We start from the raw sequence: 63,312 nt of genomic DNA, 5'->3' as shown, positions 1-63,312 counted from the left end.
AGTTTCTTGAAAATGTTTCACCTCTCATGTGAGATGCTTCTTCAGTTCTAACACTAAATGGTGAAGAGTCCAGTATTACTGGTTGTAACCCGGATACTGCTCTTAATTAATAAAGAGTAAAAAAATAAAGAATACTTCAAGTGACTGATACATTAATGAAGCGCTAGGATTTTATAGAGATTTGAATGAAAGCAGATTATAAAATGATGAAATAAACTAAGGATTACATAAATAAAAATAAAATAAATAGATTAATAAATAAATAAATAAATAAAAGTCCTTAACAAATAGTACTTTGTTAAGGAGCTTTGTTATGAAGTTGTGCGCATCACACAGCTTCATAACTCATAAGCGAGCAAGAGAAACTTAAAGGCAACACGTCGGTTTGTTCACAGCTTTGTTCGTAGCTGTCAAACATTCGGCATCGACCACAAAAGACTTTGGAAACATCTGGATCTTGTACAGTGTCACTGTATCGAGGTACCAAGATGTCTCAGAGACAACATCACTCAAGCCAAAGGGATCACCCCAGCACTGCTCACTTAAGTGAATTTAAAGCCCTCAGAAGAGCATTTAAAAATTGTTGCAAGGAAAAACAAGACCTGGAGAACAGGATGAAACAAATGCAAGAGGAGAAAAGTGCAGAAATGATAAAAATGCAAGAAATTACAGTGATGAGAAAAAAATGAAGGCTTGCAAGTGATGTTTAATGAAGCTCTGGGAAGAAATACACAACTTTTAAACAAGAAGCAAGCTGGAGGTTTTACCCCAAGAGCTGCTATGCAAGATCCAAGACAAATCCTCCCAGACTTTGAAAAGAAAAATACAGAATTATGACTATTTTACAATGAAACACTGAACTGGAGGAAGAGGAACAGCAACTGGAGAAAAATTGCAGAGATATGCAGTGGAAAGTCCAAGAAATGGTGACCAAAAACACCCATTTACAAGAACTGTACAACAAAGTCCAGTGCGCAAATACTGAAATGCAGGAGAAGCAACGACAGGAGCGATCTCAGAAAAACGAGCAGTCTTTACTTGAAGAATTGCTGATGATGACAAGCCATCCATGAAAATGAACAACAAAGGAACAAGGACATGCATGAAGAAAGCAAAGAGCTGCAAGACAAGAATGATGAGAAACATTAGAAGAACTGGAGAAAAGGTTTAAGAAACTGGAGGTGCAGCATGAAGATCTGTTTAGTGACGTGACCAACCTCACAGCACAGAGCAAAGACCTGCAGGAGCTGTGCCTATAACAGAAGAAAATGCAGATTGGGTTTTTGTGGAAGAACTACTCAGCTGCTTCTTAAGTTAAGCCTGGACAAGAGTAGCCTCATCTTCTTCATTCAGGGGCAAATAAACAATAAAATATTCTAATAAATTAACTTTGCTTCAACGTCTTATTCAAATTCATGCTGTTAAGAATCATTACTGATGGAAATCACCATTTAGCAGTACTTAAGAAAGCTGAATAACTTTAACTGAGCTTGCTTTAACATGACTCCCTGAATTTAGAGTCAGGTTTGAGTTGGATAACAGACAGCAGTTTGAGAAAAACTTGTATTCATTGGAAAATAAAATGTATGAATCGTTTCACTTCAATCATTTGCCTTCATTTCATGAATAGTTTTATGTGTTAGTGTTGACTGATCGTCGTAAGTCTTGTTGTTGCTTTCCCAAAGAGAACAAACATTAAAAAAACCCACATGAATGAAACTGGAAGACAAGTTGAAAATAGAAGGAACAAAATGATTTTCACATTTCTTTCTCTGTAAAACAAAATCAAGGAATGAACAAACACAGATGTACTTTTAGGAGGCAAAGAGGACAAATAGGCAAGAGTTTATTTTTCATGTGCGTTTATAAAGAGTGCATTTAATGTATATCACAATCTAATAACTTCAACTAGAAAAATTTGCATTTCCTGCGAAAATGCTGTGTGGATGCCTTAACGCTGAAGATGTCAGCTGAAAAAAGCTGAAAAAGTTTGAAAAAAACAATTGCCTTGAGCAGGATTCAAACCTGGCCCTTCTGTTCTAAAGGCAGTTACTCATTTCACTGAGCCAAACTGATTCCCACAAAGATGAGGTGGAGAGACTGACAATTGTGATGAGATGAGCAGAAGCGGCTGAGAATTGTGCTGATAAGAGGTGAAAAGGCTGAAAACTTTGCAGAAAAGAGGTGAATGAGCAGAATTCTGCTGAAAAGAGGTGAATCAGCAGAATTTCTGATGAAAAGAGTTTTTTTCTGAAAACAGCTGAGATTTGTGCTAATAAGAGGTGAAAAGGCTGAAGATTTTGCAGAAGAGGTGAATAAGCAAAATTTGGGCAGAAAAGAGGTTAAAATCCTGAATATTTTGCTGAAAAGAGTTCAATCAGCAGAATTTCTGGAAAAGCTTAAAATTCTAATGAAAACAGCAGAAGAGGCTGAGATTTGTAGTGATAAGAGGTGTAAATGCTGAACCAATCAGAGGTAGGGCTTCTGTCTGCTTCATCAGGCTGTGTACTTGTATGTATTTCTGCCATGGACTGTTGACAAGAATCTGAGGTCCATATTAGAAAAGCTGCTAAAATCATAAAACTTTGCAGAATTGTAATAAATTAGCAATATAAATTACAGGTCTGTGATAGTGTATAAATTTGTAGTGAAAAAAAAATGTTGAACAAGGTGGGATTGAACCCACGACCTTTGGTCTGAAGATCCGTTTCATTACCAATCACGCCACCTGGAAAGGGACCAGGCGCCTGGAAAAAAGGGTGATGAGCAGTCAGAATTAGATCGCGGTGAGAGGCGAGTTACGCTGTAAAATTTCAGGCGGAAAAAGGAAAATAATAATAATAAGAAGAAGAATAAATCCGAGAAATAGTAATAAGTGTGCCTTTTGGCATAGGCACACTTAATAAAGAGAAACAGGAACTCAAAGGGCATCCACACAATTAGAAAACTGAGAAATATAGTGATGGACTGACTTCTTTATAGGTGTGGTGGTATGGTTTGTGACTCGGCTGGAGAGGAGGGGTGGAGTAGCGGGTTTACAGTGTGGTGTCAGGGGGAGGCTTCTTGTCACAGCTGGCGAACATCATCTAATCATGCCTTCCCTATTTTAGTAGCTGCCAGGGCCGGAGACGAGAAAGAGCAGAGACTCGGAGCTGACGGAGCAAAAGCATGAGCAGCGTTAACGAGCCGTTAAGCACTGAGTGCGAGGGTGTTTGAGGATTTGCTGTAAAGCAATTAGGACTGTAGAAGTGTCATGTGGGGAAGTGGGAGAAATTGTCAAACACGAGCATAAACAACATATAGGTCATTTCACAATATGCCATAATAGCTTATTGTGATACTCATCTCTTAACACTCTACTGTTAATACAACATGTTAACATTAGACAGCCTTCACCTTTGATATATTGGGGTATTTTTGGTATTTTGCAGTATGAATAATTGATTCTTGATATCCTCCTGTTGACATCTGAATCTCAATGAGATTAACTGAGCACAAAGATTCAGTTGATTTATATATTTTTTATTGAACTTTCATCTCCTTTTAGAAACACGTATTGCAGACATTTCTATTAATGTGAACATTAATCAGGATTAGTTTTCTTAAACATTCCTGATTATTAAGGAGTATATTTGCAGTGCTGCAGCTATTTGAAGTTCGTATACTCTGACAATGAACAGCTATGGGTAGAAGGTGGGGGAGGGCAGCTGAAATGAGCTAGGCCACCATCTGGCCTTATAATTATATGCTGGGAATAGAAAAGAGCAGATATTGTCGCACACAACACTGCTAATAATCTCCACTTGAACAGTAGACTGTTGAATCTAAGCTAATATGTCATGTCTGATATCATAATGTAAATATACAGTCAAGATTCTGCAAAATGACTGATGGATGTGTATTTGACTCAATGATATGTAAAGCAGTTTATAATGTTTGTGTAATGTGTTTAATCAATCAGTCAATCAATTACTGATATTACTGATCTCAGCCCATTATGTGTATAGAGCACGCTTCTCCACAGAATCAATTTCTTCTATTCCAGCGTCTCCACCACCACGAATGAGACCAAAGAGCTGTCAAAGGACGTCAGGGATGAGAGTGTAGAGTTGCACACGGCTGGAATGGACTATAAGAACATCAGCAGGAAGCGTGGTGACATGGTGACCATTGCTAGTGTGATTATTCGGAAACAGAAAATATAAAATGACCATCAATCACCTTCTGTCTTAAGGTGGGTCATTCCAAAAGTACAAGGGAGATGCTTGTTTATTATATGAAGGGAAGTTAGACCACAGTCACCAAGACGACCACATAATGGAGTGAAATCATGGTGCACCCATAGGGTCCAATCACTCAAGAAGGTGCATCTTTAGTTTGCCAGTGAACATCTAAATGATTTAGAAAAGGCGTGGGAGAAAGTGTTTGGAGGAAGAGGGATGATGTTCTTTGGATCGCACTCATCATTTCTCTTCCTCCAAACACAGTAAAGTACAGACATGTAGATTAAAGACATCCAAATAATAGTATAACTTTTATGTAACGTGTTTTTTTGTTTCTGCATTTTTGGTTGATATTCTGCCTCTCTCCGTTACAAAGAAACTACCATAAAAATCAGAGGCTGTTCATTTCTTTTTACTGGAGCAAACTTACAAATTCAGCAGGTGATTAAATCATTTTTCTGCCATTGTAATATACCACAGTACAACAAAGAACATCATGTTCTATTTGAGAAACCACACTGAGATTTCTCATATCCAAGCTGCTGTGATTGTAGGGGATAAAATGTATTTTGAAGGCGACCCAACTCCGCGGACTTGTGGGAAATATAGTTTCAGCTCCAAAAACATGACATATGCAAATCAGCTTTGTGTTGGACCAAGTTACTTCAATTACCATAGGCCTTTGCTTTACTGCGCCTGCGCTGTAGATGTTTTCCCCGTGCATGTGTGTAGGCGAATCACGTGTGGAGAAGCGGATGGTTGTCATGTCTCTGCCGTAGCAGAGTTCCGTGCTTGGTTTAATTATCTGCTTCCAGCTTTTGCTATACTTTCTATTTCTTTTCCCCCCCTCATACCTTTTTTTAAATCGAAGAATGAGCGAAAACGATGACATCGAAGTCGACAGCGATGTATGTCTTTTTGTTTCTTCTAGAAGTAGCTAGCCAGTTTGTTAGCTACACAGTAACTCACATTCCTCTCAAAATATGCTATTTGATTGTGCTAGCTAGTTAGCGGGGGTTTCTCTGGGCTAGCACTAGGTTTTGAAGCCTGTATGGAGATAGCTGTTAGGGGGGGCGTTTGAGCTCTTAATTGCTGACTTTCAAATGAAAGTCGCACACGGAACTGGTGAATAAGTTGGGTAGCCTCGCTACGACATTTGTCGTTTATTTGGGGCAGCTCAGCAAAATAAAGAGGGCTGTTTTATGCTCTTATAACTTAAATCACTCGTTCTGGTGGACCGTATTCCTGCTGTCACGTGATCAATAAAACTTGAAATAAAACGCTGTGTTAAAACTGCAAATATGGAAAAAAAAACATAAATAAAACCAATCATAAACAGCAGTTAAGCTCTTCCAGGACACAAGGTCAGCTCTTCTGAGAGGTGAACTGACGGCTTGCTTGGACATAATGTTCCTTTCAGAAATATAACACGGTTCTGTCGGCTACACCACGCATGCTTTTACTATTTATTTAGTTTAGATGCTAAATGCAGCCCTTGTTTATTCGTTGCATAAAAGGGTAATCCCTTCACGTCTACCTAGATATAGTTAGCATACTTGACAGCTAGCTGGTTGAAATGTCGTGGTTGGTTGTATCTTTAGCTCTGACGTGTGATTTAAGTCAGGCTATGATGCACACACATTTAATACAGCAAACCGAGGCTCAATGAGAATACAGTACTCGATGTTCTCCTATCGTACAACTGAATTCATGTCATGTTATTGTGTTTTCTTGATTATAAGCCCGGCGATTTATTCAGTATTTCTCTGCAAGCCCTTGTTACCTGTTAAATTGTGGTTTCTTGCTAAAAATCCAGCGCTGTAGTTGCATTACAACTAACCACTCTGCCAATGTATCAGTACGCCCACTGTGCGTGCAGGTTTGAATTCCTCGTGTTGCAATAAGCAGTTGCATTTTCCCACCCCAAAGTGCGATGTGGTGTTTTAATTGAGCATGAATCTGAGAACATGACCTAAATATGGCCACATATTTCTCAGAACTATGGATTCCAACTCTAGTGTAGATCCTATTAGAGCCACCTATACATTTACTGTAAGGCTTCATAAGCTCTCATTGTGCCGTGCATCTAACGCTACTGAGCCATTAAGTTTAGAAATGCTTCCTAAAAACAGTTTTCAGCAAAGGCTCAAATTTCACATCCATATTTCAAGTGATGAGCTTTAACTTTGTGAGGCAGATTGTTTGTATTTGTCTTTTGTTTATGTTTGTTTTGATGTATATGTTTGTCTTTTGCATTTTGTGTAGTTTTACATGATGTGTTCACGAGATATTAGCAGTTTTAGTCAAATCTGCCATGTTTGAATCTACATTTTTACGTTGATATCCATTGACATGTAGTGTTGCTCTTACATAAACAAAGAAAATGAAAGTAAAATGTTCCTTCTAATCTCTGCCAGTACCTAAATTAAAAATGATCCGTTTTATACTAACTTTAATATCTGGCCTAGCAACATGTTGTAATGAGTGAGATATAGATAGATAATAATAGATTGGATTTATATAGCGCTTTTCGAGACCCTCAAAGCGCTTTACAATGCCACTATTCATTCACTCTCACATCCACACACTGGTGGAGGCAGCTACAGTTGTAGCCACAGCTGCCCTGGGACAGACTGACAGAAGCGAGGCTGCCACATCGCGCCATCGGCCCCTCTGGCCAACACCAGTAGGTGGTAGGTGAAGTGTCTTGCCCAAGGACACAACGATCAGAACAGAGTGAGCTGGGGATCAAATCGGTAACTTTGCGGTTACAAGATGAGCTTCCCAACCCCTGAACCACGGCCGCCCAGATAGATAGATCGATACACACTCTATTGATCTCACAAGACAAAGTCCAGCGACAGGATACAGAATAGAAATAGTACAGTTAGTGAGTTAATAGTTAAAGTAAAACCCTCACTTAGTGAGAGACATCTTTTATCAAATATATACAACAGTGAGAAAAAACCCCCTAAAAAATAAGAATGAGGTTAATTTAAAGAAGAGCAAAAAGCTACAATAATACCATACCAATATTTGAATTTACCTGATCTACATCCCGTCTGTCCAGTTCTGGGTTGTGGATGGGGGAGCTGGAGCCTATTCTAGCTGCCATAGGGCAAGAGGTGGGGTACAGACTGGCAGTCTTTTGCAGCGCCAACACAGACAGCCAGACAACCATTCGCGCTCACATTCACAGAGAAATGGGGAGAACACGCACAGGTCCTGGGTGCAAATCTAGCCGCAGCCTTTCCATATAGAGTTTGCATGTTCTCCCCATCTCTTCATTTGGAAAATTTTCACACATATTTGTAATCACTACATTTAAAAGCTAGTTATTAACCACAAACGGATCTTACATGACTCTTAGTGACTCACGAAACAAGGAACACCTTGTTTTAAGACAAAAAATTGGATTTTTTATCTATCATCCAGTCCGTGTTAAGAAAAAAAGGCAAAGGAAGAGTTGAGACTGAGTTAATGTTGAATTTTAGTTATGACTAAGATTTGCTGGTGCAACCCTGAAAGCAAACATATCGTGTCCTTGTAAATACTTCCAGCACAGGTTCCTGCTTGTGTGCATATATTGATATTAACCCAGATACACACAATAACCGTCTAAAGATGAGGCCTTCTCTTACTGCAGTTTAAATCACTTCTGTATGGCCTGGTAAATGGCCTGTATTTATATAGCGCTTTACTAGTCCCTAAGGACCCCAAAGCGCTTTACATATCCAGTCATCCAGCCATTCACGCACACATTCACACACTGGTGATGGCAGCTACATTGTAGCCACAGCCACCCTGGGGCGCACTGACAGAGGCGAGGCTGCCCACCACCAGTAGGCAACGGGTGAAGTGTCTGTATGTTAAAGAAGCGGACGTATGTAGTTTTTTTGTAAATGACCTAAACTTTCTCTCTCCCCTTTGCAGGCAGACAAGCGAGCACATCACAATGCGCTGGAGCGTAAACGCAGGGACCACATTAAAGACAGCTTTCACAGTTTACGAGACTCTGTGCCTGCACTACAAGGGGAGAAGGTGAGGAAACTATCTATATATTGCCATAGACCATTCATATTGTGCCCCAGAATCCAGATCTATGCTCGTCATCTCTCCGTCATGCCTAGAGGAAGGAGGAAATTGTTATTTGTAGAAACAGATGCCTCGCCAAATATTAACGACGTGTCTGATAATGATTCACAAGATCATTCATCTCGTTGGTGGATTTTAACAAGCTTGTAGACACTGCTGTCAAAGCAAGCAGCTCTGTAAACTCTGGCAGCTTTGCCAAATAAATGCTGGATGAAGAGTGATGTTTCTGCTTATGCTGTCCATTTCATATTTAATACTATTCAAGTTCAAAAGGCAGTTAACGTACAGTTGTTGTGTCAACATGGAGATGAGATCATTTTCTCCTCTGTTAAGCCTGATTTGTAGTACTGTGTTGAATCCCAGCTGCTTTATCTTCGTTTGCTTTTAACTTGTACCTGCGCTGGTCTGCCATCACAAGTGAAACTGAAGCTGATAATGCTCAACCTGGAGTTAATAGATATGCAGTGCTATGCAAATCTAAAAGCCACCCCTCATTTCTTTATATTTTGCTAGGAAAATGGGAAATTCTGTCGAAACACGTGCAAACATACATGAAAGTACAGTATGTAAGTTAAAAACAGAGTCTGTACAGTTTTAATGAGCTTGAAAATCACTATGTGGTATGACGGCTTTTATTCTTCAGCACAGCCTGAACTCTCTTAGGCAGCTTTCTTATAGTAGTCTTCAGGAATAGTTCATTGAAAGCTCTTCTCTGGATGTTGGCTTTCTTTTGTTACATTTGCTGTCACGATGATCCAACACTGCTTCAATAATGTTGAGGTCCAGCCTGTGGGGAGGCCAATCCACGACCGAGAGTGTTGTAATTGCGTTGTTTTCTATCCTGACTGAAATGCAGGTCCAAATAATGACAGAGCCTTTACGGATTGCTGCAGCCACTCACTCTTTTACCTCAGATTAATACTGAAGATGATTTAGACCAGAAATTTCTAATTTGAATTGATCACTGCCCACTGCCACTGATTTTCAGTCTGGTTAGTAATCTGTATACTGTGTTAACACTGCATATTTCTAACAAACACAGTCGCTGTTGCTCAAGTTTGCATTGCTGCAAAGTTGTGGCATCAACATTTGTGGTCAGCCTGCGCTGTTGGTTTAATACGGTACTACAAAACAAGCGTTGACCCATCTGCCCGAGGTCGCTGACTCCTGGAATAGTTCTTGTTAACTTCTTATTTGAATCCAGATTAAATTGCAACACACTCTGAACTGTGTATAACAGATTCATGCACTTTATTGGCTGCTTTTTCACACGGGCCTCACAGAATTCTGTTAAACAGGCTTCCCGAGCACAGATTCTAGACAAAGCCACGGAGTACATCCAGTACATGAGACGAAAAAACCACACCCACCAGCAAGATATTGACGATCTAAAGAAGCAGAATGCACTGCTGGAGCAGCAGGGTAAGCGGTGCTCTTGTTAAATAAGTATCGCACATTTTTGTCACGTGGATTCAATCTCAGATGCCGTAAACAACGTTTGTTTCTATCTTTGTGTACGACTTGCAGTTCGTGCACTTGAGAAGGCCAAGGGGAACACTCAGCTCCAGACCAACTACTCTTCCGATAGCAGCTTGTACACAAACCGCAAAGGGAGCGCCGTGTCCGCTTTTGATGGTGGGTCCGACTCCAGCTCTGAATCAGAATCAGACGAGACACCAAACAGGAAGAAGCTGCGCCTGGAGCTAAGCTAGATTTGGGTGGACCCCGGCTCCTTAGACAGACTCTTTTTACCCACCAGCCCCAGCTCCTCTTGCCTGTCCGCACTGAGCCCTGCCTTCTTGCGCTAGCCCAGGAGACGAGGTGGAGATCGTGTGTGAGAGAGGTGCTATTATGTATAAAACGCTTCTACCTTCTTTTATCCTTCTGGCAAGCATCCTGTCACTCCTTTCGTGGCCCAGCAACAAAGTTAAAAATCCCCAAATTGAGGCAGCTCTGCAGATTTGAAGGACTTTATGCCTTTCAGACCTCATAATAACCATTCATATATGTGGAGATGACAAGACTTGAGTAAAGCTACAAAAATAACCTTTCCCTATTGGTTGTTTTGGTCAACCTCTCCAATCCGGTGGAGGTGTGAGACTTTTGACAAACGGTAAGGGTAGGAATACCTTACCTTTTAATAATAATAATATTAATATTTTTCCAGAAAAGAATGTGAAGTTGCTTTTGGAAAAACAAACCCTGTCTGTTATGCAAAATGCAGCCCTCCTTATTCTGTGTAGTTGGCTAAAAGTTTTGTCTTTTGAAATGTTGTGTAATCAAAGAAATCCCTCTATTTATAGTCATGCACCAAGAAGAATTTCTTACCCTTATATCTATATACCTATATAATCTGATGTCTGAACTCCCATTATGTTTGGCTTGATATTTCAAAGTTTCAGCTATTTATTTTCCTCTATTTTTAATATTTTTAAATAAATTGTGGTTAAAAAATCCCCTCATTGATATTGAATGTTGCACAATGCAGTTAAAGGCATTGTCCTTTATTTTTGTCGATGGAAGTTCCTTTTCAGTGTGTGGTATATAACACTGTATACTCTTAAATGGTGTCGTTTCTGCAAAGAAAAGCCTTCCCTTTGATTTGCCTGTGCTGGGAATGTTTCTCTTTTTTTTTGCAGAGATAAATTAGTGTGTACCTTATAAGATTTGTTTGTTCCATTCCATGGAAATTACAGGTATGTTGTACATACTGCCAACGGTTGTCTTGCAAGATAAGGCATACCTTTATTATGAAACTATAAATAAACTATTTTATCCATTTTGGATGAATTTGTGACTCCTGTGTTTTTAATGTAAAAAAAATAGCCTGATTTTTGCACATTAGGCATCCCCAACAGCATCCTTTTTTTGGTGTTAAATGCAGGTTTAGTTAAAGAGCCAGTTAATTCAATAATCTGGCAGGTTTAATAGGATTTGAGAATCAGAATTTGCTGATGGAATTAAGGTAAATGATAAGAAGGATTTGTTGAAACTTTGGTAGAAATAAACCTTTAAATGTTCCTAGATCACAAGGACTGGATTGGCTACACACGGAGATATATGTGTTTGTCTTTTCACTCATATTTAGAGATAAAGTAGAAAATATGAGCATCGAGGAACATATAAACTTTTATTTGCGACATAAAATGACACCAATCATTGTTTAAATATTGAATTTAGACTTGGGCCAGTGTGATGTGTCCTGACGCTCCCTCTACAGGAAACAACGTTCAAAGACGCAGGTTGTGTGCTGCTTTCCAGTGCCGTAGGAAATTGCAGGCGTAACCAAGAACGACATGTAGGATGGTGAAGTACTACTGAAATATTTGAAGGTGATAGTAAAGCACACGACGAACCACAAAAATGTTAGAAAAACGTTCCAAGACATCTGACTTTGTAAAGTGCATCAAGTGGCGCTCTTTGAGTTTAGCGTGAAAGTTTTCCGAGGGGCCTTGAACGCATCACCCAAGCAGAGGACAAGCAGCCAGTTTCAAGCGCCGCATCAGACAGGCATGTTTTTTCATCATCGCTTAGTTTTGGGTCATGGCTAAACAGTACGACTTCTTGTTCCGGCTGCTCATGCTCGGAGACTCGGGGGTTGGGAAGACTTGCATGTTGCGCCGGTTCACGGAAAGTGACTTTGACACTACACACATTTCCACCATCGGTAAGCCATCCAACAGGTTTTCAGTGAAGCTTTCTCCAAAACTCATATCAGTTTTTTTCCCCACAGGTTGAACCAGTTAAACATCGGGAAATTCTTTTCCCTGGATGAATGTAGATGCAGGGTTTTAACATTCAGAGCATTTTATTTTAGCTTTCCCATTTGTTCAGAATATAAAAGTGGGCCTACTTATAGGATTAAAGGGCCTCAAGTTCAAACAGCCTCACATGGGAAAGTTTGCCTAGAAGGCTTTCTGTTGCCCACGCTAAAGCACAATGAAAGTATAAGATGGAATGTTTTTGCTTAATTAAAGGTTAGACACGTAGAAGAGGTCTGATAAATTACGTCTCTGTCACGAGCGTACTGGAAATGGGAAGGGAGACGACTATTTCTTCTGCTCTCAAATTATTTGATATGCTATCTTATATCTTTTCCCCCTTGATTGGAACTTGCGGATTGATGAGGCCATTAGTGCTTCATATCAGTACTGCCACTTTTCCTGATTGTGTCACATACTAATGAGTTGGAACAAAATGTGGTAGGCCCTGTTTACCTGTTAGACTGTGGAGCATAATCAGGGTCAAGTCACACCAGAAAATGCAGAGTGGAAAGGCTTTACATGGGATTTGGATATTTGGAATAGTGTCTGATGATGAAATCATTGCTAAAAGAAAATCACCAGCCGTGCCTTTAGATCTGCATCAGGCAGTGAAAGAAGCGCTGGAACAAAAGGATACCGATATGCAGGATGAATGGACAGCTTTGCATATATTACATAAACGCAGATTCTTACATGATAAAAGTGAACAATTGCAAAAAGAGGAAAGCCATCCTTAGGGCGAGACAGAAACGGGCTACAGGAGGAGCTCATTCACAGACACTGAAAACAGTGAGATTGGGATTTGATTGTTATGTAAAGTAGGTGCATTTTCAGATTCAGTAGCACCTCGTCGTTTCACTCAAACTGGGCTAGGAAGCTGCATCGCCAACAAAAATGTATTTATGGTCAATGATCATATGAAATGCCTGACAGAAAACTTTTTTATGAGCACAATGTTGGGATTGGATTACACAGAGTTTATTGATTCCACAAAGTGTGGTGGCAGCGTAACGGAAAGAAAAAAACAAAAACTGTTCAGGGTTTAATGTTAAATGTAACAGAGCCAAATATGGAAGGAAACAGAGAACAGATTCCAAGTTGTCCAATTGATCAGAATCACACGTTTCCTTTTTTTCCTGCTCTACTTCTTTCCTATTCTAACTTCAATCATGCCACTAGTGTTAAAAAATCTTATAAATATCCATCACAGGAGCCAAATGAAAGGATCTCTTCAGTCTTTTCATTAATCTTTTCTTGCAAGATATATCGACAGTAGTATAGTCGTCATAGTTGTAGTGTCATGGCTTATTGGCACATTGGACTATAACAGAAACTATTGAATTTGCTAATTTCGGTCATGCTTTAGTTGTCGGGCCAATAACCTCATGCGACTCCAGAATACTTTGGTATACAGAGGAGTTCATGGCCGACTTAATGACTGCAAGGTGCCCAGGTAAAACAAGCCCAAATCATCACCCCTCCACCACCGTGCATGACAGATGGTAAGAGGGGTTCGTGCTGATATGCTGTGTTTGTTTTTTGCCAAATGTAGTGCTGTGCATCATGGCCAAACATCTCCACCTTGGTCTGGTTTGTCCAAAAGACATTGGAGGTGTGATGGTTAGTACGATCTGGGTTCTTGCTGCCTCTTACAGCAAGAATGTCCTGTGTTCAAAGCTACTGGCTGGTTGGTCTCTCTGTTCCTGCAGGGGTTCCTTCCAGGTTCTTTGCCTCCCCCCCACAGTCCAAAAGTTTGGTGATTCCAAACTGGCCCTAGGACGGATGCTAATTTAGGCATGTAGGCGATCGTGGCTCAAGAGTTGGGAGTTCGCCTTGTAATCAGAAGGTTGCCGGTTCGAGCCCCGGCTTGGACAGTCTCGGTCGTTGTGTCCTTGAGCAAGACACTTCACCCGTTGCCTACTGGTGGTGGTCAGAGGGCCCGGTGGCGCCAGTGTCCGGCAGCCTCGCCTCTGTCAGTGCCCCAGGGTGGCTGTGGCTACAATGTAGCTGCCATCACCAGTGTGTGGATGTGTGGATGACTGGATGTGTAAAGCGCTTTGGGGTCCTTAGGGACTAGTAAAGCGCTATATAAATACAGGCCATTTACCATTTAGGGTCTGAGATGTAGCTCTAGGGTTGTTTTTTTTTTTTTTTGTTTGTTTTTTTTGCCATTTTCTGCCACTGAACTTGGGTTAAACTTACTGTGATGTCTACTTCTGGGATATGCGACAGATCAGCAAACCTTTCATAACTTCTGGCTTTATAGATGTGATGACACTTGTTGATGATCAGTTAAGTACATCTGAGTACACTTCCTCACAGGACTGCAGAGAGTCTTTAACATGACTGTACATAGTGTAGGATCAGAAATGTTTGTCTTTGAGTGGATTTTGGCTTTGCTAGCATGATGAAAACTAAATAAGAAGTAGATTAAAAGAACTAGTTGAATAGAAACCAGCAAAGTTACGTTGCAAACCTTTATTCTGTCTCCTAGCACAGAAATCCCTCAGTGTCGTTTACACCTGTTTAGATAACAGTATCTCCGAGGAATCCTCAATGAACCTCAGGGACATTTGTTGGCAGTTTGTGATTGTATTTTTGGAGGTTGCATCCCAGCTTACATCTGTATTTGCATTTTCTTTGTTTTGGTCAGGAATTGATTTTAAGATGAAAACACTGGAGGTAGATGGAACCAAGGTGCGAGTACAGATATGGTAAGTGACATTTTTCTTTCATTGCATTCACACTTGCTGCCATGGGTGATTCCCTTTTGCTGATATGTGTTTGGTCCTCCATGCAGGGACACAGCTGGTCAGGAGCGCTATCAGACCATCACCAAACAGTACTACAGGAGGGCGCAAGTATGAGCAGCCAAGAGTAAACTTAGATTTCTGTAACGCAGCTTTGATTCCTTAGTCCTCTTTCCACTTTTTATGCAGGGTGTCATCTTTGTCTACGACGTCACAGACAAGCTGTCCTTTAAGCACATAGCCAAGTGGGTCAGTGATGTGGATGAAGTAAGGCAATAAGCACTCTGTTCGCTGCCCTTCGCAGCTGTCCAGTATTTGTGTTCTGGCTGACTGAACTTTAGCTGCTTGCTAAACAATCAGTGGCTTAGAGTGACTGACAGGATGATGAAGTCCACTATCCCTGTGCTTGACTTCAGTTTTTGTTGTTTTCTTCTAGTATACTACCCAAAAAATGGAGACCATATTGGTAGGAAACAAATGTGATGATTCACTCAGGAGGGAAGTGTCAAAGAACCAAGGAACCAAGGTTTGATTGAGCCTTATTTTCCGCTGTGCTTTAATTAGTATATTATTGATTTTAATTTGGAGATTGTGTTTTAAGTACTCAACATCATAATATACAGACTCCCATATTGTAAGTCAGTCTCCTGGTGGCCTCCAGTTTCTTCCATTAAACTTCCTTAAACTTGATGATGATTACTGTAATACCTGCGCTGGAAAGCTTTGTGTGTTTCATAAATGTCACTTAAGCTGCCAGATCAGCTCGAAACACAGTCTACACAAACAATCCACACACTGCATACAAATTCAACCTGTCTGTCGGGCAACTTGGCAGCTCGATTCGAGAAGTGTGCGCACAACTATCTCTGTGCTGGCAGGCTCTTAGTTGTTTCTATTGCTCAGACAGCCTCAGGCCTTTTTACCACAAAGACACGGTGAAGACTTGAAAACACTCCCAAATAAAATCCGGACGGTTGTACAGATCATGTGTGTGATGAGTAGTTGTTCATGTTGTAGAAACACCAATATGAACTCTTTCTGACCCTGTTAAATTAGACGATGAATTACAGCCAAATGTCATTCATCAGAATGAACGTTCCTCCGAGCTCTTCACACAGACCAGGACCATCTAGATACTAAATACTACAAAATATTCAGTTATACTAGACTCAGTCGCTGCTCTCATGTTGGGAATAATGTTGACTTTATTTTTGAGGTTTTAAAAAAACACTTTTGCATATTTGAGAAGAACTTTTATTGAGAAAATATGCAATATGGTTCTAGCATAACTTATTTCAGGGAGAAAAGGCTTTTAGAGGCACTACTATCAAAGTCCCAGCTTCCAAAAACTAATGGCTGATACCAGCATGTCTCTTAAAATAGAATACTGTTCAACTGGTTAGGCTGAGACAGACAAACGCTTCCTCCCACGTTTAAAACATTTAGTGAAATCTTTTTAAAAATCATATCGCTAAATAAGATAAACTTTTTATAAACCTCTTACTGCATGTTATAATATTAACACAGCACACAGCAAAGCCTGAAGGATACACCTACATCCATGCAAGTGCATAATATGTATAAATCTTCACACTGTTGACACCCTGTGCTGTTTAATCAGTATTATTGTGCCAGAGTATCGCCTTTGCATTTAATTGATTTTTTAAAATTATATTTATATAGTTTTGGAGAAAAAAGGTATAAAATAGTTTTATTATTTCTAAAAATATGCGCTTCAATTGTCTGTAGTTAGCAGGATCCTATGGGATGGAGTTCTTTGAAACCAGTGCCTCCAAGAATATCAACATCAGTGAGGTAGTGGATTTTCTTGGCAACATTTTTTTCTGGGTAATTCCCCGCCGCATTCTTTTGTTTTCTTTCTTCCTTCTTCCTCCAGTCATTCGAACGTCTGACAGAACTCGTGCTACAGGCTCACAAGAGGGACGTGGACAACCTGTTGGGATCTCTGGACAGCTATCTGGATAAGGCAGGTCTGGAGGAAGACAAAGAGAGCACAGTCCCTCACCTTCCTCAGAGGAGCTGCGCCTGTTAGAAACAAGATGGCCATCATGGTGCCACAGCTTATAGTTGAAGGCGCTCTGACTTGATTCGGTCCCCCTCTGCCCTCTTTGTGGATGCTGTGACTTGTTGGCCCAGGGGTTTAATGAATGGGTTTCACTTTTTGCAAGTTTTTTTTTTTTTTTATCACACTGTGTTAAATGCATTTAGAAGCAGCTACCAGCAGAGGGCCAATTTTGTTCCATGATCGCTGAATCTTAAAGCTGCTGAGGTTCCCGGAGAACACGGTTTTGTGTAATAAAACTATCCATACCCACAATTTCCTCCTTTAAAATACAGGTTTGCACCGAGCAGCTGCTTCGTCACTTGTTCTTCATATTTTGTTCATATATATTTTTTAAAAATTGAATAATTTGGTTGGTGCTGTAGATGAATTGTGGATTCAAATCAACAATCGTTTATTTGAGGAGGGCGGAGGAAGAGGATGGAGGCAATGACGAAGAAGCCGGAGGACAGAGCTGAATTTTTTACACCTCGAAATTCAAACCCAGCAGGGGTGGAGTTATTTACATAATTTACTATCCTCCTTTGACGGAGACTCTGTCGTGCCATGTTCGAAGACCTTGAATGCTTGCTCATGCATTATCATCACGAATGTGTGCATTTGCGTTACAAATGTGATTGGCATTGTGTGCTAAAGGAGTGTTACCGCTCTTTGAAGTAATGTACTCAGGCTCTGCCAAGTTGCCACTTGTATGTAATTTTTTTTAAATGATATGTGCAGGTTGTTACAAAAAAAATAAAACCACTGTACGGGTTAATAAATTAAAGTTTTCATATTAAAGCTAATGAGATGTGTCGGGACCTTGCTGAGTCATTACATTAGAATGCAAGGAGTGAAGTCCTGAAAGAGTTCAGACAGATTCATTCATTTTTAATCACCCTCCGTGAAAGACGGGGGATCATGTTAAATTTTTGATGACAGAGAAAACTGATACATGTTACAGAGATGCCGTAAAGTAGGAAGTACGTGCAAGTTTTATCCCTAAAACACTCTTTGAGAATATAATTACATTCACTTCAAGAAAGTCAGTTTACTTGATAAAACTTTAAAAATCCTGATAAGAAGACAATTAGTTACGTTAATCTATTTCGGACTTCTTCAGAGTATAGGATGGCAGATGGAGATCACTTTCCCGCAGGGCCATTTGATCCTTGTCAAAGGCAACTTTCTGCCCTAAATGAATCAGGTGACCAAGCGCTTGGATACAGGCAGCTCGAGATCCCCTCTGCCTCCACTGTGGCAGAACCAGAGGACGAGATGACGTTCATCGCGAAGACTTTCTACGACCTGAGGGCCACCACGCTGGAGGGAGACTCTGTGGACTTCAACGTCTTCAGAGGACGGGTGGTCCTCATAGAGAATGTGGCCTCGCTCTGAGGAACCACCACCCGGGACTTCAGCGAGCTCAACCAGCTGCAGAGCAAGTACCCCCATCGGCTGGTGGTCCTGGGTTTTCCTTGCAATCAGTTTGGCTATCAGGTGAGTTCAGCAGCAGAGTTTGAAGTCACTTAAAAACCTCTCAAATGTATTACTTAATGTACCAGTTCTGTGTTATTGTTGTTGTCACAGACATTTTCCTTTTCCCAATCCTACCTGGGTCTGGTTTGAGTTAAAGTCTGACTTGTATTATTGGCATTAGTGTATTTCCTCTTTCCTAAAGCAAGTTACAGGAATTGCATCATTTAATAGTGTGCAAACTGTATCTGGTACTGATGGTTTGATACTGAAGTAGGATTTTAATCATCTTCGCTATCATAGTGAAACCAATGAATGCTTGTGCTCTGCAGGAGAACTGCACCAATGGTGAAATCCTGAATTCACTGCAGCACGTGCGTCCAGGTGGAGGCTTCAAGCCCATCTTTACCATCTTCGAGAAGTGTGACGTCAATGGAACAAATACCCACCCAGTTTTTGCCTATCTGAAAGACAAACTCCCCTATCCCGATGACGACCCAAATTCTCTCATTCAGGACCCCAAATTTCTGGTTTGGAGCCCCATCAGCAGGACGGATATCTCCTGGAACTTTGAGAAATTCCTCATTGGGCCAGAGGGAGAACCCTTTAAGCGATACAGCAAAAAATTCCCCACCATTGACATAGAGCCTGACATTCAAAGACTGCTAAGATTAACTAAGACCTAAGAATAGCCTCCATCTCTTAATGACTTCTCATCCATAACTCTCAAAGCTGTCATGCTGTCCTCCACACCGTTGAGTCTTATTAAATGAGGGTGATGTTCTAAAACAGAATAAGGGAATATCATCGGAAGCCTTATAAGTGCTTAACAGTTGTGGATGAATGAACAGTGTAGTTAAAAGTTTACACATATGTACATTATGCATGAGGCAAATGATCACTTTGATGTTTTTTGTTTTGTTTTTTTTATCACATCCTTTTGTTTCTTGTTCTTTTCCTGTTCGTCCAGCAGATGGTGCTGCTGATTTAATCCTAAACTTCTCTCGTGAATTAACATTCATCACACACACATAATGTTTGCACTGGAATAAAACCTTCAAACCAAATTCGTCTCCCACTGAGGTGTGATTTTTAATTGGACCATATATAAACATAAAGATGCGCTCCACTGATGTAAGCACGACCAAAATAGAGCTGGAGTAGGCATAATAATGAAGTGGGGAGGATGTGGAATTATTTGAAACAGCCTTTCAAAAAATTCACAGCGCAATCTTCTAATTATGCTTCCTCTTGCCCGATGAATCCCTTTTTAAAATTATCTCAGAGCCTCCCACACTAATTTTCCAGACCTACATTTTTAAAGTAAAAACATGCTGAAACCATGCAGCTACATGAATGCTTTATCACTACAGTGACACCTTAAGACAAACCCAAAGTCATCCATGTAGGGTAAACAGTGACCTCGTTACCTGTGTTATGACCTGCCATGCAGCTTTAGCTTTTTATGCAAAGTCTGCACTGTTTGCAAGGCCTGCTTTGCAGGTTCGCGCAGGGCTTTGTGCACATATGCTGACATCTACGTCAGCACAACAGGCCACACGGCGACCTCATGGCAGGTGGGTACATTTAGAAACACTAAAGCAGGGCCGGCCCGTGGCATAGGCCGTATAGGCAAATGCTAAGGGCGCCGTCCATCAGGGGGCGCCACGCCAGTGCCACAAATGTTGAAAAAAAAAAAAAAAGTTGGTACTATTATTTCTAAATACAAAAAATAATCCCACGTTAATTAAAATGCAAAGTAAAGCTTATTTAATAGAAATATTATTTGTTACAACATTACACTACACTGCTGATGTAGGGGGGCGCCACCTAAAATCTTGCCTAGGGCGCCAGATTGGTTAGGGCCGTTTCTGCACTAAAGTGATACTTTTCACGGGTTTTACTTCCACTTATAGTGGCTGTGGTTATTGTAGTAATACTTAGTCTCGTTGCATATTATATTTACATATCCATGCTGTCGTGATGCGCCAGGGCATTTGATTTCCCTCAGTGTGACTGCAAGGAAAAGCTTCACGCCCGTTGGGGAGAAGCAAGAGGAGCAGCGCAAGGGGCCTCTCCTTAAACCCTCTACACTGCTCCCATCTACTCACAGCTTGCAGAAAAATATCACCAAAGATCAGTTATTTTCAACAGGTGACTCACTCTCCCTCCATCCATCCATCAATTCGCTTCCGACTCTAAAAGTTCGTTTAAAGACAGCTTTAGTAAAAGCTCTGAACACACTAAGAAAAATATGGACTCCTATAGCTTTCCAATTCAATGAAATGCTTTTAAAATTGCACACTGACCCTGCAACAGTGGGCTGTAGGTCGCAATACACCGTTTGCAACGTGGATACGTCATAAACTCAAAAGGGCTTTTTGTTTAACCAATCAGATTTGACTGATGATTTGAAACAATTGAAACTGAAGTCGATTTAGATAATGGTTCAAAGGTCAAACCTAATGGCCTTAACTGTCTGTTTCACATTAAACTCCGCAGCAGTAAACATGCACGAGCGGTGTGACTGGAGCGAGCTTAAAGAGCTTTGGGCTAAAACACGACAAGTTTCATCTGCTATTGAATAAACTGCGTACTTTTTAACCTGGGGTCACTTGAAGCAGAGTGAGACTTCTTCGTTTCCCCTCTGACCATCCACTCACTACAGGTGAGCACTGTTGCCACGGCAACGTTTGCTTTTCCCCCCGCTAAGCCTTCTCGCGAGACTCCGGGGCAGAAAAGAGAGGGAGAGGGGGAGAGAGGGAGAGGGGAGGCTGCCTGAATGATCTCATCCCTCCAGCAGCTGCATACCGCAGCGAGGCAAAGCCGTAACTTTCTATCAAACTTCCAAGTTGCCGTTCAGAGGAAGACGTCGGGCCGTCCTCGGTCTGAACCGGAGCCAGCACGTTTTTTTTGTGTGTCCCCCCCCCGCGAGGGCAGCCAACAGAGCTGCTGCGTAGTTTGTGTCTCGGACTTGGAGCACCTTGTTACGAGTTGAAACAAAAGGGGGAGAGGAAAGAAAAGCAAGACTGCTTCGTGTTGTGTGACAACCACTATGAGAAAAGGTGAGTGGCGTTACGAAGTCATGCGCGGGGGTGCCTGCACCCAACATCTGTGTGAGGAGGACAAAGCACATCCTCGTGCCGTGTGAAGGTGCAGGGGGAAAGCCAGTGCGCAGTGTTATTATTGTTATCAGAACTAATGGGGCTGGCGTGGTGAGGCTATCAGGGTGGCTGTCAAAACATATCCGCTGCGTCGCCGTGTATGTCAAGGGCATTGTTCTCTGCGATTCACAGGTGGCATCGTTCAAGCCACATACTGGAGGATATACGTCTGTCACCACCCGGAAAAAAAATTCCGAGGTGGCGTATCCCGCGTTGTTGCCACACGAGAAGGCTTGTCAGGCACCAGGTGATTGCCACATCTGTCTTGAGAGATTTGTTTACAGCCTGCCCTGGCTCAGCATCTGCTTGCATAGATTAGGCCACCAGGGCTCTCTGCAAGTCATGCCCCCCTCCCTCCACGCTGAGTATCCAGTGCCATTCTTGATGAGATTATCAGTTTATTTCTGCCTGATGTGGATGTGTGGAGTGCACTCCAGCCTCTGTGTCCAACTGTGCTCACATAGGCTGTTTTGGAATACAGAGGGCATGCACACCAGTGCAGTGGTGGCAGCAGCGCGTGTGAATAGGAAAGATCTGGTAATGAAGGGCTGGGAGTTTTGTTTTGACAGAAACAAACAGACCTTAACCTTTCAGAGTTTACTTTCACAGGGCAGCGTTGTGTCCAGAGGGGGCCATGTTTTACAAAATATCAACTACAGTGAAACTGTTACAAGTAAGCAGGTAGGGAATGAAATACAATAGAGGGGTGGCTGCTCATAACTGAATCATGGTGTGTGAGTGTGTGTTACAGAAGCACTGTTTATTGCAGTTGGACAACTTGAGTCAGGTGAAAAAGGGGAAACTTTGTAGTTTGGTTTTGGGCAAGGATCTGGGATTTTTAGCATTCTTGATAAGCTTAGCTGACCCACTGTGGCTGGCATGACTGATCATACAGCTTCACTTCCACTTTTACTGCTTAGTTACTCTCAGTTTTGTCCCTTTTTTGCCTTCTGCAAATACATTGGATTGCTTCTTGCTTTTTTTCTATTGTTATTTTTATTATAGATGATGAAAATGATCTTGTTGGATGGGAAAAAATACTTGCTCTGTTTTATTTCTTTCACTGTGTGGGCCTGTAACGGTTCATTTGGGGATGAGAGGCTAGTTCAGTTGATAAGATCTGCCCAAAGATTTGGATGAGACTACTTTCAGAATAGATAACTCTGCTTGTTTAGCAGAGTCTCTGCTTCTCACGTTCCTTATCAGCATACGTAGTCCTCCCCTTGTTTTATTACTGGAGGACAGTGTTGCTATTTTCACTTTGTGTTGCATCTCTCGCACAACAATTGTTGGTGTTCTTCATTCGTAGTAGGGTCTTTTATAGAAAGCACAAGGATGCTTCCTGTTGCTAAATTGAGCTTATGTTATCATTGTCTCCTGTGCATTGGCTCGGAGGGAATAGTTTGAGCAAAGATAAAAGGGAACAACAAGAGAAGCATTGTGCTGATTTATAATTTGTTACTCTGGAATGTATGCGCTGCAGATATGCTAAGTGGTCTTCATAACATGCTTAAATTAACTGTTTATATTATACAAAGAAAGATGAGGTTAGTATTATTATTATTTTTTCATTAATGCTCAGGTTCAAAGTGCATCAGCGCTCTTAAAGTCGATACTGACTGAACTCTATTCATTGTGGTGTGGTGACTCTTACCGTCACAAAGTCATTTCTGAGACTGTGACGCCTGCGCACACACCTCTCACTGGACAGCAAAATAAACAGACCTTGAGATGCATCCCTGGATAAAAAGTGGTGTACCAATGTGGTCAATGTCAGTTACAAGGCAGATTTTTCCCCCTCCTACATGAGTCACTTTTTCCTGGATTTGACAGAAGCTTTTGTAACAGATTTGACAAAAGAAAAAAGAAAAGAAAGGGGAAGCTTCCTCAGTTTTTACGAGTGAAGTGTCTGACTGGTATTAGTCAGCTCATAGTCAGAAGTCAAATGACCTGATGGTAACATGGCCTCTGATGATTCTTCAGAGTGAGTGTCTTTTTTTTCTTTTTTTTTGCTGGTGACTGAGAGGTTGATGAGTTTGACTTTAATGAGGTGTGACTGTGGGTCTGAATTTCCTGCTTGCTAAACTGTTGGAATGCTCTGTCTTTGTCTGGATGGGACGGTCCACTTTATACCACCCGGCGGAGGAAAGCAGAGGGCTCGGAAGCCACAATAGTGATGATGTAATCCCCTTTCAGAGCTCTGTCACAGAGTAAATGGGTCCAGACAAAGAGGAAATCACTCCCTTCTCCATCCCACCTGACGCAAAGTTTCTGACCTCGCAAAAATGTGCAGCGGTTTGGACGCACTGTAATTATTAGTGTGGGAGATTGCTGACCCTGGGAGGCTGAGCGGTGGGACAGGTGGAAGGTGTTGCAAGCTGGCTGGGCTCTGACCTTGACTGAAGGGTTTGGTCTCCGTTTGGTGGTCTGTCACAATATACACTGCATTCATAAACTAAAGAGACCTCTCTGGTTTCTGTCATCCTGCTTCCAACTCTCAAACCCAAACCAAAACCCACAGTCATGCCGAGATCAGACGCTGTGTAATTCCCCTTTTCTGCTCCCATCGAACCTCACACACAAGCTGAAAATAGTCTGATGTGGGACAGAGATGAGAACGTTTTTAAAAAATAAGAAGAAGGATTGGTAAACAACCACTTAAAAAAAGTGAAATGTTCCATAATGAAAACTAGGGATTCTGATGATGATGTGTTGCTGCAGGCTATCCCCGCTGCCACACAGCAGCGACGTGCTTGGTATTGTCTCGACATGTCTGCCAGTTGCTACACTGTCTCTTTTTGGCCTGCACACTCTCTCTGGAATGGATTACAGAACTCCGACTCAGTGAAGAATCCAAACATCAAGCAGAGCTGCAGGCCCGAGCCTCATACAGAGACCATGCGGGCAGCTTTGGAAAATAATTCCACGTACAAAAACCGCAGAGGTTCTGCCGTTGTCCCCCCTCCTGTGGCCCGAAATCTGAGAAGCAGGCAGGAATGCGCAAGGGCTCTGCCACGGCTGATCTCAGAACAGATCTCAATACGTAGACAGGTCTGATCAGCTTATCCTCATTCTTGTTCATGTTTACGATTGTATTATTATGTTCAGGAGCCTTTTACCATGTGACGTGTAGTAAAACTGGAATGCTGGCACAACAAAACGCTGCGTAAGGTTTGCCCCAGAACTCTATTTAACAACACCAGCTGTAGTCCGTGTTGTGCTTTGTTTCCTGTACCGAAATTCCCCTCTTCTCATATGGTTCCAAAATTCCACATCCTTTGCCTTTGGAACCAGGGATTCTCTTTCCACTCTGTGAGTCCCTGTTTTGCTCTTGTTTGAGAGGGAAGAATGAGACCACTGTGGACCAAAGGCTCAGTCTGTAAGGTTCAGATGACTTTTTAGATAAATAGCCTCAAGTGGACTGACTGAAGTGTGCAGGAGAATGTCCTACTCACTTGTCTTGTAATAGTTTTTTTTTTTTTTTTAGTACCTCACTCAATTTTATAAAGAGCAAATACTGTAAGTTTCTCTCTGTCTCTCTCTATAAATATAAATATATGTTGTAAATAGTCTAACCGGGGTGCAATAGTATGCTCTCTGATAAAATAGGCCATAGTTTTTTTCCATGTTGCTCCAGGTGCAAAGGCCAGATAGAGCTGGTTAATAACAAACATGGCTGCTTTCCCAGCCTTTCCTCTCTCACTGCCTGTTTCCTGTGTATTTCATTGATGTATTCCTGGATACCCGGCCAGGCTAGCTTTGCAACTCAAAGAATTCAGCTGAAACTGAAAGCTGGGCATGTGCTATGTTTGATAGACATTCTTGAAGTTGTCACCTTACGCTGGCCACTTCTTTCAGTCCCTCAATGGCTCTGGTGCTTAGTTCAGCAGTTGTCTTTATCGGCACTGGGAGGAGGTAAGGTGAAGTCGTTGCTTTGCTTGTGTTTACACGGTACGTACACTCGAGTAGAATACTGATAAGGAAGAAGTCAGAAGTGGCTTGTTTGCTATTGACAAAGCGAACACATACAACTGGACAAATTTTTAGTTTGGTGTGTCCTAAATGTCCAACTTCTGCCTCACTTTCAAAAGATCCTAGAAGGCTAAATGTGTTCAAATGCCCAGCAGGAGCTAGAAAAACATAGTGAAAGGTGCAAATGAGGGGCTCACACAAAGCTTCAGTCTTCATCAGTACACCAAAATCAAAACAGAACAATTACTGGGACAAGTGCCTGACACTGTGTGATTAGCAAAGCAGATGTTAATTTACTTGTATTTATTTTTTTTTTGGGGGGGGGGTTGTACATTTCGGCACCAGGGGGAACAAAAGCATTAGAAACCCTCCTCCCTGAGCTGTTGTTTGTAGTTAAATGCAGTTTGCATAAGACTGGCTCAATAATAGGTTAAAACTCCAGTTACAGGGCTGGCTGGAGTGTGCCATTAATGTGGTTCAGTACAGCAGGAGCAGCATGCTGTGCAGGTTTGCACTGTGATTTTTTTTTTTCTTTTGGCAGAGTGTGATTTAGCAGGGCACCACTGTTATGCAACACTAGCTGACTTATCGTAGTCCAAATGACTGTATGAATTGATTAACCTTGTGGCCTGACTGTAATTGGACTGGAAGTGCACTGGGCCGTGCACTGGACACGTGCCCAAATCAATGACTGGAAACGGTTTACATGTATAAGTTTGCCACGCTGCTGCTGTTGCTGTTGTTGAAATTTGAGTCCTCATCGAGCCTCACAGCTGCTCAACTGTGCATCAAGAAGCTACCTGCCATTTCTGACCTCCTGATTACTGAAGCATACCTGCCTTCAGTTCGGAAATTAGACTGCCCTGCAAGCTGTGAGGGCGTTGAGGGGACAGCACAGTCAGCAAGGCTTCTTGAGAGACATCCCAGAGAATCCCCTGAGCTTTCCCGTGAGAGTAACAACAAGAAGGTCTTCCTTTGTTGCCGTCTCTGTGTTGTACTGAAGTACCCATGTCCTTTGTACTGACTGCATCACATTGCCGTTACCTTAGTAAAATGCTTATCTGGCAAGAACTAATCCTTATTTTTCAACTTAAAAGGGCTAATTATAAAACTGTGGACATCTTGTGCACTAGCGGTGGCCTCAGAGGAGATACCAATGTAAGGGGCTATTAATCAAGCCTTCACCTTGACTTTGGCACTCCAGGATGACTGGCTGTATTTTCCTTTTTACCCACTGCTCTCTCAGCTAAAGGTCCCATTGTGTCCGTCATATGTTTGTCTGTGGTAAAATCCGTACTGCTGCAATACATCCCAGTCATCAATTTGTGTAATTGAATGAGTTTATGTGCATTTCCTTATTGCTGCAGAGGCATGCTTAGGGGCTAAACAGCTGTTGATCGATTGAAAGATCAGTTTGACTGAGGGAAATTAACTGAAGAGGATGCACAGAGCAACTTATGGTAGATTAGATTACATTCTCTGTGGGCTTTTTAAATAGGCCGTGGTCAGTTCTGCTGTTGCTGTGGAGGTCATGTTTCTCAAGTTGGCTCAGCAAGGTCCCAGCCTCCCCCAACGTGCTTAATCACACTGTAAGAACTGCGCCGCTTCTTTTAACAGCACTTTGCTACAACATGCCCAGACAAACCATTTAAAATGAATCTACATAATTCTATAAATGCGAGTTCAGCCCCTCGGAGTATCTGCTGTGACTGTGTCACACTGCTTTCATTCTTTTTTCCTAACTGATTCAGTGCATCTGAATGTTGAGTTAGTGTCTGTTCCAGCAATAGATACAAGGTTGCTGTTACATTATCCATGCTATGATTGTTTTCTGCCTTTGTGATAAATAAATGCGCTTTTCTTTACTTTGGTAAGGGCGATCTTATCAGGATTCCTTTTTCACATCTCTCTGTGATTCAGCTTGTTTGCTACCTGTGCAATCAGGCAGAGGACAGCGCAGTGGATGACTTCCAAACATTGCAGGCATCTGTCATATCAACACCTCAGCTGTAAAAATGTGACAGGTTGCTGTTAGCTGACCTTGCTGCTAATCCACGGTTGTATGCAAAGATGTAAATGCTTTCTCTTGACCCTTCCTGCATTCCAAACCACTGGTCTTGCTCATGAATACAGTTGAACTTTTTTGCATTTTATGCAGCAGTAAATATAGAACTTATACAGACTTATACACTTTCTCCGGGACATTTGCATGGTGTCCTTGGACTCTGTGGACTTTCCCCGGATGCTCTGGTTTCCTCCCACAGTCCAAAGGTTAATTAGTGATTCTAAATTGGCTTTAAGCGTGGATGTGGGTGGTTGTAAGTCTGTGTCAGTCTGGTGGCGGTCTGGCAAACTCTGTTTGGTTGACGCTGCCTCTCTCTCATTGTCAGCTGGGATGGGCTCCAGATCCTGTGGCTGTAACGTGGTTAAGAAAGTGAATGGATGGACTTACAAGGAAGTACAACAGGGTCCAAGCACATTGATGCAATTTGATCTGGAAGCTCACAGACACAAGACAATAGAGAAGCCAAGGATTATGCAGGTCCACTGGAGGTGCTTTGTAGGTTATGCTGCTCCTTTTACCCCATATGACAGAGCAATGTGATCCAACTGATTGGCCAACATCCTGAGAGCCCTAAGCTCGAACTCATAGGGCTAAAATTTTAACATTGATTGGTTTGTTTCCAATTGGAACAATGTGGCCATAAACGGGATTTCTAACAACAACTGTGTGTAGCTCACGTGTTTTCTGTTTCCAAGTGTGTTGATTTTCAGGAATGTTATTGATTACTCTATTGGTGTTTGGACAGCTAGGACATGAGTTTCCTGGCATGCAGTGTGTATATGACCACTGGGTGCCCGCAGCCTGGGGCGTCCAGTGATGTTCAATCAGAAAACCATGATCTACTTAACATTTTGATTGACATCTCATGACCCCCGGTATTTATCCCAGTTCAAACTTTCATACAGCTCCACTGTTGTGCTGCAAATGACGATGAAGAGACGCTGCTCCAGTGGAACAGTCAAAATTAATCTGTGCACGTTACTGTGAGAAGCACTAAGGGCTTACTCTGATTTGCTTTGCTCACAAGTGCCTGTGATCCAAGAATGAAGTAATAGCAGGCTTGGAAGTGTTTGCTGGGACCCCTGGCTGAGTCCCATCCCCCGTCTTTTAGCATGTGAAGGGGCTCAATTATAGACAGCAAGCCCACAGATTCTTCTCTCAACCCTCCTCCTTGCATCAACACTGTTAATTATACCGCAGCTTCGCCCTCCCATCCTTCTATTTTAATCCTCAATTGATGAAACTGCTTCATCCCAGCACATATACTTGAGCACATAGAGTGGAGTGTGCCAGACCCATGCTGAGCTGGGAGTATTTGTTTGGTAACAAATAGGTTCACTGCTCTTCAGATATTAAGAGAGGGAATTTACCTTTTGTAGGGTGAATAAAGTAAACAGACTAGCCCTAGAAACACCTCCCAGTCGTCACAGCCGTGTTTAACAAGGCCCGCTGCTGGGAAATGCTCTCTTTGCATTGTTGGCCCCGTTGCTCAGGTCAGTTTCTTTTTTCAGTTCAGTGTGGAAAGTTGAGGTTTTCTTTTATAATAGAAGTAAAACTGTGGTTAAATTCAAATGCATTAGAACAACAACAGGAACTGCCTTTCATTTTCTTTTGGTCGTTGTCTGTAAAAGCAGAAGCTGAAAGATGAGTTGGTCGAGAATACTGAAGCTTTCTCTCTCAGGACGTTGCAGGGAAACTTTCCCATATAAATTGCAGATATTGTTCACCTGCAGGAAATGACAGAATAGTTGATGAGAGGTAGACTGTTTTAGAAATGGTTCTAAATAGATTTCCTCTGTGGTGCAGGGCAGACAAATTACATTTCTCAAGCTGTTTTTTCTTTTCCTTCCTTTTTTAAAAGGTCTTACATTAGAGTTGGTATGACTTTCAGCAGGCTGACTTTTCTGATGTTCAGACTGTGTCCAAAGTACTCATTATGTACAGATAGATGCTAGCTCTATATAGACATCTATGTCTGCCTTATATAGATATAGCTATAAATAAAAGTTTGGGTTCAATAATATGAAAATATGTATTTATATTGCACCTCATCACAACAACAGTTGCCTCAAGGTGCTTTTTATCCTAAGGTAAAGACCCTACAGTGATATACAGTAAAGAAGACAGAGAAAACCCCCAACAATCATATGAGCACGCTCTTTGGAGGCAGTGGGAAGAAAAAACTCCTTTTTAACAGGAAGAAATCTCCAGCAGAACCAGGTTCAGGGATAGGTGGCCATCTGTCGCAACCGGTTGGGGGTAAGTGGATGAAGACAGGACAAAAGACATGCTGTGGAAGAGAACCAGAGATTAATAATAACAAGCAAGTAAATGCAGAGAAGTGTATAAACACATGGTGAGTGAAAACGGTGGCTGAAGAAGAAACACTGCATCGTGGGAATCCCCCAGCAGCCTGGACGTATTGCAGCAGAACTAAGAGAGGATTCAGGGTCACCTGATCCAGCCATAACTATATGCTTTATCAAAAAGGGAAGTTTTAAGCCTAATCTTAAGAGTAGAGTGATTCCACAGAAGAGGGGCCTGGAAGTTGAAGGCTCTGCCTCCCATTCTACTTTTAAATATTCAGGGAACCACAAGTAAGCCTGCAGTCTGAGAGTGAAGACCTCTAATGGGGTAATAAGGTACTATAAGATAAGATGGGGCCTGATTATTCAAGACCTTGTATGTGAGGAGCAGGATTTAAAATTCAATTCTGCATTTACCAGGAAGCCAATGTAGAGAAGCCAATATAGGAGAAATCTGCTCTCTCTGTCTAGTCCCTGTCAGGACTCTTGCTGCATCATGTTTTGATCAACTGAAGGCTTTACAGGGAGTTTTTAGGACATCCAGATAATAATGAATTACAGTCGTCCAGCCTGGAAGTAATAAATACATGAACTAGTTTTTCAGCGTCACTCTGAGACAGGATATTTCTAATTTTGGAGATATTGCACAAATGGAAAAAAGCAGTCCTACATATTTGTTCAAAATGCGTATTGAATGACATCAAAAATGACTCCAAGATTCCTAAAAGTGTTATTCAGAGTAAGCATCTGGCTCGAAACCACATTTCTAGGATTTTTAGAGTACAGTAACCTCAATTTTATCTCCAGGCTCTGGGGAGGCCTGTCCATGACTGAGGGTGGTCTGTTGTATGTTTTTCTATCCAGGGATGACAGCGTGTTTGGAATCATTGCCGTGCTGAAAAAGGAAGCAATTACCAATCCATCCTATTGCATGGAGGATCAACTTCTGATTATACTTTTTTTGTGTTCATAACTCTATCAATTTTGGAAAAATCACCAACAGCACTGGTTGAAGTACGGCCCCAAACCATGACAGAACCTCTGTCAAGAGAGGTTTAACCGCTCTTGATCTCTTTACTTCTTGACACCAGTTTGAACTAAACATGTCGTGGATTTATCACTTCATAAGACCTGTTATCATTGATTTTCAGTCCAGTTCTTTTGTAATTTGGTATACCTCAGTCTTTTTTCTCCCTTTTTCATTTATTAAGAATGGCCTATTGACCTGCATGAGCCAACCCTCATGGAGACTCAAAAGGGCAAAACTGCTATGGGCCCCATGTGGGCAACCCTACATGTACCTCGTATGGGTTTTCTGTGGGCAAAGTCACTGTGGGATGCTCACAGATTTCCCTCTAAGGTGCCCCAAAAAGCAAAATTCCTATGGGACATGGCAACCAACCTATAAGGGTACCATATGGGTTTTCTGTGGGCTTACCCGTAGAAAAGCCATATAAGGGCCCCAAAGGGCAGAACTGCTGTGGACACGCTTACTGTGGGCCAACTTGTGTTTGGTGGCTACTCAGGAAAAACAGCTCAAATGATAGTGCCAGTTTGACTGTGCTTAATGAGTACCACCAGGTGAGAGTCAGGTGACGGTGCTCTTTGGTCTTCATCATCAGCTGCTGGCAACATGCCACCAGTTGTACCAAGGTTTCCTGCAGTTATCTTCATGGCACTATATCCACATAGTGCCGGTGCCACACACAGAGAATCTCTTTGTTTTAGAGCCAAGGTTTTTCCAAAGCATTCATGTTTCCGATGGCGAAACTGAGAAAGTGAATGCACGTAAACTGTGCCCAGAAATGGAGACTCCAAAGATGCCTCTTGGTACTGAGGTAGAAAAATTGTTAACCCTTGATGCTGTGTTGAAAAAGAAGAAGAAATTGTTCACAGAAATGGATGTACAAAGTTGTTCACTACTTTGCTGAATTAATTATTTGACCATGATTTTCGGTGCTTATCCAAGACTGCGGTGCTGGCCAGTCTTAAACGCTTATACTTGGATAAAATAATTTTATTAATTCAGCATACACCTCCGTAAAAGTCCACAAGCAACACAGATCTGTAGTGAGAGAACAGGTTATTCACCAGGAAATGAACAGCAGGCTAGTCAGAGCATCCGTGTAAATTACATGCTCATTGCAACATCCTCACATCGCTAGGCAACAAGAATAAAATCCCTCACCAGCTTCCACCTGGGAACAGTGTCTGCAGTGTACAGTTTGAGAAGAAATGGCAATAAAGATTTCCAGTGACAACAGAAGCATTTAAAAAAGATTCTATTTGGCCAGCCTCTTTATTTTCACAGACATTTTACATTTTATTGTTTATTTTTGTTAAGAGGTATCTTTGGAAAGTTGAATTGTGCATAGGGCGATCTTTTTATTCTGGGCAGTCTGAGTAGTTTCTGCACGGAGATCATAAAGAGACCATAATTTGCATGTCAAACATGAAATTTCAAAGAAAAGATATTTTTGGTTTGAGACAGGTTTTCCAGAAATAACATCTCAGCGGACCGGTGCGAGACACAAAAGTGCTGTTTATGATTAAACAACAAGTGGTTTAGCTTCAGAAACGGGTATCCATCAGTCATCAGTTCCCAGGGATTGTGCTTATGAGAACAATCTCTGTTGTTGTGTAGATGTTGCTGTCTTATTTTCTAGGTTTTGCTGTGCATGAATGTGTGTGCACGTGTGTGTGTGCTCGGGTCTTTGTCTCTGCATGTACCTGTCTATGTGCATCAGTAGCTCCCTGTCTCTAATGGAGTCCTAGGGTTGTAGGCAGGCAGGGAGGAAGGGCAAGGAGAGGGAAAGTACAGCCTTGAGCAGACTTCCACTTTTAAAACCCAGCTCCAAACTGCTGCAGTTCAGCAGCTAGGCGGCCACCTCATTAGAATTTTTTACATTCCTCTTCAGGCAGCAGCACACTGCTTCTTCTCCACTGCTCTTTCTAAGCCACAATCTGTAAAAGATGATGGGATTATATCTAAACTGTCTCAGCCAAATATGAGGCTCTAAACCATTGTCTTCATAAATTAAATGACTGTACATAATGTTATAGCATAGCATAATTCAAATCAACTATAAACCTATTTAAGACAATTTTCTTTGACAGATTATCATCAGGTGTTAAACAGAAGCGGTGTAATTCTTCTTTAGTCTAGATAAGTAGACCACCTAAGCACTTAGCTGTGCAATTAGCTTTGGGTTTTTTGTTTTTTTAAAAAGTGTCACTGTAGGAGTTGGACAAAGGCTTTCATTGTCAGAACTTGGGGCCCACCCAGATAATTGGATATAGGAATGGGTTTACTGTTGCTAACTATAAACTATGTAAAGTGTTTCAAGTGTCTGTTTATTCTGCTGTGTCTCCCACGTGAAACCCTGCTGAAGTGCTTTCTGTATAAGAGGAGAGGAAGGAACGAGGACGCCCTGCTGGAGATAATGGCAATGAATGTGTTCTGGCTCTCCTCCAGAACTGTCGTCTCGTGTACGGCCGTGAGTGAAATTCACTTTGCCAGCGGTTAGCGCTGCCCATTACTCACTGAACTGTGCTGCAGTGATAGCGAGGGGGGCCCAGCGTTAAGGCAGAGGAGCGTTAGCACAACGGCGCACTACAGGACAATGGATGTGATGAATGTCGATACACTGCCACTGGGTTTTCAAGTCCTCCAACTACACATCGGCCCAGTTCTCAGTGTGGCACTCCACTTCACCCAGAGCGGTACAACCTAGACCAAAGCTTTCAGTCTAAGGTAACTGCAAGAATAGAAGACAAGCTTTTTTTCTTTCTTTTTTTTAAAAAGGTGTTTTATAACTCTTGGGCAGACAGCATTGCCTAAACATGCCCGACTTCTTCCCCTCCATGCACACAGATGTTCATCACTTCCTCCACTGAAATTGGTGGAATTCCAGGATCTTTGCTCGCAGTTGGATGATGCTGGTGTTGTTTGTCTGCCAGCATGCCTGCCTTGTTTTCCCCTGAAGGTGTCAGGTTCTCAGGTTTGCTCAATCAGATGGACGGGCAGGTTCGTGCCTGGTTCTCAGCCAGATCTGTGAACAGGAGGAGGCAGCAGGGAGAAGTGGGGAAGGGCAGAGAGAAAGACAGGGAGAGTCAAACAGAGAGAAGGAACTAGTGAAGTTGCTCTGCTACGTCCTGTGCATCTGGAAGTTCAGCGGCTACCTCAGTTCACCCCTCACTCACTTACACGCCCTACACGAAAAGAAATGCTGTGTAGGAGTCTGGCTTGACTATTATTACATCAGTCTCTTTCTGACTGGTGCATGACATAGTGGCCAGTTGTAGATGAGTTTTTGCTTCCCCATGTATTCTGTCTTTTTTTCTTTTTGGCTCCTTTTATAGTGTATTCATCTTTCCCAGACATGATAGCTTTCCCTTTTTCTCCCTAACCCTCAGTTATCTGCTAGTTAATATGTGTTGCAGCTGTGAGTGAGTGGATTACAGAACAGCTAATCGGTCCTGTTATGAATCTCATACAGATAGTTTTTCCCCCTTTTTTTGACATTATTCTTTTGCCTTTTACTTTTTTTTTTTTTTTAGAAAAATAAGTCTGTTTCCCTTCTTTCCAAATCCTGGTTTGATATTTGCTCCATCTCTATCTCTCCAGTTCCGCTTTGCATTTAATTCATCTGGTTTTTCCTGGCGGCCGCATACACACAGCTATAGTGAGGTTCCCGTGCCAGGCAATTTTCAAAGACTTCACTGTGCTGGAATGAGGCCCCAGTTTTTGACCAAGCTTGGACAGAGGGACCTTTGTGTCTGTTGCCCAACAGCCCTGTCAACCCTTAGAGCGGGGAAAGATTAGTACACAGAGAGAGCCGATGGACTAAATGGTAGGGTGCCTGTTTGAAAGCCAATGGTGTCAGGCAAACAGCCCCTTAGCCTCATTCAAGCACGCAGTAATTACAAGCTTGTAGGGCAATCCTTCGGCTCTTTTGTCTCGGCTTTGGATACACTTGCCTGTTGTACTGGGAAACTTCATTCCCTCTCTGTTGGGAGACCCGAGGGGGAAGACTCTTTCAACTGCAGCATGTTGTCCTTTCTCTCATCAACATCAGCAAATGGGACTCCCCTTCAGGAGACAGAGTCTTTTTTTAAATATAAGTCTAGTAAGCCAAGCTGTGCCTTAATGATGATGACTCAGGACATTCTCATACCCTTGCTTGTGATTCACTGCACGATTCACCGTTCCTGCTGACTGACTGCTGTCTGTCTTCCACCTTTGATTTCATGGGTGTCTGGAAGGCCCCACTGTATGAGCTGAATTACACACACTGAGGCTTCCAAGAAACTCATTACTCTGTCTCATCCCCAGAAGCACACAATCAACAAATTGTAGATCATGAGAGGTATGTCATAAAATCATCACCTCTTTATTGCTCTTTTTCTCATCTCTAGGTAGGGTCACATGGTCTACACTCAGAGGTTAGAGCCCCAATTACAGGAAGTTAACCAAATTTGGTCAGCATGCAGAAGCTGTCTAGACACGTCCCACTGAGATGTGGAAAAATCTTCTTTCTTTTTTTTTAAATAGAAAAAGACTGATAGGATGGTTTAGAACAAGATGGCATTATCCTGTGAATCGTTAGGTTTTATCTTTGTTTCTTATAAAGTTTTCCCCGCTCTCAGCCAACACAAGACTCTAAGTCTCAGTGCTATAGCTATTCTTTTAATCTGACAGGACCATGAAGTCAGCCGTCTGTCTGCGTAACTGTCAGCGAGGAGATTAGAGGCCTGTTTTCTGGGACATGTGTGTGCGCATGTGTGTCGTGTGTTAGTTCAATTCATCTCTCTGTCCCTGTGGACGCTCGGCGGCATAAGGGAATGAGGCCCAACGCTCTGGGACTAGACGCATGGTTTAACTTGCATTCCCTGACTATTTTCACTCCTATAAACGTGAGAGAAAGAGAGATTTAGTAGGACATGAATTAGTTTTTTTAAATAAATAATGAGTGTTTATTAATTTGCTTCAGGCACATAATCTACTGCCATGCCCCAAACAATTGATGTCCATTCAGCTAAGCAGGAAACCCTCCTTGTGTGACAGACTGAAGATCATATTGGAGATACTGCCTGTCATCCTACTTGATTATGCTCTCGCTGAAGATTTCAAAAGATACATGAAGGTCGAATGATGTGATCCGAGGCCATTTTTGCTTGTAAGCTCTACCCATTAAAATGATATACTGGGTTTGATTTGAAAGTCTTCATGTTTGTTTCAGCTCACAGTTTGTTTGTGCAAAAACAGTGCAAAAGCCTGTAAGCACATTAGCCTCCGCATGCTACATTTTGCAAGCAGGATTTATGACTTTAATTGCTACTGCATGATTTAATGCTGCATGTTTTTTGCACAATATTGGGCCTGCAGAATCCCACTCTGCTGCATAATATGCACAGGCTTAAAGATTTGTTGTCAGAAAGCACTCTTCTGTGTACTGAAGCTAGGCTGACTCTGGCTGATTTGCCTAAGGCTTTCTGAAAACTGAATCATCTGCAGAGCTTTGAGATTTTGTGCTTACACTCTTTGCATGACTTATAAATCGATGTTGATATATCAAACATATGAGGAAAGCATCTAGGGAATATTTGGCCCATCTCTCACTTAACTGTGCCACTGTGGCAACGTTGCCGGTCACGTGATACTGTGCACCACTTTCACATACATTGTAGTTTGTTGCCTTTGATGAAATGCTTCCATTTCCTTAATTCTGTATGGTTTAGACAAAGGTGAGGGCCTTCTTTCTGCTAAGGACTGCATGATTTTGAGCTGCTCCTGATGTTTTGATGCAGTGTGAAGGTGGCTGTGCTATAGGACCGTCACAGTGCTCTCGTTGCTGGTGGCTAATGTGATCACAGCCACAGCCAGTCAGGGCCAAGTGAAAGTAAAGCCTTAATCTCCCTCAGTGTCTCACTGCCAAATTGGCCTGATTTGTCAGGCAGAGGATCATCACCCACTTTTCAGATGACTTTCAAAGGGCCACTTTGCTTTTTGATGTGCAGCTTGGCATATTTGATCCTGACAAGTGCGACTAAGCAATACAAATCACTAATGTTTGGCTATTTAAAGGGGCATTCGAGGAGATGTCAGAGAAGGGGTGAGCTAGAAGTCTGCCAGCTGAAGATATTTAGATTGTTCTCTCACTCATGTTCCATCTACATAAATGATCTTATTAAGGAAATGGCTTCGACTTTCAAGGAAAAAAAAAATGCACTCACTGTTAACCTCTTTTTATAATTTGGCAGACTTTCTGTGTTTCCCCACAATGGTTATGCTGAAATTGGTTTGAAAAGTAGGCTCCCTTATCTGAAATTGAACGTGCCGTTGAATTTTCACCGGTTTTTAAAAAGAGAAAAGAATTCACATTCTGTTCTCCAGGCAGGTCCGTGCATCCCACATATATACTGCTTTTTATAGAAAATAAGCATTTGCATATTTCTGTCCTTGTGTGTTTTGTTTTTGGTTTTTGGGGAAAGGTTGGAAGAAAAGATGCCCTCTATTCGTGAGAGTAGATATTTTACACTAATATAAAATGTACTGCAGAGGCGGTGTTAATTAATAAATATAAAGAATGCTCTAAATAATATCTGCTACACTGCTTGTTTTCCTTTATTTCCAGTCTTATTTATGACAGGAAAAAGCCTTGTGACTCATCATGCGTATTCATTTATGGCTCTTTAGAATATTACTCTATGCACTTACTGATTTCTCTTTTGTTTCCAGGAGCGGGTGTTTGGAGTGTGGAAAATGCCGTGTGGCAGTCTCGACACATGTAAGGAGGCATAAAGCCGTCTTGAGCGCTGATGAGGTGAATTTGCCTCTTAATCCAGACAATCAAATGGCTCATGAGGTCAGAGAGCAGTGTCCCATCCCAGAGGCAGCCATGCTCACCTGCTGAGTGCCTTTTCCCTTTGGCACTTATGTAATGACCAGCCTGAAGCACCCACCCATGGAGCGTACCGTTGGGGGTTCGGTCCCCGCCAGTGATGAGTTTTACACCCGCCACCTGCGTATGGCCAATGGGGTTCCTGTTTCAAGCCGCACTGACAACATCCACGCCACTGTGAGCACAGGAGTGCCTAAAATGGGTGTACGGGCTCGTGTGGCCGACTGGCCCCCAAGGAAAGACGTTATGATGCCTCTGTGGCATTCATCTACGGAGCCTGAGAACTCTGCTGTGCCCTCAGCTGGAAAAAGTCACATAAAGTTAGGCTCTATAATGAGCCCTCAGGACTCAACAATGCTGCGTAACATCCACAACACTTTAAAGAATCGAGCCCAGTCCCAGGCTAACAATTACAGCCCTGACACCCGTTACCTCGCTCCAGGAGACTATAGAGGTCCTGCACATAGAAACCCACGGCAGAGACGCATCCGCCAGCGCAGCAATAGTGACATGACTGTTGGTGAGATGGAAGGCAGTGGAGACAGTGGGGAGGAGTGGGGTCCATCATCGGGAGCCAAATTGTCCCCTCTTCACCGTGAATATGGCAGCACCTCCTCGATAGATCAACATGGAGTAGCTGGAGACAGCTTCTTTGAAATGCTTAAGGGCTATCAAGGCGACAAAGTTGATCAACGTAGCCCTGCTCCAGAGAAACTGGAGGACATGCTAAATATTGCATCCAAGCAAGGGATTCTTGATCTTCAGGAGGATGTCACAGACGGTCATCCTCCTAAGGCGAAGGACAGAGATAAGCCCCCAAAGAGACGCACAAAGTCTGAAACAGGAGGCGAGTCTATATTCCGTAAACTTAGGAACGTGCGAGGTGAGTCCGACTCCCCCAGAGCGGGGTCTGATGTGGAGGACAGCCGAACGGATGACACGGGCCCTCCTCTCAAGCCCTGGGTGTGTCAGAAAGGGTTCGCTCACTACGATGTTCAGAGCATGCTTTTTGACCTCAATGAAATTATTCAGTTGCGGCAGACTGCAGGCAAGAGGAAAAACACCACCACGGGAGCGTCTGCCGCTGCCGTGGCCTCTGCTACCTCTACTCTGTCATCCACCCACAGCCTGCCTTATAGCTCTCCTAGTGGAAGCCAGGAAGATCTCAATTCCAGGGACAGTCCTAGCCTGGATGCTGGAGATGAACAAAGCAACGAAATGTTGCTAAGCTGCCCTTGCTTCCGCAATGAGATCGGTGCCGATGGCATTGCGAGGCGCAAGCTGGGGGCTAACGGGCCAGGATATCATGGGCTTGTGGGTGGCGGAGCTGGAAACTGTGGCTCAGGGACCCTGAGTGGGGAAAATAACTTGTACGAAACATCTGTGAGCACACACTTAACCAATGCTGGAGTAGCAGTTCTTGAGGGACCAAAGGAGGGCCCGAGCACACTCGGCGACAAGGGCAAACAATACATTGTGGAGCACGTGGACCTGGGAGCTTACTACTATCGGAAGTTCTTCTACCTGAGGGGTGAGATGCATTCACCTGCTTTCATTACAGCTGTCATAGCATATAGATGGATTTATTGTTTAAAGAAGTAGTGCTGTTGAATATACATGATCAGTTTTTAATTGTACTACTACTTCTACCTCAGATCACTGGAACTACTTTGGGCTAGATGAGGCATTGGGTCCAGTAGCAGTGAGCATGCGCAGAGAGAAGCTGGAGGAGGACAAGGAGCATGGCCAGCAGTATAACTATCGTGTCATCTTCAGGACCAGCGAGGTCAGATATAGTGTCCGTCCTGCATGGAACCTCAGCGTAACTTCGTGCTATTCCTGTCTACTGTGGAAAAATATGCCCACAGCATTTCACCAGTTTGGGAAACAAATTACTTTGCTTGTCTGTGAAGCAAGCTTCTTTGGATTTAGGGTGTCATACATGCACCACAGACCTTATATAACCATATAGAAGGTGTGTTTATTGCAACAACTCTATGCATCCCATATTAGGAAGACCAGCTCAAGGTAAAATAAGTCTCAGTCCTTGGTTGGTTTTTTTTTTTTTTTTTGGTTATGCAACCAACCCCTGGGCTATTCAGCTGTCTCACAATATCAGCAATGTGTGAAGAAACTTCAGGAAGTGCGCTCATCCTCCAGCCTCCAAGGCCTGTCAGCAACCTAAAACCGCTGTGCGGAGAACTTTACGTCTTTGTTTCAGTAAAAATAGACTGTCATATTTAGTAGTTGTGTTAGCTCCCCTGTCTTCTGTGTTTGGCTTGGGATATTGGATTTAGAATTTTGCGTTATGGGATTATATGGACATGCATTCCCAGACAGTGGATAAAGGCATCTGCCTGGGGCTGTTTGTTGTGGACTGAGGCAGGACAGGTGCATGTGATTAAACCCCCACACTTTAGCCTGAATTACCTAAGCACACCCCCACCATACCTTCTAGACATGGGGAACACAGGTCTATTGTAAAAACAAGCCCAGCACAGCCTCAAGCTTGCAGGAGAGAGAAAGTCTCCATCCGTTCCAGCTGCTCATGATAGCCAAGTGATTGAGCTCAGTCCCAGAGCCCGGCACAATGCACACTTTGTGTACACAGAGCGCTTAGACAAGCCCTTCCACCTCCTCTTCTTCCTCGGTTGCACTTTGTGATTGTTCTGTGTTTTCACATAACTTCTTAATGGTTGAATAAGAGGCAGCTATGACTTTAAGAACCACAGCAGCCTGTGTTTCCTTCCATGTGTCAGGGCAGGCATGTTTTGTTATCACTGTGTTTCATCTCCAAGAGTTCAAAGCGCATTAAAAATTCCTGAGGTGCATTCCTTTGGTTCTCGCGCTCCTCACTGTAATCTCCTGTTCTTCATCTCTGCGTTTCCAGCTGATAACTCTTCGAGGTTCTATACTAGAAGATGCAGTGCCTTCCACCTCTAAGCATGGCACCAGCCGAGGTCTGCCCATTAAAGATGTACTGGAGTATCTTCTGCCTGAGCTGGATCTCTCCTGCCTCAGACTGGCTCTCAACACACCCAAAGTCACTGAGCAGCTGATGAAACTGGATGAACAAGGGGTAGGCGGAAAATAAACAATTTTCCAAAGGATCGAAAGTTTAAAGTGTTGCAATGTGTGTTTATAATAACTGAATAGGAATTCTTTTATTCAACCTGCTCACTGCTGAAGTAGATTAAAGAAATAAATTGACTGTCATGTTTGTGTCTTTGCTTGTTCCCAGCTGAGTTTTCAGGTAAAAGTGGGAGTGATGTACTGCCGAGCAGGGCAGAGCACAGAGGAGGAAATGTACAACAACGAAGTAGCCGGTCCCGCCCTGGAAGAGTTCCTCCAGCTGCTGGGGGAGAAGGTTCGCCTCAGGGGCTTCACCAAGTACAGAGCCCAGCTGGACACAAAAAGTAACAGTTCCCCCAGCATACTTATAGATGACACACACAGTAAATAGTACTAAGTTGTGACACATCTTTAAACCCGCTGATCACTGAAACTGATTGCATATAAGAGTGTAGATATCTTTCGTTTTGGTAGTGAAAGTAAGACATGATGTGAATGGTGACTTGGATTTCCCCTTCTTCATATTACACTTTATAGTTTTTGAACTTTGGCCCTTTATCTTGCCTTTATCTTCTCCGCTTTTATCTCACTTTCTGTTCCTTCTGACCAACATGCCCGCTACAACAGTCTATTAGTGCTGGCACTAGACAATAAAATGACACCTGATGTGTTGTGACTATATCAGGACTTTTATGTTGCCTGGCATGACTAAACAGATTCGTTAGGTGAATGAATGAGGCCCTAGATCATTTACCCTACATTTATTGTTGGTTTACAATAGTACGAAACTTTTGGCTTTCAAATAAAATTGTTTTGGGATTTGCTAAAGAGACGCCGTAAGATGTTTCTGACTGAAAGGCATGGGCAGAGTTATTTTAGCTGAGCTTATCACACACAATCCTCTTTCAGACCTCGTAATTTGGGGAGGAGTGTATTTAAATGAATCATACATGTGATTTCCTGCAAATTGCGCCATTATTTAATGCTGAAACAAAAGCATGTCTTATTTTGTGCCTGATATGGCTGTGATAGTTGTTCCTAGGAGAGTTGATTTATTTGGAATTTTATTGGGAGATGTTATCAGAATTAACATGTAATTGCCATGGGTGGATTGCTCAAAGCTGTGGGGGTTAGCATTGCTAAAGCTTGGCCTCTGCCCTCTTCACTGAGTTCTCAGCCTAAACACATACTGCTGGTTTCCTATACTGTTATTTTAATGTAACAGAGCAGAAGTGGACTTAGAGCATATAGTAATCTTTTTTTTTTACACATTTGATACAGACAGGTTCGAATCCTCTGTTTCCAGGTCTTTAACCAGCAGCACGTGTACGCAGAGCTGTGTTTAAACGCCACAAATCTACCTTCTCTTTATTATCAGATCAATTAAATAACATGTTATATGTCAAAATGAAACTACCATTGTGACTCAGACAGATGTGAGAAGTGTGCTGTAATAATGACGCTCAGGTTTCACTCAATATAATTTTGTATTTTGCCACAATTCAGATTTTGTCTGTTGCCCACAGGTGGCTGTGCTGTACGTGACTTTAATAAAGATCTGCAGCCTCACACAGCAAATTTTAAAAAAATGAGATAGATGCGCACATTTTCAATAAATACGTTAGCATTCGATTAATCAGAATGTGATAGTAAATAATTATTATTTACATTAATCTGACAGGTCAGCTGTAACACTGGAAATGAATTAAACTTCCATACATTTGCACATTGAACTCTCTGCTCCCATATTTGTTTATTATTTTTTTTGCGATTGTGGTCTCGGCCTATTTTTCCCTGCTTAGTAATTCTAGACCTTTGTTGTGCAATGGCAGGGAAAAATGTAACGAGCTTCCCTTACAGGATGCATGAGTAAAACAATTAATTGTTCTCTTTATTAACATTAGCTTTGACAGGCTGACATTGATCCACAGCTGACTATTGTGTAGCTGTTTGTGCTACAGTGAAATTGCATCCTGTCTTGCACAAAAAAGCACTGAAAAGAAAAATGAATGGCAGTAGCGATACAATGAGTCTGAACACTGTATTCCTATTTTTCCTGCAGCAGATTCCACGGGCACTCACTCCCTGTACACTTCATACAAGGATTATGAGATCATGTTCCATGTGTCTACTCTGCTGCCTTACACGCCCAACAACAAACAGCAGGTAAAGATGGGGAGTACATATTTCGTGGTATGTCCTGAGTTGTGTTTTCGGAAATGGAAAAACTTCTTTTTATTTGCGCCACAAAGACATCAGAGAGGAATGTTATGACTTATCATTCAGGAATCAGGTTTCATTTTAAAGAATGTGGTTTTTTTTTAATGCCAGTAAATGGAACGTACCAAATCCTTTGTATGACTTTTACATTCAGTTGTCACGCCTCTCTAAAAATTCCTTGTTTTTCAATGACTAGTTGCTGAGAAAGCGGCACATTGGGAACGACATAGTGACCATAGTGTTCCAGGAGCCCGGAGCTCACCCTTTCACTCCCAAGACTATTCGCTCCCACTTTCAACATGTCTTCATCATCGTACGAGTACACAACCCCTGCTCCGACAGCACATGCTACAGGTGGGTCTTTAAGCGTGACCAGCAGAGATGAAACATGAGCAGCCTGTTTTGAATCTGTAAACTAACCAAGTACTTTTTAGTGCCTAAACTTGACCCGAAATTGAAAATGAAAAGAATTCACAAAGGACAATAAAGGGAAAACAAGTTTTAAAACAACTGTGGTCTCTTGGCTGACAAGCTCGTGACTCTGCTTTTAATTGTACCCTTTCTGGTTCTTTAAAAGAGGCCTAGTATACCTCAGCAAGCCTTTATGTATTATATCTCAAGCTGTCTTGTTGTGAGGGGGAAGATCATCAAAAGAGGAATAAAGCTGGCTGAACAAAGGACTGACTTTAGACTTTAGTTTCCTTAACTGAATTAAGGAAACTAAAGTCTAGCTTGGAACCAAATTAAGTGTTTATACAGATCAAGGACAAAGGGGTATTCTTCCCTGATAAATCTGATACTGAATCAGAGCACATGCTCATATTTAGTTTTAATATGGATTTCAGCACAGTGTGTTGGTTCACATACTTTCTAACAAACAGATCCCAGGGAGCCCCGTCCAGTACGACCTCATCTTCTACTTAAGCTTGTGTACTTTAACCATTTTTTTGTATACTCAGAGTATATAACAAATATAACAAATTTCCCACGTGTGGGACTAATAAAGGTTATCTTATAAAGGTTATCTTATATATACTCTGAGTATACAATCATAGCTTATGGTATTTCTGGGGACTGGGCCAAGATGAATTTGTTAACTGGTGTGACCAGTTTTACTCCAGATTAACATGGCTTAGGTTAAAGAAATGGGCCCGTTTCCCTTATCACTCCTCTGTCTAGAGGCAGCTGTGCTGCAATATAAATACATGAGCAATGTTATAGATGAGGAGCTATATTTTCTGTTAATTATCAAAAGTCACTGGATGTTATTTTTAAGCAAATTATGGTGAAAATATTTAATTCTTCCTTTTCGCAGTCAGTGCTTTCCTGTTCTGTGATTTGCTGTTTCTTAAAAAGAGGAAGTAGCTTTGCTGCAAGATTATTGGTGTGATCCTTCATGATCTTTAGGCTCAAAGGCACAGAACATCGCTTTGGACCTGCAGAGTCCTTAACAAGGTTTAGCCTCCTCAAAGGTAGTGGTTATACATTAACATAAATTAATGTACATAAATTACATAAAGTAAACCTTGTGCATATCTTTGCAAAGCAGGTTGTGTCTGAGACCAGACAGCAGAATTTTATGCTGAATGACGATGCTTTGGCAGTGTATGAGCATGTGCAGTGAAAACGAGATGCATTGCAATTTTAAGTGGGTCAAACTGACAAACCTCAGCAGTGACGTTGAATGAAAATCTGATTTTGGCTTCGCATCTCTGTCTGGGACCGGATCCTTTTATGGGACTCTTAAAAGCTCCACACCACTTTTCAGAGCTTGTAGATGTGTTTTCATGCAGGTAGCTACAGTAGCATTAAGACAAAAGCACTGACTGGAAGGCAAACGCTAGCATAAAAGCCTGTTGCCTGGCTGCTGTCCCGTCTTCGTGAGCTGCGTTTCCACTGCACATCTGTATGTGTGTGAATTAGTTTGATTATTGTCAGATAGAAGAAATTACTTGTGCAGTAGCTGTCACATTGATGGGGGTTCTCCCGTGGAGCTGTGTGGCGTTGACACTTATGCGTTTCTACCCCACTGCACATGCTCTTTCTGTGCTTTGAACACACAGATATTATACACATGTAGTTGCTCCCACTCGCTCCCCTACTCCCATTTCTCCTTTTACCTCTTTCTCATGCTCACTTGCACACACTGCCCCCCACCCGCCGTACACTAATTCACTCAAAGACTCACTCTTCACACACTCATATAAATACAAGTCTCAACCCTCCCTCCCCCTCCTTTCCTTGCTTGCCACTTTGCCTTTGGGCAGCATGAGTTGGAGTGGTCTGAAGGAGTTAGCGCCATGCACATGAAGTGCTCTCTTCAATGGACATGCATGTGAGTGGGGAGGACTGTTAAGAGCAGTGTTTCTCAGAGCTCACAGAGCCAACCTGAGGAGCAGACAGGTCGAGCCAACCTTCTGTCTGTTCAGCCACGGCGGCGTCATATTTGGGCTAATTTATTTCGAGCCCTTTTATTTTTCTTCTCCGTGCTGACTTTTCTTTTTTTCTGATGAGCTACTCCATCTCATTGACTCGTGGCTGCTTTCGTTTGTTTTTCTTTTTGCATAAAGGGTTCATCTTTTAGTTTATACTCTGAAAGAAAGAGAGAAATCTTTGTTGTTTACCTTATGGAAGAAATGGAGAGGACCAAGACACCGAATCCTTGAAGACAATCCTGCTACCCTACGCAAGAATCATCCGCACAATCTCAGTCTTCGAATTCAACTCATATTCTGTGTGGACTGAGGCACCATGTGTTAAGACTTCACTCCTGACTGTTTGTCACAAGTCTTTCCCTGGATGCCTTCCCCTGATGGTTTAAGGGGGGAGAAAAAAGAGTCTGGACACGAGAACTCAAGGATTTGCTACACAGTATTGCGTGGTTTATGTTGGGTGTTGTATTATAGGAACAAGGAAGAATTAAGTTAGCATCGGCACAGTTTGTTTACCGCCTTGATTGAATATAAGTGTTTCGATGCAGTAATCTGAAGAGCTTGGTTACTTTTTGATGAAGACAGGAGGTAAGTTACACATGTTTGTGTTGAGTTCAGCATGCTATGGTGTGGTGGTCAAAACCATACAAGAGTACCTGATGCAGGGATTTACAGTTCAGCTGCTCAGTAGCCCTCCCTTTCACACTCCTTCCTTAAATTGTTGCACATCATATATGCTAGCTTGAAACTTTGTTTTACATGAAGAGATTCTTTCCTCCCCTGTTTCCCTTTACTATAATACAATGCATTTGCCTCTTTAATCTCTATTAATAAAGGGCATGTTTTTATTTGTTGAGTCATCTAGTTATTAATAGCCTGTCATTGCCTGCTGCTGAGATCTGGATAATTCTCAGGTCATATTGAGCCAAACCGGAGCATTAAAGGAGTAAGTGGCCTGGGGCCAGCGGGGTGCTAATCTGCTGCTTTCAACCGCTGCCTCAAAGTCACACGGGGCCAGTGAGGCAGGATTGCGTAACCAGATCTTTGTTTAGGAAATGATCTTTGTTTGTGCTTGCGAGCCAGAGCCACAGTGCTGCTCCTCCATATACCATGATGTAGCAGAGAGTGGCAGGGTGTCATCACTGGGAGCTGGCTTGTCATCTAGGATTGGATGTATAGCATTTATATGCTGAGTGCAGTCGGCCATGGTTTGCAGCATTTCTGCTACAGGCAGAGGCTGTGTTATCTGTTTAATGGGCTGGATGGAGTTTTGTCAGGACTGTCAAAGTAGCTTATCCGAGACCACGTCTTAGTTTTTTCGGTTTTTAGTGTACATGCACGTATGCACTTATAGCTATATATAGCCCCTATACTTATATAAAGGAAGAAGGCAGACAAGTTTTTTTCCTCATTGGTAGTTTAAAGTCTTTTGAAAGGTTTTTCTTGTAAAGTTTCCCAGATTTCTAATGAAGAACATGTAGAAGGCAGCATCGCCACACAGTTACTAATTGATAGTAATTTAACTCAAACGGCCATTGTGTAGAAATGTAATATGAGCAGTGGACAAGACGCGAGCTTTGCCTGTAGGAATTAGAACACCCTCCTTTTTAGAGCAAAGGTCAGAGGTGAGGTAACCATACAGTAAACTGTATGTTGTGTTGTGTTAATTCAGTCTATTTATCTTTGCATATGCATATTCTACACTCCACTTTTTATGAATGTGTTTTTAAAAAAAAGTTATATGCAATTTTAAAATGCCTTTTAAAATAATTGAATATACATGCTTATGCAGTAAACTCATCCTTACCAGAGCCAATCCTGGGGTATCATTCTACTTTCTGTTAATCTGGCTACAAAGAAATTCAGCCTGGCCGCTTGGGAGATAGTGCGCAATGATAAGGAGTCAATGAAGCTAAAAGGCTGAAATAATTATTTATACCTGCTTCTGGACCTTAACCCCAACTCAAAGAAACAAAAACTAATTATCAATGCATAATAACACTTCGCTTCCTCCGTGTCCTTTGGTTTTCTTTTTGGATTTTTTCTTACAGGAAGAAAATTTTGCCATCAAAACACTTGCATTCTTGTAATGCATTCTGATTGGTCAGTTCGGAATTCATGACTAGACTAATGCCCTTCCTTTAAAGTAGGGGTGGGGGAAATCCAGGCCTTAAAGCCTGCAGGTTTTAGATGTGTTCTTGATCCAATGGAGCTGATTTAAATGGCTAAATTAGCTCCTCAACATGTTTTGCAGTTCTCCAGAGGCCTGCTAACGAACTAATCATTTGATTCAGGTATGTTGACCAGGGTGATATCTGAAACCTGCAGGACACCGACGCTTGAGGCCTGGAGTTCCCCACCCTTGCTTTAAAGCCATAACGTTGCTCATGGTGTCCCAGTGTTTACAGAAAAGTATTTCGCTGTCATGGCAACCTTTAAAAATGAATGCATAATGAATCTATAACTGGAACAAAACATACAGCTGTCTTTCTTGACAATTTTGCTAATGGAAAGTCCAGAGAATATGAATTCTTGAGTATTTAAAACTTCTTTTTCTCTTTTTCTTCTGCAGTGTGGCCGTCACCCGTTCCCAGGACGTTCCCTCCTTTGGCCCACCAATCCCGAAAGGCGTGACCTTTCCCAAGTCCACTGTGTTCAGGGACTTCCTTTTGGCCAAAGTCATCAACGCTGAGAACGCAGCTCATAAGTCAAATAAATTTGGCGCCATGGCAACACGGACACGGCAGGAGTATCTGCGGGATTTGGCAGAGCGACACGTGACCAGTACATCAGTGGAACCCTCTGGGAAGTTCCCCTTCATCTCTCTGGCACACAAACGGCGGGAGAAGGTGCGTCCGTACAGCGGGGCGGAGCTACGGAGCCTCGGGGCTATAACCTGGCAGGTTCATGCCGAAGATCAAGTAGCCGGGGCTGAACGCGAGTGCCTGTTGGCCATTTCAAACGACTTCATCATCCTGCTGGATCAAGAGGCCAAAGCGGTCGTGTTTAACTGTGCCACACGCGATGTGATTGGCTGGTCAACCGGGAGCCCCGCCTCTATGAAGATCTACTATGAGCGCGGTGAGAGCGTATCGCTGCGCTCCATTAATAACAACACGGAGGACTTTGGAGAGGTTGTCAAAAGACTGGAGGTCAGTGGGGCACCGTTACCTTCTGTAGCCACACATGTGTATAGCATACACCATCTGCTGCAGATATCAGAGGCTGCAGGCCTTAAAAAGTGCACCTCTGACAAGCATCTTGTAATAAACACACACAGAGATGCTTTGAGCTGTGACTATCGTGAAAGCATTCTTACTTTTATATCAGCATATTTACTCTTTAGCTGGTTATCTTCTAGTATCATCTAGTAAAAATCCAAATCACCCAGCTAACCAGTCCCAGTCTGTGAGTCACCGTGTATGTGAACAATAATGCAGCCAAAAAGTGCTTGGTGAAGTCTTTAAGTGTTAGGACACACTCTCCCTTTGTCCACTTCCCTGACAACAGTAGCTTGAAAAAAAAAAAACTATTGTTGATGATTACAGCAACATAAGGGCGTAGCCTGAAATTATGGACTCACCAGAAAGCCACAGATGCTGCACTGACCCTGTGATTAAAAGTCATGCCAAGCATAATGCATAGTAGTTTAATTCATATCATTACTGAGGGTTTCCTTGTGGTCTAGATAAAGCGGCACTTTTGATGGGATATTTCAATCATTCATCAGACACTGCAGTTCTGCTTAATGATAAAGTAAAAAAGGATTTCCTGCTGACAGTACAGGAAAGAGCTCTTTCTTCTTCATCTTCTTTTTTTAACATCCAAAACTCAGACCACTGTTTTCTACTTGGTGAACTCAATAAAGAAAGGCATATACAGGATCTGTAAAAGCCTATGGTGCTTTTTATCCAGATTCATCTGGATTGTTTTGACATTGCTCGTCCAGTTTTATAGAGATCACCTGCAGAATTTGCTCTCTTCTTTTGGAAATACTGAACAAATTAGCATTTTCCATGTGGTGCTCAAAGGGCTGAAAAATTGAAAAATTTGACAGACACCAATTTTAAGAAATTTTAACCGGATTGCTCAAAAAATTTTCTTCAACCCTTGGAGCCATGGATCAGGCTAACTGTGCAGAAAAATGCATTATGATATGCGTGTTATGTTATTGACATATGTGCGTCAGCTTGTGACTAACAATACATTTCATCCACCCTTTTTTTTTCACCACCTTTCTGACTCAACCTTGATCTTTCACACCGTCTTTTCTCTAGTTGTTGACCAAGGGAAGCCAAACCACAGAGATGACCTTACGTCGTAACGCCCTGGGCCAGCTGGGCTTTCATGTCAACTTCGAGGGGATCGTAGCAGAGGTGGAGCCCTACGGCTATGCCTGGCAGGCTGGGCTCAGGCAGGGCAGCCGCTTAGTGGAGATTTGCAAGGTGTCCGTGGCCTCGCTGTCCCACGAGCAAATGATTGATCTTCTTAGAACCTCTGTCACTGTAAAGGTGGTCATCATTCCTCCACATGAAGACTCAACGCCACGCAGGTACTGTGGATATAAGTCACAAATGGATACAAGAGAGACTGTAGTTGATGTGTTGGTTTGTGGCTTTTGAAGCTATCCTTAAAGTATTCTGACTGCGATTGCTTCATGTGCCAACAGAGGCTGCTCAGAAATCTACCACATGCCACTTGTGGACTACAAGAACCACAAAGAAGGCATGCCCTATGAGTTAAAGTTTCCCTTTCGCTCCACAAACAACAACACCAAGTGGCCACGCACCTCATCCAGCCCTCAAACGCGTGCTGCTGGCATTGGAGGAACCCTCATCAAGGCCCCGCCCACAGACTTAAGTAATCCTGCTGCTATTCCCCGCAGTGTGTCTAGCGATGGTCGACCGCTCAACCCCAAAAGGTCACATAATAACGATAATGCTGTTATGAAACTTGCAGACATGCAGAGCTAACTTCTGTCTGGTTGTAACATATGTCTTTAATCGCATCCATATGTGTCCACAGATATTCCCCAGGGAATGACAACTATGCCCTTGCCTGCTCCATTGTGATGGGACGCACACTGCACAACACAAACTCCCCTTCCAGTCTCTCCTACACAGACACCATGGCCTCCACCCACTGGAGGCAAAAGTCTATGCCTGACGGGTGAGTTCATCGCTACAAATTATGCAGACTAAATTTCATAAATATATATTTTCTTAAAACTTGATGTGTGCTACACAGCAACATAGATAACATTTTTTATGTCTCTTCAGGTTTAATAACAACTGCCAGTCCCCCGTTTCATCTGTGCGCCATGTGGCAGGTGAGGGCGCCAATGGGATCAAAGTATCGTCGAGCTCAGGTGTTGGATGGTCACGACCTGGGGAGGGTGATCCCGCTAGCAGATCAGGGGACAAACCCAGCTCAGGTAGGCAGAACTCCTACCTCAGTGTTGGTAAATCAAAAAACATGTTTTGCATTATGGGCTCTAAATTTTCCGTACGTCTTAGACACCGTGGTTTCCAAGGTGGTGATTCCTCGACTTCAGCCGTCAGAGCAGAGCAGCCACGTGTCTCCTAACAAGAGCACCAAGGTGAGTGATAGCCAACACCACCACATGTAATTTCCTTCCTGAATTGATAAAGGAGGCCCTGTGCTAACAAGAGGTCTGCTGTTTAATCACAGTTAGCATCGTATGACTGTGAGCTAAAGTGTGTGTGCCATGAACCAATCTACGCTAAGCACACTAATTAAAATGTTTCCAACATTGGGGTAAATATGATCGCAGCATGAGGAGTTATGGGAGGTGACAAAAAACAAACAGTCTTTGGGGGAACGCTGCAGCAAAATGTCCTGTTTTTCTATCTAGAAACTGATCGCAGATTTCTCATCTGGTAACAGGCAGATGCTCCCTATTCATCCAGCCAGTCAAGCAGCAACACACTGTCAAGCAACGCCTCCAGCTCCACCCACAGCGACGAGAAGTGGTACGAAGTTGGCTCCCGTTCCGGAGTGCGGAGTGAACTGGATCTCAGTGGCTATCTTCAGGGTACCTCCAGCGACAGCGGCATTGACGCAACCTCCTTCACTGCCACGCAGAGCAGCACGGCTTCCTCCACTGGTGCCTTCATGGCAAAAGACAAAATCCCTTGGCAGGATGAGCCACCAGACGGCCAGATGGCCGCTGACACTTCACCTCCAACTCCAGACTGTCTTGTCATCTCTCAAGGCACCGAGATCCCAGGGAAGAGCCCCTTATCCTTGCCACTTGGTCCCGATAGCGGCTCCTATAGCCCAAGTGATGGCGCCGCCCACTCCAGGTGTGCTGCTGTTCTGTTAGAATTTAGCTACATAGGCAGTCTAGGAATCTGATCCTTTGCATCAGTGTTTCATTAAACAGACAGTGATTCATTGTAGTCCAGATATATCCTGCACTGTCCCGGCTGAAAAGAAGTCCAAAGCTCTGCGGTTTGGCACTAACAAAGGGGGAGCGGAAGAATGAAATATCTGTGTCTGTGGTTTTGCATTTGCATGTATCTCCGTCTCTGGGTATCCATGATAGAAAGGAAGTGCTTGAAGTTGCTAGAAATGCAGACTGTGAGCTCAGCACTGTTCCCCCCTCCTCTAAATCCCACTTCCTTTGAATCAACTAAAGCTTTCCTGCCTCTCTTCTTCACTCAGCCAGAAATAACTCGGCTCCACCAGACCTGTACATTGGCAGCTTTGTTTTATAGTTCGTGCACAGACACAAAACTCGATGTTGGAAAATTCAAGCATTAATGTCAAACTCTGTAGGAATGCTATTTTAAAGAGCTGAAAATGAAGTGCAAGGACACGGTGTTCTTATTTAATATTTATGAATTCATCGGTTTATCCAGTCTGCAGAGATATCTGGATACATATATTGAAGGAACACCTTTACTAATGGGTTTTAAGGATGCCTGGCTCTTTGTTGTTTGTTCAGCTTTATTAAAGGTAACTAAGGTAATTTGATAGTTAAACATTAAGAAAAATAAAATACATCAGTGCAATGAAAATGCATCACTAATGCATTTTCTTTTCAATCAGTCTGCTCTCTGTGTTTGATACTGATGAAATTGTAAGGCTGTGTCACACTTTTCTGCCCTTGCTTTTTGTTTTGTCCCCAGCTCAGCCTCTTCTGGTCCATCAGGCTGCAGGCCCATGTCCCCCCAGGATGAGGCTGCTCCTGTGCCCACATCACCCACATCCTCAAACTCCCAGTCCCCAGGTTCCAAGAGCTTCTACCCTCGTCAAGGAGCCACCTCAAAGTATCTCATTGGCTGGAGGAAGCCTGGGGGAACTGTTAACTCGGTGGATTTTGGCAGCACTCGCAAGTAAGATGGAAATAATTATTTTACTAAACATCTGTTCAAAATTGTTTCTAAAGCACCATTGCATGCAGATAAAATATTATAACTTAGTGCAGAGTGGATCCTGCTGTCAATCATGTCGACATATTTTATCTTTGTCTCACTGAGTGGTCAGCTAATTTTAAAGGTGTTGTTTAAAAAGTTGGTCAGCAGCGCCACCGTGTGGTGAGTTTTTATTTTTCCCCACATCAATTCAACTCTATTCAGTTTTATTTATAGTTTTCTGAAGGTGCTTTGTATTGTACCCTGTAATATTCTAGATCAATATTCTTTGGTTTGTAGGAAGACAAAAAAAATTTGCACTCTTATTCTCACATATTGAATTTGGTCAGAAAGCCGATTCCTATCTTTTGTGTTGGTGGTAAATGTTTTCACACAAACCGGTTTTTCCTGGCGCAATAAATCAGTAATTTATTCGACTACAGATCGCCAACAGCTTGGTTTGGGAACAGTTACAGCTGCCATTGCCATTCTGAGCATTTGAACTGGTTGCTGCTAATCACAGACATGCTTTGTCGTTTCTAGAGATTTCTGCCTGAATTCGTTTTTGTTTTTTGTTTTTTTTATGTTAATCTTCAGACGGCACCAGAGTGATGGTTTGCTGGGTGGTCAACCCCAGCTCAGGGCCAATCTCCGGGGCTCCCAGTCTCCCCAGCGGCACACTGCGAAGTCCAGCCTGGAGGAAGACTTAAAGAAGCTCATCACACTTGACAGCCCTCCACCCACTACAAATGAAGAGAAGGTACAGGGAGATGTTTTCGATAAGCTATTATATTACTTAGCAATTTGACGATCTGTCGGTATTAGCATTTATAGTGGTCAATACTGAAGAAACACCCTTTAACTGTGCTATCATACTTTGTCCACCAGATGGCACTCCGCAACTGTTAGGAACACCACAAACAAAACAACATGCTGATCCAAGCAAAGTCGGGCAGCTCTTAAACGAGTAAATAAATAACTACACATAAGAAATGTTAAAGAAATATGTTTACATTTCCTGTGTCAAAGAAAAAAAAATCAGGTGATATAAGAGAATATCAGTGTTTTGAATCAACCAAATATTGGTACAGTATCGCTATCAGTCAGGCTCTACTCTTTTCCCGCTACTGTAACTGTATGATTATGGATAATGCTCCTGGTACCACTCTAATAAACCACTACATTTGCTTTGATAACAAATTAAGGCTTGTTTTCTGTCTCTGTGTATACATTATGTTCATCTTGTGCTGCTTAAAATATCAGTTTCACCTCATCATCAGTCCAAGTAAGGAAGTCTATGTTCATGGTCATGTAGTGTTTGTCATTTCACCAAGGACTGTTTTAAAACGAGGTGCCAGCAGTATTATGGTTGCATAGTAGCGAAGCTTCACAAGTCAAATGTAAGCACAATAGCATGTTAGGTAACCTGGAAGTTGTAAGCAAAATATAAAATATCTGTTAAATACTTTATGTCTGTGAAGGTTCTCACAAACACAAAAAGTACTTTAGTTTAACAACAGCTAATGTAACCTGATATTGTAACTCTTCAGGGGCCGCACAAGACCACATGATGAAACTACCTGGGATATAACATATTGGGTTGAGGTTTTTAACCAGCTGTTTAAAGCCCTGCTAAAAAGTGTTTATTATTACTATCACGGACAATATGATATGACACAACCCCAATAGAATATTAATAAAAACCCTTCAGTGTTTTCATGCAGTTTTTCTTTTTCTCGCTTTTTACCTGAGTCTTCTCGTCTGCTTCCATCCCTTCGTGAAGCCGTTGTTTCCAGGCCCCCCACCCAGTCGACGTTCCCTTCAGAGAACCCTGTCTGATGAGAGCATTTACAGCGGGCAGAGGGAGCCGTCCTCTAGTGGACAGCGTGAAACGCCTACTGACCTTCTTTTCTCCTGTTCCACCATGCCACGTTCACCCATCGCCCGCCACGGACCGAGTCGGCGAGCATCGCACAAATCCCTCGGTAAACATCTAGTTTATGTGATTGAACTTGTAGTGGCTCCAAAGCGTAGTGGTTTACGCATCCGCATCAGGAATCGGGAAGAGTTTCCCACGTTAAAAAACCTTCTAACTCAAACATGGTTCGTTATGTGCTGCGGTGGTGACCTCTTGTTCATAATGGAGCAGATGGACTACTGTGCAATAGTCTTGAGCCAACCCTTTCTTTTTGTTCCAAGGAGCCTGACTTTGTTGTAATTTTTTAAAGATGTCTTCAGCAAACCTGGATTGAAAAAGAATGTCCTCCCCAGAGCTCAACATTACGCAAGCAGTGTAGGATCATCCTGAGAGAGAACAGAACAGAAATGTAGCCGACATCTAAGGAAGAGCTTTTAATGTCCACCAAGAAGCCCGGAGAACTATTCCCGAGGGATACTTAAAGAAATGAGAGGAAAGCTTGTCTAAAAGAGTTGTGTTGAAGAATAAAAGTGGTCATGCGAAGTATTATTGGAACTTTAAGCTTGTTAGAATTGTACAAACTCTTTTTTTGCCTTATATGTTGTATTACCATGTACGTTTGCATACCTCTTCGCATCCATTTCCAGTTTTCCCAACAAAATCTAAAGATATGAGGGTGGCTAAAGATTTTTACACAATACTGTATATACAGTATGCGTAAATCTGCAGATAATGGAATAAAAGCTTAAACACACTAAGCACACTGCTACGGAAAAAGTCTTTTGGCCATGCTGTGCTAAAAGCATTGACTATAAAGTTTCCCATCTTCAGCCCCCTAAAAACAGATACAAATCTCATTCATTGTGTTTGACTGTGTTCTTTTCCTTCCCAGGAGACCTGTCAGCCCCAGACAGTTCAGAGCTGGACCAAGAGGGGAAGAAACAACAGCTGCAAGAGCCTGTCCTCATGCCCCTGCCTGACACGGGGGCAGATGGCCCGCTTGACTGGGCCCACCTGGTAGATGCTGCCAAGGCCTTTGAGGGTAACCAGGCGTCATGTTTTCATTTCATCCTTAAAAACAAACCACCAACAAAAAGACATTTGAAGTGAAGGTTAAGTTAGTTTTGTAATAGAGAAATCCACCTGCTATCTTAATTTTTTATCAGAAGAGGGCACTGTTACACTGTATTTGTTCTCTGTTTAGGTCAGATAACATAACATTTGACTTTTTTTTTTAATACATCAGAGCAGAGGCTGGTTTTCCTAGCAGCCCAGGAGGAGAACTCCATGGCTGAGAGTGCAGCAGCAGCAGCAGCAGCCACCAGTCCCCAGCAGGCCGAGCCTCAGGCGGCTCCACTGAGACAGCCTTCGCCAGGGTGAGAGGCCTCAGGTCATGGCCTAGATCCAATGTTTGCTTTCATCCACTGGTTTTTCCAGAAGTGTGCCACCAAAAACACTGATTTTCCGCAAATCGCACACCACTGCATCACCGATGAATCCTGCCAGTAGTACAATAGTGTTTGTTGGGGATTGCTAAGCTACATGTACCATCACTGAGAAAGACTGGACTAAGAAACATTTACCCATCATTTAAGGTGAGATGTTGGTCCCAGCTAATGTCAAGCTTTTTCCTCTCACAGAGAGACTCCAGCTTGTTTGATGGGGAAAGTGAGCCAGCTAGAATCCATGGTGAAGGCACTACAGGAGGACCTAAAGAAGGTGATTTGTGATGCTAGATTGATCCTGTTCCTCTTCGGCACAGCCTCAAACATAGATGCAAAATCTAAGTATGAACCTGCCTTTTGTAACCATTAGGAGAAGGATGCCAAGGCATCACTACAAGCTCAAATTGAGGGCCTGCGAGAGGACAACCAGCGTCTCCTCGAGGAGTCCTACAGCGCCTCCGCCAAGCTGAAGAAGTTTACAGAGTGGGTCTTTAACACCATCGACATGAACTGATGCACGCTGCTGCTGACCTGCTCTCCACTGGGAGAATAACCACTACTCAAGCTGATTTCAAACTCTTCAGTAATGTTCGGTGCACAGCAGAATCACATAAAAAAACAAAACAGTGTCACTCTTGTACTGTTACAAACTAGTGCCAACATGGATGTAAACATCATCCTTCCTCAGCCTCATGGATCTGTTTGAACAGTGACCACAAAAGACAAAGGAGAATCCAGGGTGATAGACAAAAAAGAGCAGCGGCGTATCTGTGTGTCAGTTTTCATCGGCATGCTCTCCCTTACTTAGGAGCTCATAAAATATAATGTTTTTGTTTCCCCCCCCCCTTGAATGGACTGTTGGTATTCCTGCATGTCAGAGAAAGCGAGAGCACGATTTCAAAGCTAACCCAAACCTAAAGGGATTTAAAGTCACTGTTTAGCTCCCCAGCTGTAACCTAATTTTAAGTGAACGGATTTCCAATTAAACAAAAAACTCTAACACAAATTAAAATTTCTTCAAGAGTTGCTGAATATAGTCCCTGATCTTAATTGACAGGTGTGCTGTAAATGTGCTGCCGTTAAGACATTCTCCAGTTTTCCCAGTTCACAGATAACAACACTGATCTGATTATTTTTGTATTACTAACAAAGAGAAAAAAGGTGAAGTAAATACTATAAGAGAGGATGGGAGTTGCATTTTTGATGGTTAGTGTTGGTAGGTAGGCACAGATAGACAGACAGACCCTTTGCATAGCACATACTGTAAACACTGTAAGGTCGAGTGCCTGTCTGTATCGCTTATGTAAAAGACTGTGCAAGTGTAGCGAGGGTTATTGCAAGTAAAACTTGTATAGGACTACTGGTCACATGAAAAGATATAAAAATATATATATTACAAACACAATATGGGTGCCATAAAGATAGAAATCGACAATTCAGTGTCACTTATTCAGATTATTGTAAATATGTGATCTTCACATTTATTTTTCTCATGCCTTCCCTTGATATAATAATGTAAAGAGTATTTATGTCAAAGATGATGGCCAAGAAAAGCAAAACAGCCATATGCAGTTAGATATGTACAGTATATACAAGTAATGGTTTCCTACGTGACAAGATGTATCCTTTGACTCAAACGTTTCCAGCAGGAGCCGGGTAACTTTTGATCCAGAGTACAGTGCTAGAGAACATATTGATATTTCTAATCCTAAAAACGTTTGCCTGCTGCAGTGGATTGATTTGAGAGCGCCACTTAGTGTTGACAAGATGTAAAATACTACTACAGTGAGCTCACATCCTTTTCCTCCCATAGCACGCTAAAATGCCTCAATCTGATCCCTAAAACTTTGGATGGAGTCAGTTGGTACTGTTATATTATTGCAGATAAGATGCTGTGTAAATCCTGAAATCCCAGCTACAGTTTTCTGTACTTCTGTAAATCTGCGCGAAAGCCCACACAGAATCTGATCTGCAGATGACCGAGCTCAGTCCTCATTTAAGCCTCATACTTTAACTATTTCCTTTTGTACCCTGATGCTGTGCAACTGTATATAAGGAGAGTTTAATATTCATCAAAATCGCACCTTCGTTCTTATTTTTTACAGTTATTTTTGATGTCTTTCTGCTTTACTTGCTAGTGCAGAGTGGAACCACAAGCCGGACTCAGACAAAATGAGTCGTAGGCCCGTACGGTAGCAGATTGCCCCTATGCCTTCATTCTTAACATGTGTGTCAGCATGTGATTCTGTTTCCATTGAGCTGTGATGTGTAAAAACAAACACACAAAAAAAGTTTATATCTATTAAAGATATTTTGTTCAATTACACTTTGTCTTGCTGAGTGGTCTGTACTAATGTACTGCGATTTAGACATGCCATTCATCAACAAGAGCAAAATAGGAAACTAGCACAACTGCTGGGGGTTATATGAGGTGGCTTTGAGTAAATGGATACCTGTTGGCGGCCTTGTGGCTGCCCGCTGTTGCATTGTGATTAACAGAGAGGTGCTGTTTTTCCACTCAAGCTTGATTACACAAGGCGGTTGTCCAGACACATTCAGGGCTGCGTGGGACAGATTGATTGATCAGGATATCCTGAGAGAAGGCAGGGCGGAGACGTGGACCGTTATGCATCCAGCAGGTGATTGGTGTGATTTAGGCCTGTTTGGATGTTTAGTCATTCAAATAGCAGTTATTCTGTATCAAACCTGCTATTATTAAAATGACCTTCTGAGTTCATGCCATAACTGAAGATGTAATCTATTTCTGCCTGTTTTTAATCAGCGACTGCAGAAATAGAATAGATATTAATGCTTATTTTTGTATTGTAAAATTAAAATAAGGGATGGTGGTGTCTTTTTTTAATGTTTGGTAGCACTCTATTATTTTTAACCAATAAGACATCTTTACAAGTGATGTGCTGCTTTGAATGGCTTAAACCTGCCAAAGAGCTGGTAACCAAGTGCAAATACTTTGTTACTGTACTTGAGTAGAATTTTCAATTATCTATACTTGAGGTTTTTTTTTTTCTGATAGCTTTTTACTTTTACGCCCTACATTTTAAAAAATATCTGTACTTTTACATTTTCAAAGCAGGCTTGTTACTTTTGGTTTAACCAATTTGTGGGCCTTCAAACATCAAACCAATTTAAGGCTAAACAGGAACAAATAAAAGAAAGTCTGGTTCGTGTATTAATCACCAGGGGACGTCGCATAAAGAAGAGATGAAAGATGCATAATCGCGTGCCATAGTCTGGGGTTAACACAGATCAGTGTTGTGATGAAATTAAGGCGAAGAACAGTTTGTTAGTGCACAGTGGCTGCAGTGCTCATGGTCAGAGATACATCAAGTGTGGAAGAGACTAATGTGAATTTTAGCTGATGATGAATTCCAACTTTATAGCATCTAGAAAAAAAGACAGCATAACCGGTTACTGTCAGTGAAGAGGATGTAAATCAGCCAGGACAACTCATGAAACATCTTGTTCAATCAGGTTCTACAATGTAGGCATCAGAAAATAAAGATTCTTTTTAAAATTTTCCTCATTTTTTTGTTTAGAAATTAAAGTAAAATTTGTATTCCCCTCTTCTAATATTAGAAGATTTATCATTACATTAGTATAACACAAAAAACAGCTGGTAGAAACATAATTCAAAGAGCTACTTTTGCTTGCTTACTTAGATTTCAGACCCTGTACTTTTTAACTTTTACTTGAGTAAAGAAATTGAATCAGTACTTTAACTTTTGCTGGACTGTTTTTAGACAGTTGTATCTGTACGTCTGATGAAGTATAGGATTTCTGTACTTTTGCCACGACTATTGTTAGTGCCATCAAGTGTTGTTTACTAATATGACAAGTGAGAGAGCAGTCTGCTCGGAGACATATGAAGCGCTTTACCCTGGTTAATGGCAAAGCTAAGGTAGGGGTAGCAAAAACATAGTCACTGCTGAGATTGCAGGTTTCTGGCTACTGAGCCACTGCTAAGTAATCATCACTAAAGTAGTTTCTCTTGGCCACACTGGCCTTAGAAGTCCCTTTGTTTTGTGAATCCAGTTAAAACAAATGTGAAAGATAATCTAGTCTTATGTGCCTTTAGCAGTGACATTTAGATGAGCTAAATATGATTCTTGTAGTGTTTGAACATCTCAACTGTCTCAACTGTTAATGTTTATATTGTTGGCACTATTGGGACATACACTCAACAAAAATATAAACGCAACACCTTTGTTACTGCTCCCATTCCCCATGGGATGGACGTAGAGACCTAAAATTCATTCCAGATACACAGTATAACCATCCCTCCCAAACAGTGGTCACAAATCAGTCCAAATGTGTGGTAGTGGGCACATCTGCTATATTGAGATAATCCATCCCACCTCACAGGTGTGCCACATCAGGATGCTGATCTGACATCATGAGTAGTGCACAGGTGTACCTCAGACTGCCCACAACAAAAGGCCACCCTGGAATGTGCAGTTTTTTGCGCTATTGGGGGTCTGGGGACCCAGAACCGGTCAGTATCTGGTGTGACCACCATTTGCCTCATGCAGTGCAACACATGGTCGCATGGAGTCTATCAGATTGTCAATTGTGGCCTGTGGAATGTTGGTCCACTCCACTTCAATGGCTGTGCGAGGTTGTTGGATATTCGTGGGAACTGGTACACGCTGTCGTATACGCCGGTCAAGCACATCCCGAACATGCTCAATGGGTGACATGTCCGGTGAGTATGCTGGCCATGCAAGAACTGGGACATTCTCAGCTGCCATCTGCCCTGAACAATGTGAACCATGATTCATCCGTGAAGCGCACACCTCTCCAACGTGCCAGACGCCATCGAACGTGAGCATTTGCCCACACAAGTCTGTTACGGCGACGAGCTGGAGTCAGGTCAAGACCCCGATGAGGACGACGGGCATGCAGTTGAGCGTCCCTGAGATGGTTTCTGACAGTTTGTGCAGAAATTGTTTGGTTGTGCAAACCAATTGTTCCAGCAGCTGTCTGGGTGGCTGGTCTCAGACGATCTTGGAGGTGAACCTGCTGGATGTGGAGGTCCTGGGCTGGTGTGGTTACACGAGGTCTGCGGTGGTGAGGCCGGTTGGATGTGCTGCCATATTCTCTGAAACGCCTGTGGAGACGGCTTATGGTTGAGAAATGAACATTCAATGCACGGGCGACAGATCTGGTTGACATTCCTGCTGTCAGCATGCCAATTGCACGCTCCCTCATTGCTTGTGGCATCTGTGGCATTTTGCTGTGAGACAAAACTGCACATTCCAGGGTGGCCTTTTGTTGTGGGCAGTCTGAGGTACACCTGTGCACTACTCATGATGTCAGATCAGCATCCTGATGTGGCACACCTGTGAGGTGGGATGGATTATCTCAATATAGCAGATGTGCCCACTACCACACATTTGGACTGATTTGTGACCACTGTTTGGGAGGGATGGTTATATTGTGTATCTGGAATGAATTTTAGGTCTCTACGTCCATCCCATGGGGAATGGGAGCAGTAACAAAGGTGTTGCGTTTATATTTTTGTTGAGTGTAAGAGTGGGGTGGACTCTGCTTCTGATTTGATTATTGCAAAAGTCATGAAATGTAATATATTGTAGCTGTCTACCCGGCAATGACAGCTCTGCTGCTAGCATGGCGGCGGAGAGGGAATTTGTATTTGAAAGACTATCAGTGTAAGATGATGACAATGTGTTACACAGACTGCTGAAGCCGCATTTGCTTAGGACTGATCTTCCTGGGCTATTTTGGATCAGATGTTAACAAATTGTCATGTTTAAAAGAATTCATAGCTAATCGCTAACACACACACACACACACACACACACACACACACACACACACACACAGTATATATCCAGCAGTCAAATTCATCTTTTTGTTTTGTGATTGGAGGCCGTGTTGTTGAGTGTACAGATTAGGCCTCTGTAACCATAACTAAACCTAAAACGAACAAGAACATTTACATAATTGATAATTATGTATTATTAACATTATACCCTATAAATCTTTCACTTTTTCTTAATGTCACTGTTATCTTAAAACTGCATCCAGACATGCAAGGCTAGTAGTGCATATGCAGTACTGTGCAAAAGTCTTGAGCCGCCCTTCGTTTCTTTATATTTTACCTCCAAGCAGATTTTCTTGTAACTTAAAACTTAAAGCGGTCTTGAGCAACAGTTCTCTAGGCTTTCTGAAGTCTTTCAAATGTTGTCTTTGGACATTGGCTGCCCTTTCCCTCATGTTCTAGTTCAGTCCTTGTAGCTGATCATCTAGAAAGCATCTTTAATATCAACTTCATTTTCAGCATGACAATAATCTCAGTGGTCATGCAGTAAGATGATATCTGAACAGAAAAACACCCAAAAAGTCCTTCAAGAACCCCGGAGAACTACTCCTAAAGACTACTTAAATAAACTGAACAAAGCTTGTGGAAGAGAGTTCAGGATTTGTAGAATAAAGGTGGTTATACTAATTATTGAGAGGTTTTTTTGCACAGTACTGTAGACTAGCATGACACTCCCATGGTACCAATAGTAATGCAAATAATATTTTCAGACAGCCTTAAAAAACAGCAAACTAATCCACAATAATTTCTTTAAATAATGAATCTATTCTGTGTATCTCCACATATTTAGATGTAAAATCTGGCAAAAAGCCTAAAAACATTCCTCTTAAGTCTCTCTAAAAGCAAGCGAGATCTTTGCTGTGTTGTGTGTGGCTAGCACTGTTGGTCTCTGGCAGTAGTGTGGATCTGAGCAGGCTGTTCAATAATTTAGCATTAATGCAGATTATGGCAGGACTGGCCCCCTCAAAGCAGATTAGAGTCCCTGCCTGTCTGCCGGCTGCCTGTCTGTCACCTTGTTAAAGATGGTACATGGATCATATGCAGTTTGTATTCTGCGGGTGAGGTGTGTTATGTATCACTGCAGATGTACGAAAAGGGTAAATGTGTAGTTATCATAGTAGTTTTGTAGTTTTGGGAGGATGTAACACTCCTGCTCTTTCCCTGTCTATAAGTAGTGGGAAAATGTGCAGGGTAAGGGTGAG

General features: G+C 42.3%; 4 protein-coding genes across 8 annotated transcripts; all 4 read left to right on the top strand.

The window, feature by feature from the left end:
* The first annotated feature begins 4,946 nt into the window (after positions 1 to 4,946).
* On the top strand, positions 4,947 to 11,108 carry LOC101485218 (protein max). 2 transcript variants are annotated; one of them, XM_004540753.2, is made up of 4 exons: positions 4,947 to 5,131; positions 8,157 to 8,264; positions 9,602 to 9,740; positions 9,846 to 11,108. In XM_004540753.2, the coding sequence occupies exons 1-4, from the start codon at positions 5,096 to 5,098 to the stop codon at positions 10,028 to 10,030; spliced, it is 468 nt and encodes a 155-aa protein (XP_004540810.1). In that variant the 5' UTR covers positions 4,947 to 5,095; the 3' UTR covers positions 10,031 to 11,108. The 2 variants fall into 2 exon arrangements, with proteins under 2 accessions (XP_004540810.1, XP_004540811.1); XM_004540754.2 differs by having other exon boundaries at positions 4,949 to 5,131; positions 9,617 to 9,740.
* Positions 11,109 to 11,206: 98 nt separating this feature from the next.
* LOC101484730 (ras-related protein Rab-15) lies at positions 11,207 to 17,684 on the top strand. Of its 2 annotated transcripts, XM_004540751.5 has the most exons (7): positions 11,362 to 11,985; positions 14,736 to 14,796; positions 14,883 to 14,943; positions 15,022 to 15,099; positions 15,269 to 15,358; positions 16,582 to 16,647; positions 16,730 to 17,678. In XM_004540751.5, the coding sequence occupies exons 1-7, from the start codon at positions 11,862 to 11,864 to the stop codon at positions 16,883 to 16,885; spliced, it is 636 nt and encodes a 211-aa protein (XP_004540808.1). In that variant the 5' UTR covers positions 11,362 to 11,861; the 3' UTR covers positions 16,886 to 17,678. The 2 variants fall into 2 exon arrangements, with proteins under 2 accessions (XP_004540809.1, XP_004540808.1); XM_004540752.4 differs by lacking the exon at positions 16,582 to 16,647 and having other exon boundaries at positions 11,207 to 11,985; positions 16,730 to 17,684.
* Positions 17,685 to 17,852: 168 nt separating this feature from the next.
* gpx2 (glutathione peroxidase 2) lies at positions 17,853 to 19,419 on the top strand. Its single transcript, XM_012921818.2, has 2 exons — positions 17,853 to 18,394; positions 18,703 to 19,419. Exons 1-2 carry the CDS (start codon positions 18,026 to 18,028, stop codon positions 19,054 to 19,056), a joined length of 723 nt encoding a protein of 240 aa, XP_012777272.2. The 5' UTR covers positions 17,853 to 18,025; the 3' UTR covers positions 19,057 to 19,419.
* Positions 19,420 to 21,105: 1,686 nt separating this feature from the next.
* Positions 21,106 to 58,573, top strand: LOC101484001 (signal-induced proliferation-associated 1-like protein 1). Of its 3 annotated transcripts, none has more exons than XM_004540750.3 (21): positions 21,106 to 21,435; positions 37,619 to 39,312; positions 39,437 to 39,567; positions 40,672 to 40,860; positions 41,023 to 41,197; positions 42,919 to 43,019; positions 43,270 to 43,427; positions 48,078 to 48,657; positions 49,783 to 50,057; positions 50,175 to 50,426; positions 50,531 to 50,674; positions 50,785 to 50,939; positions 51,022 to 51,104; positions 51,413 to 51,831; positions 52,660 to 52,866; positions 53,482 to 53,644; positions 54,668 to 54,869; positions 55,695 to 55,844; positions 56,049 to 56,178; positions 56,443 to 56,521; positions 56,618 to 58,573. In XM_004540750.3, exons 2-21 carry the CDS (start codon positions 37,821 to 37,823, stop codon positions 56,759 to 56,761), a joined length of 5,229 nt encoding a protein of 1,742 aa, XP_004540807.1. In that variant the 5' UTR covers positions 21,106 to 21,435; positions 37,619 to 37,820; the 3' UTR covers positions 56,762 to 58,573. The 3 variants fall into 3 exon arrangements, with proteins under 3 accessions (XP_004540807.1, XP_004540806.1, XP_076733397.1); XM_004540749.3 differs by having other exon boundaries at positions 42,916 to 43,019; XM_076877282.1 differs by lacking the exon at positions 21,106 to 21,435 and adding an exon at positions 33,410 to 33,631 and having other exon boundaries at positions 42,916 to 43,019.
* Positions 58,574 to 63,312: the final 4,739 nt, after the last annotated feature.

The sequence above is a fragment of the Maylandia zebra genome, linkage group LG19 (assembly GCF_041146795.1).
Source record: "Maylandia zebra isolate NMK-2024a linkage group LG19, Mzebra_GT3a, whole genome shotgun sequence".
Lineage (NCBI taxonomy): Eukaryota > Metazoa > Chordata > Actinopteri > Cichliformes > Cichlidae > Maylandia > Maylandia zebra.
Note: the sequence above shows the minus strand (reverse complement) of the source record. Positions and strands in the feature narration are given on the sequence as shown.

What these genes read in the sequence shown, in the direction of transcription:
- LOC101484001 (XM_004540749.3), top strand. Translation starts at nt 37,821, where the DNA reads ATGACCAGCCTGAAGCACCCACCCATGGAGCGTACCGTTGGGGGTTCG. An exon ending in TCCGACAGCACATGCTACAG is followed by an intron (nt 43,428 to 48,077) that starts GTGGGTCTTTAA and finishes TTTCTTCTGCAG; the next exon opens with TGTGGCCGTCACCCGTTCCC. An exon ending in CGACCGCTCAACCCCAAAAG is followed by an intron (nt 50,427 to 50,530) that starts GTCACATAATAA and finishes ATGTGTCCACAG; the next exon opens with ATATTCCCCAGGGAATGACA.
- LOC101484730 (XM_004540751.5), top strand. Translation starts at nt 11,862, where the DNA reads ATGGCTAAACAGTACGACTTCTTGTTCCGGCTGCTCATGCTCGGAGAC. An exon ending in TACACACATTTCCACCATCG is followed by an intron (nt 11,986 to 14,735) that starts GTAAGCCATCCA and finishes TGTTTTGGTCAG; the next exon opens with GAATTGATTTTAAGATGAAA. An exon ending in AGAATATCAACATCAGTGAG is followed by an intron (nt 16,648 to 16,729) that starts GTAGTGGATTTT and finishes TTCTTCCTCCAG; the next exon opens with TCATTCGAACGTCTGACAGA.
- LOC101485218 (XM_004540753.2), top strand. Translation starts at nt 5,096, where the DNA reads ATGAGCGAAAACGATGACATCGAAGTCGACAGCGAT. An exon ending in CTGCACTACAAGGGGAGAAG is followed by an intron (nt 8,265 to 9,601) that starts GTGAGGAAACTA and finishes CGGGCCTCACAG; the next exon opens with AATTCTGTTAAACAGGCTTC. An exon ending in TGCACTGCTGGAGCAGCAGG is followed by an intron (nt 9,741 to 9,845) that starts GTAAGCGGTGCT and finishes TACGACTTGCAG; the next exon opens with TTCGTGCACTTGAGAAGGCC.